At 42.1% G+C, this 65,758-nt stretch overlaps 4 protein-coding genes across 17 annotated transcripts in view; 2 read left to right on the forward strand and 2 right to left on the reverse strand.

Annotated features, from left to right (window-relative positions):
• Positions 1-1,020: 1,020 nt before the first annotated feature.
• Positions 1,021-7,815, reverse strand: lin37 (lin-37 DREAM MuvB core complex component). 8 transcript variants are annotated; one of them, XM_072716440.1, is made up of 11 exons: positions 7,763-7,815; positions 7,515-7,592; positions 6,881-6,915; positions 6,683-6,758; positions 6,522-6,572; positions 6,059-6,088; positions 5,858-5,943; positions 5,493-5,654; positions 5,213-5,343; positions 4,902-4,975; positions 1,021-1,418 (listed from the first exon to the last, which is right to left on the reverse strand). In XM_072716440.1, exons 3-11 carry the CDS (start codon positions 6,912-6,914, stop codon positions 1,340-1,342), a joined length of 723 nt encoding a protein of 240 aa, XP_072572541.1. In that variant the 5' UTR covers position 6,915; positions 7,515-7,592; positions 7,763-7,815; the 3' UTR covers positions 1,021-1,339. The 8 variants fall into 8 exon arrangements, with proteins under 8 accessions (XP_072572541.1, XP_072572538.1, XP_072572536.1 ...); XM_072716437.1 differs by having other exon boundaries at positions 6,881-6,933; XM_072716435.1 differs by having other exon boundaries at positions 6,881-7,053.
• A 137-nt stretch (positions 7,816-7,952) lies between these two features.
• Positions 7,953-26,624, forward strand: proser3 (proline and serine rich 3). Of its 4 annotated transcripts, none has more exons than XM_023792253.1 (14): positions 7,953-8,248; positions 8,552-8,607; positions 8,710-8,818; positions 8,970-9,244; positions 9,614-9,759; positions 12,307-12,392; positions 13,116-13,198; positions 20,606-20,736; positions 20,956-21,059; positions 21,363-21,796; positions 22,071-22,320; positions 22,402-22,573; positions 26,263-26,344; positions 26,496-26,624. In XM_023792253.1, the coding sequence occupies exons 2-14, from the start codon at positions 8,597-8,599 to the stop codon at positions 26,548-26,550; spliced, it is 1,938 nt and encodes a 645-aa protein (XP_023648021.1). In that variant the 5' UTR covers positions 7,953-8,248; positions 8,552-8,596; the 3' UTR covers positions 26,551-26,624. The 4 variants fall into 4 exon arrangements, with proteins under 4 accessions (XP_023648021.1, XP_072572544.1, XP_072572543.1 ...); XM_072716443.1 differs by having other exon boundaries at positions 22,071-22,248; XM_072716442.1 differs by having other exon boundaries at positions 22,095-22,320.
• A 12,454-nt stretch (positions 26,625-39,078) lies between these two features.
• On the reverse strand, positions 39,079-41,567 carry psenen (presenilin enhancer, gamma-secretase subunit). 3 transcript variants are annotated; one of them, XM_023792241.2, is made up of 4 exons: positions 41,449-41,567; positions 40,241-40,317; positions 39,722-39,826; positions 39,079-39,600 (listed from the first exon to the last, which is right to left on the reverse strand). In XM_023792241.2, the coding sequence occupies exons 2-4, from the start codon at positions 40,299-40,301 to the stop codon at positions 39,461-39,463; spliced, it is 306 nt and encodes a 101-aa protein (XP_023648009.1). In that variant the 5' UTR covers positions 40,302-40,317; positions 41,449-41,567; the 3' UTR covers positions 39,079-39,460. The 3 variants fall into 3 exon arrangements, with proteins under 3 accessions (XP_023648009.1, XP_023648008.1, XP_023648011.1); XM_023792240.1 differs by lacking the exon at positions 41,449-41,567 and adding an exon at positions 40,662-40,780; XM_023792243.1 differs by lacking the exon at positions 41,449-41,567 and adding an exon at positions 40,527-40,652.
• A 257-nt stretch (positions 41,568-41,824) lies between these two features.
• The window catches only part of kmt2bb (lysine (K)-specific methyltransferase 2Bb), a 78,435-nt gene continuing 54,501 nt past the window's right edge, over positions 41,825-65,758 (forward strand). The window contains exons 1-11 of one of the 2 annotated variants that reach the window (XM_023792236.2): positions 41,825-42,183; positions 44,401-44,479; positions 46,256-49,540; positions 49,706-49,926; positions 50,084-50,200; positions 55,552-55,705; positions 56,280-56,508; positions 56,624-56,688; positions 56,834-57,088; positions 57,227-57,333; positions 58,001-58,111. In XM_023792236.2, coding sequence (XP_023648004.2) covers positions 41,878-42,183; positions 44,401-44,479; positions 46,256-49,540; positions 49,706-49,926; positions 50,084-50,200; positions 55,552-55,705; positions 56,280-56,508; positions 56,624-56,688; positions 56,834-57,088; positions 57,227-57,333; positions 58,001-58,111 — 4,929 coding nt within the window. In that variant the 5' untranslated portion in view covers positions 41,825-41,877. The remainder of the gene's footprint in view (positions 42,184-44,400; positions 44,480-46,255; positions 49,541-49,705; positions 49,927-50,083; positions 50,201-55,551; positions 55,706-56,279; positions 56,509-56,623; positions 56,689-56,833; positions 57,089-57,226; positions 57,334-58,000; positions 58,112-65,758) is intronic. The other variant, XM_023792237.2, reaches the window with a different exon arrangement.

Raw genomic sequence — 65,758 nt, forward strand, 5'->3', positions numbered from 1 at the left:
GCTGAGTAGGAAGAACCAAAACTCAGGCTAGAGCAAGGAGACATTAACCAGAATGAATGTAAATATGCTTGTTGCAGGTGTGGGTAATAATACATAACAATGGCCTGGAGAAGGAAATGGGTAAATGACCACACCTATAGCATGATTATGTGCTGTGTGTAACAATAAAACCATTTCAAATATTTGCCAATTGGTTGTGGGTGACCACTCCAGAATGTATACAGAAAAGTAAAAAAATTTCCTGGTACACTGGGTTCTGTCTGCAGAAATGTATTACAATATAAAGCCATTAGAGTGTCTTAATTTGAAAGTGAAAATACTATAACTCAGGCCTTGGACACACTGTAATAAAGTAACAACAGATTAGAGAAATCTGCTCAGAGCATTGCAAATTTCTCTCACAGAAATACATTTTAATCCATGTTATATTATAACAACTGTAAAATCAGTAAACTGTCCAAGTGACACGCCTGTTTGTGGTCAGATAAATATTTGTGGGTTAAAGGAGCTACTTTGTCCTCTTCATCCAGAAGTTGTGGAAATATCCACACGGCCTCTGACTGACTGCACACACCCCGAGACAGAATATCCACACACCCTCTGGATGGCTCCACGCACACCCCGAGTCAGAATATCCACACTGCCTCTGGATGGCTCCACGCACACCCTGAGTCAGAATATCCACACTGCCCCTGGCTGGCTGCACATACACCCCGAGTGAAAATATTCGCACTGGCTCTGGCTGCTGGCCCATGTGTTCCTTTCCTTCCATTCACTCTGCTTTAACCAAGATGTCTATATAAGGGAAGCACTGGCCCTAAAGGCATTTGAATTATTTCACTTAGAAAGCTGAGTGTCATGTGTTTTTAAAAAACATTAGCTTAAACTGTACTTGACTTGTTAAATACTCTAAATACTTTAGGTAACTATTTCATATATTTGTGGGATAAACGCCAAGCATGCTTAATGCATTTCTATAAAAGAAAAATGGCAAAAATCAAATGAAGACATACTAGAACATTCACATTTTTAAAATACTGTATTTTTCTGAAGACTAATAATGCACCCCATTTCAAAGAATTTGGACTCAAACCGATGCATTGTCAAATTAAATTTTAACCATATAAAAATTGACAAAGCTAACATTGTTTTAATCACCTCACACCAGAGTGGCAGTCTCTTTATTATATGAATATAACCCATAGGAAACAACTACTACAAACTGAATTACTACACTCAGCAAGCTGTAGGCTCTAGGAATCTCCTCCCGCTAAGTTAAATGGCTGTGTTGTCCTGTGCTTTTCTGCCACACGAGACCTGGGAAGCATTGCGGGCACTGCTAACGTTCATACATCTCCTTCAGGATCTTGATGCTTTCGCTGTATCGCAGCTGGTTTTTATTTGAGGCCTCCTTCCATCTGGAGAATCAAAATTATAACTTCAGAAGACTTGTGGATAACTCTGTTTAAGTAACAATTATAGAAGCCTAATGAAATAAAACAGAAAATAAGTTATGCCGATATGTATACCAGGGCATGTGAGCGGAGCGGAGCGGGCGGAATTTGGTCAGAGCGCGGAGCGGTTTTTTAATTAAGGCTGGAGCGGTCGCTTTGTCTCGCTCCAATTTCGCTCCGATACCGCTCACACTACAATTCTGAGGCGTGCCCAAATCTACCCAGAATTCATCTGTACAATTATCAAGACTGTTACACAAATTGGCCGAGATGGAATTCGCAAAGTATTTCACAAAGGAAACTGATAAATCATACAAGTGTACTATTCTTATCAAACGTATAGATGACAAGAATGTACAGCAAGAACAACAATGTGGTGAAACTGTTTCAGTGAGTAAAGATTCACTTTGGAATCACTTTTCTCAGAAACATGAGTGTGCTACGCGAACAAGCGGAAGCCAGAGCAAAACGCGTGCAAGTTTTATATGGTTGTAGCATATCAAGTCTATAAAGTAAATTAAAGTATAAAAGCCTATAAAGTAAATTAAAGTAAAAAAGCCTATAAAGTAAATATTGGTAATCAAATACATTCGTTTTGTCATTCAAAGTAGGTCTAATAAGATTTTTTTTTTTTATTTCACGTAACGTAAAATTTTATTTTAGAGACGTGCTGCATCAACAGGAAAAAAATTGAGGAATTTAAAACGTGTCTGTATATTCTTTAGGCTATTAAGCCCACTGATTCCTTTATTTTTAAGCCTATTTTTGTGTGGAATGCCATTTCCAAACCTGTCCGTTGTTACCGATAGGTTGCTTAAAAATAAATATTTTCTGTTCTGACTGGCAATGTTGCCGTTGCTCATATTTCTTTATGACATAAGGCTTCGGTTTAAGGTGACATTTGTTAGGCATGCAGATTATTTGTCCCTCTTTTAAATTAGAGCGAGCGTGGAGCGATTTGACTGGAGCGGGAGGACATTTTAGAGGAGCGAGGAGCGGTGTTGAGCGGAGCGGCTTAGTGCGAATCAGAGCGGAGGAGCGGGCATAGCCAACAGCCTCGTGAGCGAGGAGCGGAAATTCTCACCGCTCCGCTCCGCTCACATGCTCTGATGTATACTGAACAAAAATATAAATGCAACACTTAGTTTTGTTCCTATTTTGCAGCAGTTTGAAAAAAAAAAAAACAGTATTTTCTGTAGGCATTCAAGGAGCATATGTCTTTCAAAGATTGCAAAATAAATACAGAAAAAACTAACAAAGAAGTATTAGTAATCCATCTACTGCACAGGTGTGGCATATCAACATGTGGAATGAGCAGCAAAACCACTACACAGCATTTCCTTATTATGGAGACTATGAAAGGGCAGTTTATTTAAAGAACACAATGCCCTTGTTGCTTCAGTTTTTGTAGGACAGTGCCATTGGCATCCTTGTCATAGTGATGTCCACTAGAGCTGTTGCCTCTACTTTTGGCAGAACATCCAACTGGCTTCACAGTTATAATCTAAAGTAATCTGCTCACTCACCACACATGTAACTAGGGCTGGACGATATGGCAAAATATTTTATCATAATTTTTTTCTTATCAAATGATGTTAAGTGTCACAAGTGTCACAATATCATTCAAGTCATTGAAGTAAAAAATAATAATAATGATCTATTTTTTCTGAAAAATCCCTCAGAATTCATATTCAGAACATAAAAAGGTGACAACTTGAATGGACTGTCAACTGAAATCTAATTTAAATAAATAAATATTATGAAAATAAACTTTTTTGTTGTAGGACGCAGCACAAGAAAAAGCCAACAGCACATTTTGTAGTTCATTTTTTTTCCTCTGACTACCTCCTTGTTTGTTCCAGAGAAATTCTAAAATTCATATGTAAAGGCACTTACATATCAAAGTAGAGGCAACAGCTCTAGTGGACATCACTATGACAAGGATGCCAATGGCACTGTCCTACAAAAACTGAAGCAACAAGGGCATTGTGTTCTTTAAATAAACTGCCCTTTCATAGTCTCCATAATAAGGAAATGCTGTGTAGTGGTTTTGCTGCTCATTCCACATGTTGATATGCCACACCTGTGCAGTAGATGGATTACTAATACTTCTTTGTTAGTTTTTTCTGTATTTATTTTGCAATCTTTGAAAGACATATGCTCCTTGAATGCCTACAGAAAATACTGTTTTTTTTTTTTCAAACTGCTGCAAAATAGGAACAAAACTAAGTGTTGCATTTATATTTTTGTTCAGTATACATCAGAGCATGTGAGCGGAGCGGAGCGGTGAGAATTTCCGCTCCTCGCTCACGAGGCTGTTGGCTATGCCCGCTCCTCCGCTCTGATTCGCACTAAGCCGCTCCGCTCAACACCGCTCCTCGCTCCTCTAAAATGTCCTCCCGCTCCAGTCAAATCGCTCCACGCTCGCTCTAATTTAAAAGAGGGACAAATAATCTGCATGCCTAACAAATGTCACCTTAAACCGAAGCCTTATGTCATAAAGAAATATGAGCAACGGCAACATTGCCAGTCAGAACAGAAAATATTTATTTTTAAGCAACCTATCGGCAACAACGGACAGGTTTGGAAATGGCATTCCACACAAAAATAGGCTTAAAAATAAAGGAATCAGTGGGCTTAATAGCCTAAAGAATATACAGACACGTTTTAAATTCCTCAATTTTTTTCCTGTTGATGCAGCACGTCTCTAAAATAAAATTTTACGTTACGTGAAATAAAAAAAAAAAATCTTATTAGACCTACTTTGAATGACAAAACGAATGTATTTGATTACCAATATTTACTTTATAGGCTTTTTTACTTTAATTTACTTTATAGGCTTTTATACTTTAATTTACTTTATAGACTTGATATGCTACAACCATATAAAACTTGCACGCGTTTTGCTCTGGCTTCCGCTTGTTCGCGTAGCACACTCATGTTTCTGAGAAAAGTGATTCCAAAGTGAATCTTTACTCACTGAAACAGTTTCACCACATTGTTGTTCTTGCTGTACATTCTTGTCATCTATACGTTTGATAAGAATAGTACACTTGTATGATTTATCAGTTTCCTTTGTGAAATACTTTGCGAATTCCATCTCGGCCAATTTGTGTAACAGTCTTGATAATTGTACAGATGAATTCTGGGTAGATTTGGGCACGCCTCAGAATTGTAGTGTGAGCGGTATCGGAGCGAAATTGGAGCGAGACAAAGCGACCGCTCCAGCCTTAATTAAAAAACCGCTCCGCGCTCTGACCAAATTCCGCCCGCTCCGCTCCTCGCTCACGCTCCGCTCCGCTCACATGCCCTGATATGTATATATTATGCACTCAAATATGTATTTGTATACATACACACTGCAAATATGCATTTATTTTTCTCATGAAAATGCATGGCTACTGTAATACAAGTACACTAAAGATTATACAATTAGAATTAACTTACTTCTGTCTAATTTTTTTCCATCGTTCCATATGGTTATATACCAGGGGTATGGACACAGGAACAGTATCAAATGGCTGGAACAAATAAATACAAAAGAGAGCTTCATCTAGTACCAAAAACCAATGAATACATTTCATTCACCCAAGTAGTTTATTCTGTAGTGCTATGTAAAGTGTTCATTGTCCTTCAGAGTGTAAAAAGACAACAAAATTAAACACTGAAATGAATTACTTTTTAATCCTGCTGATTTGCTTTCAAACAAGAAAGATAAACTGGCCACCCACATCATCGTCTGAGATAACACCCTTTACCTTGGCAGCAGTGGATTTCTCTGTAGGAGGGATACGAAGGTTGATAGGCTCCCCAGAGGGACCAATAGGAGAGGGGGAAGGTGGGGGCAGCCGATACACGTTTTGTCCCTTTCCATTGAGCATGTCCACAACCTAAGGTGCAGAAAAAGGAATAAAATAAAACCTCATCATGCAACTGGAAAAGCATAATATGATGTGATCCATCTAGCATTGAAATATCTTAGTCCATACAGTTTAATTCTCAGTTCAAAGTTTGGCACATATATTAGTAATGCACTTTCTTCTTCCTCTCCAAGGCTGTGAGAGGGACTGGAGGAAGCTGCCCGCTCCCTGACTGTGGGGTTATTCCGCATCCAGGCCCGGCAGATAGGATAAAGAGGGGTGCTGGTGTTGAACTGGGCCAGATCCACACTGCGGTCAAACAGCTTGATGATGTAGGCATCTGAGTGAAGAGAGAACATGCGGGGGGGGGGGGGGGGGGGGGGGTTCAGGAGAGTAAGCGAAGCAGGGTTGGTGGCAGGAGGTAAATGTGGCAGAGGACAATGGAAAACAACATAAAAGGAATCTCAAGGGTAGATGGGAAGAATTACACACAAAACCTCCCAATTCTTATTATACACTGGCTGTACTCAGTAAGACATTTACTCTGCTTGTGCTGGTTGCTCTCCGACAACCCATCATCCATCTCCTTGCGTTTCTTCCGTCGATGCTGTGGGAATCGTGATGATGGTCTGTAACATCAACCAAATTGATCATTTGTTAAAACTACAAGTTTAAAATGATCATTTTCTGGCAAATATTGAACATTAGACCTAAGACCATGCACAAAAAAAATCACTGACTCACCGCTTCCCAGCAGAAGACGGAGACAAATCTCTGTGAAGTACACATCGGTATCAGCCAAGACAGGCTTTCATTTTACAGTGAAGGTACTTTTTATAATAATGAGAGGTCAGCGACGGACCTTAAACCACCAAACCCAATACATTTCAATCTAATGTAAAGAAACATTATAATCCACTTGTAGATATCTTCAAAAGTCCCAGTTACTTTAGAGCTCCTTTGCAATTGACCTGTTTAGTATACAGGCTATGAGTGCTGCAGACCACAAGTTTTCAAATACTGCACAAATCTATGTCATGTCATATTTATGCTGTGTTATCTTATGTTGACATTTAGCAAAAGCATGAATCTTAAATCAAGGGCACTCATTTACATTATAATGATTTTATAGATTATTATCATTGGAATAATTTTAAGAAAAGAACATTTAATTTACATATTATATATATAAAAAAGTGAATCATACTTGCTCAGAGAATCTGTTGCCATCTTTCCAGAATCATCTTCATTTTGTTCTCTGGAACACATAATATAAGGCAGAAAGAGATCACCACAGCAACAAGTGAAGTATTTGAGAATATAATCAGAGTACAGTCAACAAAAGCAATTAGACAGGTATAAACTGACCGCTCACTATCACTCTTTTCAACAAGACCTTGCAGCACCGCGTCCAGGCGTCCCCGCGCTCCAGTTGTTTCTGCATCTTCCATAGCATGGGAAGACAAACATGCTGTAACATTCAAGCACTGTACGTTTGCTCTTTGGGCCTTGTACAGGTGTTAAAACGTATCCTCCTTGTACAGGTGTTAAAACGTATCCTCTTACCTGTCTTTTCTGCTTTGATTTTCACGTGTAGCATTCTTGAAAATCGAAGACAGCTAACAGTCACAAACCGCATATAAAGCAGAGGAGTCAAACTCAAATATTTATCAATCCCCCTCCCGAATTGTTCAGGCAGTGCAGTATGAAGTCGACTATATTAGCTAGTTAGCCATGACCTAATGAAAAGATCCATGAAATATGGCATTAAAAAAAAGACTATGCATGAGGACAGAAGGAACTACTCAACCGATATTCAATTCGCTTTACTACCCTTTCTGATTACAACGGTTTGCTAACAATGAATACTTGGTTAAATTAACACGCTATATATAAAATAAACATTACTATATTTACTAATTACGTCTACCTCTGAACATTTATGTAAAATATCAGTCAACCACGAACTAGCAGTAAAATACAAACCATATGTTTACTGTCCCTGCGATAATAGTGGCTATATAAATATTGCCTAGCGAGGTCAGTAGTCCGTTATGACAAATTTAGGTACCATGCCATTACGGGATTGACATCAAACAAGAGCAGGTAACTACCAAAAATAATAGAGTAATTGTTATACAGCGCGCTTCCCAATGCTGGGCTTTAAATACTTATTAACTGACAAGGCTAACGTACTTACCGTACAAGTCAGCAAAAATATTGCAGCGAGCTTCCCAGTTGCTAGTGAACCGAACTGGTGATGGTACCGTACCTGGTTCTGTAAAAATATAATATGTCAACCAGAAATCTACCTTAATATCAGCTTATTGTACATCATACAAAGATAGACCTCGTTTATAAAAGTGTACATCAAGCAATCGCTACCCTAAACAACACTGTTAGTGAACACTGGGAATCAAACTTATGTTTGTTCATATAAATAGCTACGTTTACTCTCCTGTCTCCTGCGACGGACTTTCCTCTTCCGCGCGCAATCGGATTAGTTTTCGTTTATTGGTTGAATTAAGGGACAACCTCTTAAGATCATTGGTGTTCTGCAATTTCACTCACTAAACTCCTGTATTCAGATTGGTCAATGCTCCTCCTTGCGTAATTTCATTGACTGATACTACATTTCCCATGATCCTAGTCATGACGACCTATGAAAACGGACTATATGATATAAAAATACTAGCCCTTTCTAACGCTTTCTTTCAATGTGTATTTAGTAGTGCATGATTAAATGGTACTTTTTAGCGGAAATCAAAGAAGTAAAATATTTTTGTTGGTTTTACTTTTAGTTGCTCGGCAACCACACAACTTTGAGTTTGGCGCGGTTTAGCTAGTAGCAGTTGCAACAGGAACGGAAAAGGAGACGAGATTATTGTAAAGTGGACAAAGCGGAATGCAGCCACCATTTGGTTTCTTAAATAGGTACTGTATACTGCGGCATGTGATATGCTTTATAGTTAAAGTGATTACGTAATTGTTTGGGGACAAATACTTGCGCAACTTTAAGTATTTGACATGCATTCTGCTAGTTACTCCCCTAAAACATATTTCTTCAATTTCATTACTATACTTAACTGAGAAGCGTTGTGCGATTTTATGTATGACGTTTTTTCGTCTTACATGTATGTCTGATCAGTTACTCGCATAATGATATACGCGTATGTCATATTATTCTTTGTTATTTTGGACATATGTGTCTTAATTCTGGTTTTTATTAAAACTTAGATTGCGTGAACAAAGAGCCATATCGGTGACTTGAATTGAGCTGCTATGAAGTCCAGGTAATAACGCCCTTGAACTGTCTGTAAGAATGGTTCGTGAAATTTAATGATTCAATGAGGAAATTCTGCCCATTGTTTGATGATTACTATCTTTCTCCTCAGTGGTGCGATATTCAACAAAAGGAACCCATTCCCCACAAATCCTGCCTTACCCAAAACTCATTACAACCCCTCTCTCATCCAGAAACTTTCTAAGCAGCAGAAGAAAACGGTAACACACGAAAGAAATAGTCTCAGTAGTACAAAAAAGGCTATGCACATTTAAACAGTTACAAATTAAATTATGGTTATTTTCTTCATTTATACGTCTTTGAATGTCTCATTTATATTATGGTTCACTTATTTCTGTTTGCTTATTATAGAGCCTAAGTCCAGTACGTCTACCTCAAGCACCCAGCCCACCTCTACCCTGCAGTGATTCAATCAGTGAGGAAGACCAGCAGTCCCTTGCAGCATCCAGTTGTTTTCACCATAGCCTCCCTCCCTCTAAGGGGCTGCATTCCAGCTTCTCTGAGTCATGGCCTTCTACTGACCGGCAGTCCTTCCCAGAAACTGAGGCTCCGGCAGGGGCTGTCCCCTCAGGAGCACCCCAGGTGTTTGCCGCAGCCAAAACTGAAGAGGATTCTGTGTTGGCAAAGTATTTTATGTCCAATTTGATTCTTTATTGTTGTCATTGTACAAGCCAGCGCAGTGAAATTGAGTTGGCAGTTCTCTGAGCGGTGCAAAAAAATAAGACGGCATGTAATGTGAGCAATATGTGCAAAATAACCAATACATATGTGCAAAAGTACAAAGATGATAAATAGTATATAGTGCAAGTCCTTTTGTGCCTGCTTCAGCCTGGTTACCTCATTGGGTTAAAAACTGTTGTTAGGTCTGATAGTATGGGCTTTAATGGCCCAGCGTGTGTTTTTATTATTATTTTTTTACACAGATGTTGCTTAGAGTACAGATCTTGTAATTTACTAAAACAAATGAAGCTAATGTGCTATTAATGAATTTCCAGGTATATTGAACGTTTTCAGCATGGGAGGCCTCAGAGTCGAGAGGAGAGGAAACACTCATTAACCATGGATGGCAGGCAGTCTTTCTGGTGGTTAACCTCATCCCCTTCCCAGCCCACCTCCTCCCAGTCACAGTCCGTACAGCAAGGTATCCCTGCCTGAAATAGTAGTTAGTTTTGTTGGTGAGGATGGAAATGTTCTTTGTCTCTGCTGACTTTTTTTTAGTTAAATCATTTTGAAGTTGCTACATAGATCATGTTCATTTCTTCATTAACAAACTGTTTAAATATTGTTTCTTTTTATTTTCTGTATGAGTGTGTATATATGGAGTAGATTGTGTGCCACCTTGAAATGCAAACACGACAGACAGTTGCTTAAGGTCTAATTGAGGCGACAGCCACTATATCTCAACCGTGCCCCTGTTAATAGGCTACTACCTCACTTCAGAATGTATTTTAGAGCAATATATAAGCAAGAAATATCCTCTCTGCTCCATCAGGTAGAAAGTAACGTTGCGAGCGAGGATTTTGTCATGTATAAGGTAGCGTTGCTCCTAGAACATTTGCAACAGGTGCTTGATGTAACCACATTAGCTCATGTTTCTAATGCGTGTTCCCCGGGCAAGTAAGATCTTGACCTGTGGCCTGTACTACGAAGGGGGTTTAACCAAATCAGACTTAACCCCGAGGTAATTTGCGAACGCGAGGTTAACAAAATCATGTTGACTCCATCGGGGCTAATCAGTACTACGACGCCAGTTAAGAAGTTGATTTGTTAAATCGGTGTTAACTGCATTGGAGTTTGTGCGCGTTCACATATATGAAGCACGTTCGGCAACGCAAGGCACCGTTTGACTCATAGCGCGATCTCCATATGTTTCACGGAGGAAGACTGCATGCTAATTATGCAGCGTTATGAGGAGTTTAAATCAACCCTTTAAAGAAAGTCCAATACCACTGCAGGTAACAAAAGCAGGCAGGCTTGTTGGCAACGTATTGACGACAAAGAAAATGCATACGTACATTTTCACGGTCATAAAACGTGGTCTAAAATATCCCGAGTATTAGACAATGTAGTGTTTTCTGAAAATAATTGAAATACTGTTAATAAATACAGAGGCTAACAGATGCGACACAATTCAGAAGTCACCTATTATATGCTGCTAAGTAATATAATGCTCCCTGAAGTTCCATTACTATATGTTACTCATAATGAAACCTAATGTTAACAATAACTGATCCGATTTCAAATGCAATAGTAGTGGAAAGCGTTCGTCGCAGCAAGTCAAGATGAAATATAGAAACATCATGTCAAGTGGTAGGGCTATGTATTTATATTTCTACTCATTATGAAAGATTTGTGTCTAGCCTCCACTAATAGCGTGTTTCTATGTTTTACAGCTAATAATAAAAGGTGTCTGTTAATATGACACTTAATAGAAGGTGAGCCACTGTTTAACAAACAATTAAATGATTTACAACAGGACAAAACGAAAAAAAGAAGCATATGTGTAGTGAGAAAACGACTTGGAACCTGTCACCGCGGTTAAGTTAGCCTCATATTCGATATTCAGTTTTCTGGCTTTAATATCTTTGCGGAATTAAGTAAGGTGGCCGTTTTTAATGACAGAATTGTGATGTCCAGTACACAGACATCGATGCACACCGATTATTTTTCCGCTTCAAAACATTTTGTGATTTGTGCCAAATCATGTTAATCGCTAATATAATATAGGTCCTTTCAGTTGTAATGATATATGGTGGTTTAGTATTTTGGGCTCATGGCGACTGTTGCACACCCCTTTGTTTCCCAGATTGCTTTACATGCAAATTTTAATTAATTTTTGTATCCGTATACTGTGCAGTCAACAATACATGAATGGGTTAATATCTTTAAAACTAGACAAGACAGGCACATCTAGTGAAGTGTGCTTTGATCAGTGGACAACAGGGAACAATGCACACCCCTTGGGTTTTCAGAATAACTTTCTCTGTAACAGTTATTAATGAATACATTGAATGCATATTATATGCCATTGCTCCATTTCATACATATTAACAGAGAGAGCCCCTCACGATTCGCGCGCCAATGTGGTACGGATCATCCAGGTACGCCGGCATTGTTTTCGGAGAAATTGTAGTGGGAGGGGCGGTGGTCATATAGGGCTGGCTTACGCGGAAACCTCGACTTAAACAAGAACAAAAACTGCTCGGAGCAGTTTTGAGACTTAGGGTAAATTGCCATAGCAACATGTCTCGACTAAAACCTACCCACCTTTCGTAGTACGGGTTAATCGTAAATCGAAAGTTACACCACACGTCATCAAGTTACTCGCAAAGTTACCCCGATAAGCCAGTTACCCCGCTTCGTAGTACAGGCCACTGTTGTCTCAGTCCATATCCTTGACGACGCCCCCCGCTCGCTAGGCAGCTGTGATTGGACCATTCCCTTTAGAAATCTGTGTGAAAAGAAAATGGGAAACCCATTTTTCTAACCATGTTGAGATCCATAGAGATTGCTTGTGATACATTAGCCTAGGGTGTGGGATCCACAAGTAATATTCTTTATTTATTGTTTCTAAATTATTATTGTTGTTGTTATTATTGTTGTTATTATTATTTTAAAAGCAATAACAAATCCACTGTAATGGAGAAATTGTAAATCTGTCTCACCCAGTCTCCATGTCCGTGTTTAGATGAAGAAACTGTGCTGGGTCCGGCTGAGCCCTGCCAGCTCAGTCCTCCTTGTCCACACCTCCTTGACCATGAGCACACCATCATGGTTAGTATGCTGGAGATATAATATCTTTGATCCCATCCTGGGTTGTTTCCTGCCTTGAACCCATAGCTGCTGGGATGAGCTCAGGACCCTCCACAACCCTGAACAGGACAAGTGGTTACAGAATATTGATTGCTATTGTTAATTCAAAGAAAGATTAGTGAGAAAAATCTGTCTTTTCATTTTAATGATCATGCGTGCCAGTAAAAAATAGCTCTGTGGGCTGACTATTGCCCTGGTCAGTTCTTGATGGTTGGTTTTAAAAAAACACAAACATAAAATAATATGCAGTGTTTTCCTCTTCACAATTCAATTTAATGGTTCTTTTTTTCAATTTTGATGGGTTGGTACCCCAAACTGGGTTATTTTCTGCCTGGTGCCCGTAGCTTCCAGGATAAGCTCCAGACCTCTGACCCTGCGATGGATGGATGGATGGATGGGGTTCTTTTTAAATGTATCTATCCAGTCTGTTCCAGCATCCAAATTAGCAAGTAATCCCATTCTTTACATATGACTTAGAATGTGTTCAACATCAGCAGTACTGCTTTATATAGTACCCTTAAATTCCTCTATTTTGCCTAATTGGAATTATGGATAATAATGATTTAGTTAAATACACGCACACACACACACTGTAAAGTAGCAAGTTGCCTTTGGGGTGTATATGGTCTGGTGAATGATTTCAAAGCTAAGACAGGTCTGCTGACTATATTCTTTGTCCTGCAGTGTCTGTCAGATTCAAACTGTGATGCTGGAGAACCAGAGATCCTGCATTTACAAGAGAGGACCAGCAGGCTTCTGCAGAAAAGGTACTATTAAGCTAAAATGCACTACCATTCTGTTCCATAGTTCCCTTTCCCCCTCCCCATTTCATAGACACATGGCCTGCATATACTATAATGACAATATCAAAGAGTTATCGGTCTGTTCTTAACCATGTATTTTTAGGTTTTTCTCTGATATGGAATAATGCAATCCATCCATCCTTCATGACTGCTTTTGCAGTAGAGGGTCCCAGTGAAATGATGATAATCAGAATCATTGGTCTCATTTATCAACCATGTGTATGAACAGTTGTGCATATATGCGTAAACTGCATATATGCACAACTTCACACATAGTATGGTATTTATCCATTTCTTTCCATATGTTGAAATGTGTTTATGTTTATAAACACTCCTGATCACGTGTACACACAAACCTGTAGCGGCAGATAAGCGAAGGAAAATTAATTGGCACATAGGATCAATTGACAAAGAGAATGGTCTAGTTGTGTTCAAACAAAGTATGTGCAGGCAGGTCATGCTAATGACTTATAACGTTCATGGCCAAATAAATAATGTCACTGGCACTAAATATGTTTTACATGACAATGGATGTTCAGTTCAGTTTTGTTTATTTGTCATATGCAAGTTAGCACAGGGTCAACATTGCAATGAAATGTGATTGACGAGAATAAACAAGTCTCTCAGCAATATATTACAGAGAAGTAAGACAACGTTCTCACACATGAAATAAAGTGACAAGAGTGGGCAGCAGTGCAATTGTCGATGATTTAAGGTGGCAGTCAAGTACCAGTATTGCACATAGTAAGAGTTTTTTACTTTTATTTTTATAGTAATAAAGATAAAAATAAAGATAAAATGCAAGGTGTACCTGAGACAATATTTTATGGGAACTGATCGCAAATGCATCCAATGAAGTGTGACGTGTGTGTTCAAGTGTTGTAGTTGAGGTGTCGAATGGCTTGATGATAAAAACTATTTTTTAGTCTTGTAGTCCAAGCAGACAGACTCCTGTATCGTCTGCCGGACGATAACAAGGAGAACAGCTGTCGTGCTGGATGGCTGTGGTCCTTGATGATGCTGTGTGTTTTACGGAGGCACCGCTGGAGATAAATGTCCTGAATTGCAGGGAGACTGATGCCTGTGATGTACTCTGCTGCCTTAAGAACATAAGAACATAAGAACATAAGAACTATACAAACGAGAGGAGGCCATTCGGCCCATCGAGCTCGCTTGGGGAGAACTTAACTAATAGCTCAGAGTTGTTAAAATCTTATCTAGCTCTGATTTAAAGGAACCCAAGGATTCAGCTTGCACTACGTTATCAGGAAGACTATTCCATACTCTGACTACACGCTGTGTAAAGAAGTGCTTCCTTAAATCCAGTTTGAAATGTTCTCCCGCTAATTTCCACCTATGGCCACGAGTTCTTGTATTTGAACTAATGCTGAAGTAACTATTCGGTTGAACAGCATCCAAACCTGTTAGAATCTTATAGACCTGGATCATGTCCCCCCTCAGTCTCCTTTGCTTGAGGCTGAACAGATTTAGCTCAAATAACCTTTCCTCATATGACATTCCTCTAAGACCAGGAATCATTCTTGTGGCCCTACGCTGCACCTTTTCTAAGGCCGCTATGTCCTTTTTAAGATATGGTGACCAAACCTGTACACAATATTCTAGGTGAGGTCTCACCAAGGAATTGTATAATCTTAGCATTACCTCCCTTGACTTAAACTCCACACACCTGGAGATGTACCCCAACATCCTATTGGCCTTTTTTATTGCTTCCCCACACTGGCGAGAATGAGACATGGAAGCATCAACATACACACCAAGGTCTTTCTCATAATCAGCTACCTTTATTTCAGTAGGTCCCATAAAATACCTGTACTTTATATTTCTGCTCCCTACATGGAGTACCTTACATTTGTCTATGTTAAATTTCATCTGCCAGGTGTCAGCCCAGTCACTAATTAAATTAAGATCCCGCTGTAGCTGCTGAGCCGCTAGTTCAGTATCTGCTACACCACCCACCTTGGTGTCATCTGCAAATTTCACCAGTTTACTGTATATATTGGTGTCTATATCATTTATGTAAATTAGGAACAAAAGTGGTCCTAAAATTGAACCCTGCGGTACCCCACTATGAACGCAGGCCCACTGTGACATCGAGCCTCTTATAACTACTCGCTGCTTCCTATCCGTTAACCAGTTATCAATCCAAGTCGCTACAGTTCCTAAAATACCTGTCGCTTTGAGTTTAAGTGAGAGCCTCTTGTGGGGAACAACATCAAAAGCCTTTTGGAAATCTAAATAGATGACATCATAGGCCTTCTTATCATCAACTTCCTGAGTAGCTTCCTCAAAAAACTCCAACAGATTTGTTAAACAGGATCTACCTCTCCTAAATCCATGCTGGCTATCCCTCAAAATGTTATTTGAGTCCAGGTAATCTACCATTTTCTCTTTGATTATAGCCTCCATAACTTTACCAGTTATACAAGTTAGACTGATTGGCCTATAGTTTGACAAATTACTTCTATCCCCTTTTTTGAAAATGGGCGTTATGTTGGCATGCTTCCAATCAGAAGGTACCACACCTTCAGATAAGGATTTTTGAAACAGTAATGTTAAGGGTCGGCAAATAATATCCCTCATCTCTTTTAACACTATAGGTAAGATGCCATCAGGGCCCTGTGATTTATTTATTTTGAGCTTAGCTAGGCTTTGCAAAACATCAGCTTCAGTTATATATATATTAGTTATAGACGATGTTGAATTAGTAATAAGAACTGGTAAGTTACTAGTGTCCTCGACAGTGAATACCCGTGCAAAACTATCATTGAACTCATTTACTATGTCAATGTCGTTTTCAATTATAAGACCCTTACTATCCTGCAGATTAGTAATTTCAGCTTTTAGAGCTCTTTTAGAGTTAAAATACTGGAAGAAACTTTTAACGTCATCCTTAGCCTCCAATGCGATCTTCCTTTCGACATTCCTTTTAGCTCGTCTAATGTCATTTTTTAATTCAGCCTGTAGATTTAGATACTCTTGCTTTATTATGTCATCATCAGTTATTTTCCATCTCTGGAACAAAGCCCTTTTCCTCCTTACTTTATACTTTATGTCCCTATTAAACCACCTAGGTTGCAATTTCCTAGATTTATTCTTGCTAGAAACAGGTATGAAGTCCTCTTGTACTTGCAATAATGTGCTTTTAAAAAATTCCCATGCCTCTTCAACAGTTTTGTTATTTAACTCCATCCAGTTCACGGTTTCTAGTTTTAATCTCATACAATTGAAGTTAGCCTTCCTAACATTATATATTTTTGATTTGGACTTTGCTCTTCGGGCACTAAACTTAACCTCAAATTTAACCATGTTATGATCGCTACTGTCAAGTGGTTCTAAAACATCTAATTTACCAATCCTGTCCTGGTTATTAGACAAAACAAGATCAAGAATGGCATCTCCCCTGGTAGGGGTGTTAACAAACTGAGTAAAAAAACAATCCTGTACTAATTCCACCATCTCAAGTTCATTTTCAGAAGAGCCAGCAACAATGTCCCACTGTATCCCCGGTAGATTAAAATCACCCATAACTACCACATCATTTTTATTGCTCATAATCCTAATATCACTGTATAACAATCTGCTTTCCTCAGCAGCTACATTGGGTGCTCTGTAACAAACACCGACAATTAGGCTATTTGAGTTTGTAGCATCTAATTTTACCCATATAGCTTCCGTACTTTTACTTATATCAGTAAGCTCCCTTGCCTGCAAGATTTCCTTTACATATACTGCAACACCACCTCCCTTCTTACCTATACGGTCTTTACGGAACAATGTGTAACCATCCATATTATATTCTTGTCCATCCTTATCACTCAACCATGTTTCAGTTATTGCTATAATATCATATCACCACTCTCTGTAGTGATTTCCGGCCGCTGGCAGAGCAACTCCCTTACCAGACTGTAATACAGTCTGTCAGCAAGCTCTCGATCGCACTCCTGTAGAAAATTGAGGTGATGTTGGTGTTCACGCCGAACTTCCTCAGTCTCTCCAGGAAGTAGAGCCTCTGGCGAGCTTTCTTGATTACAGTGTATGTGTGAAGGGTCCAGGTGAGATCTTCGGTGATGTTAACTCCGAGGAATCGGAAGCTGCTGACCCTTTCAACCTTGACACCGTAGATGTGGATGGGCTGGTGCAGGGCTAGACATAAGGATTTAGGAGGGCACAGCCACTTTGGCCTTGGCTATTCATATTTTTTCTAGGGCACAAGGCCATTAAGCCTGGGCACAAGGCCAAAATCTGGAGTAAAAATGTTTTTTCATTTATTTAAATTTCATAGGACACCTCGGGCCTTGTGGAGGAATTTTATTTCCATAAAGGATGCATTTTTTTATTTTCAAAAAAGCAGAAACTTTCCAAAAAGGCATTGGGCCAATACTGAGTCACTAATTACCAATTACTGTAATTACCAAGTTTAGACAACCTACGCAATACGACCTTCGATTTGAGACAGAATATATATATATATATATATGTGTGTGTGTGTGTGTGTGTGTGTGTGTGTGTGTGTGTGTGTGTGTGTGTGTGTGTGTGTGTGTGTGTATATATATATATATATATATATATATATATGTGTGTGTGTGTGTGTGTGTGTGTGTATATATATATATATATATATGTATGTGTGTGTGTGTATATATGTGTATATATATGTATATGTGTATATATATGTATATATATGTATATATATATATATATTATATAGATATATATAGCTTTATTTCAAAAAACAAAATCCAACAATAAAGGAGCCGTCAATATTTTTGTATTTGTTTGCTCAGAACACCCGTATTCTTTTAGTGTACATGGCAATTGACTTGATGTTCGTTTTTTGCACACTGCACGCTACCAGTCCTATATCCTCCCAGCAGAGCTTGGTACTTCTCTGAGTCAAATCTGCTCTGCCTCGGCAAATGTTTTTTTACAACACCATCTGACACTTACCTGAACAAAGTAGATAATTTTCAACATTTTGCGGCAGTAGCCGCGAGTTCAGCTTGCTTTCTTTTACGTTCTCGATCTTTGCGAGGCATGGTGACAGCATAAGCAGCAGACGACAACTACACGATGATTACCGAAGAGGACACCTATCTGTTATTCGGAAACCGTCGGATGGCTTTTCCAATCAAAAACGTAACCCCCGATGATGCACCATTGTCATTGCTGTGGCTCCATAGTAGGCTGGACGATACATACCGTACCAGCCAATCATGCGACGAACACATGATCGTATTAGTCCAGAATTCATTGCGGTTCATTCAGTAGTTGGGAATTACGAGATGTGCGGGTCGACCTCGTTTCTCGTATCGAAGGTTGGGTTCGGGTTCAGTACAGATGCATCGATTGTTGACGAGGTAAAGTGGACCTTGTCGTGCGCAAGTCTTTTGTGTAATGAACGTTACTTTCGGTAAAAAGGGGGCATACGGCCAGACAAACATTAAAGGCAGGCCAATCTTGGCCGTAAGGTACTTCAATTTTGAGGAGGCGTGCACAACGGCCATTGAAAGGCACGACGGCCATTGGCCGCGGTGCCGCGGCTTATGTCTAGCCCTGCTGGTGTTCCCCGACTGGTCGTTTCCGGTAGTCCACTATCATTTCTCTTGTTTTGTTGACATTAAGAGAGAGGTTATTCTCCAGACACCATTTGTACAGTGCCATCACCTCCTCTCTATAGGCCATCTCGTCGTTGTCCGTAATGAGGCCTATGATGGTTGTATCATCCGCAAACTTGATGATGCTATTGGACCTGTGTTTAGCGACACAATCGTGCATGAACAGGGAATACAGGAGGGGGCTAAGCACACATCCCTGCGGCGTTCCTGTGTTTAAGATGAGTGATGAGGAAGTGTGTTTACCAACTCTCACCACCTGGGGCCTGTTTGTGAGGAAGTTGATAATCCACATGCACATGGATGGTCCCAGCCCAAGGTTGACGAGCTTCAAGGCAAGTTTTGAGGGGATGATGGTGTTGAATGCCGAGCTGTAATCGATGAAGAGCATTCTTGCATATGTGTACCCCTTTTCCATGTGAGTGAGGGCGATGTGCATTGTCAAGGCGATGGCATCCTCTGTGGCTCTATTTGTTTGATAGGCAAACTAAAGAGGGTCTAGTGTGTCAGGGAGGGAGGAGCAGATGTGACCTTTGACCAGCCGCTCAAGGCACTTCATGATGGTTGATGTCAGTGCAACAGGGCGGTAGTCATTCATACAGGAGACCACTGGTTTCTTCGGGATAGGAATGATGGTGGATGTTTTGAAGGAAGTAGGGACCACCGACTGCCTTAGGGAGAGGTTAAAGATGCTGGTGAACACCCCTGCCAGCTGGTCGGCGCACGCTCTGAGGACCCAGCCTGGGATGCTGTCTGGTCCGGGAGCTTTATGAGGATTTATCTTTTTGAAAGACCATTTCACGTCTTCCGTTTTGAGTATGAGAGTATCAGCCTCACTGCCCCCTGAGGAAACAGGACCTGCTCTTTGTTGTCTCTGTTGATGTGTCTGGCACAATTTATTTTTGGCAACATTCACTTGTTGGTCTGCTGCGGCATATGACACACATTACTTGCTGCAGCCAGTTATACGCAACCACTATGTGTCTTACCTATTTCTCATAGCCTGGGTGCTGGGTAATGGAGGTGCACTGTCAGTGTCACCATCTGGAATGACTCCTGTTAGGAATGTTTCATCTATGAGCTGTGTTACCATTCAGTGGTGACACTGATGTGGTACTTGGGCCACCCCCTGTGGCATGGGTGTGGGGTCTGTGGGCTGCGATCCTTTTTTTGGTGGTCATTTTCATATTGAACCACATCTTCCTCACCACTGCCATCTTATAATTACTGGTGATACAGCATTATCTGCATGTGTCACCTGTTCCCAAGCTAGGTTCTTCTTTAACAGGCCGTTGGTAAAGTCGGCAAGAAATAAGACAGCGTGTTCTGTGGAAGATTGAGGGTGTGTCTTTGTTTAAAGTAGTCTTGCTGTGCATGTGCAGTCACATTTAGAATGCATGAGATTTATCAACATTCATTTTATGTCACTGTTCGTATGCGTGAATGATAAATACCAATTTTCCTGTGTTAATAAAAGTCCCTGTTTGACATTGGGGACATATGGCTCTGACTAAGAACTGTCTATTTATTAGTTTATGGAAAAATAATATTGAGATATATATTGTATATCGCTGTTCAGTTAAATATCGAGAGATGGTTTTTGGTCCATTGCCAAGCCCTAGTTTTTTGGCAGCACAGTTTGTAAAAGTATAGCATTAAATTTTTGGATTGTAATTGGTTTTGAGTGAAATTCACAGTTTGTTCTACTCGCGAGTTTGGCTTTCCTTTGTTCTTTCAGTGAACAGTCTCTCAGCAGTGGCTCTCTGCCTATCAGCTCTGAAGGCCTCGGTTCAGACATTTCCTCTGCAGTCAGTGTAGATGAGCCAGTCCGAAAACCTGCACCTGCCACCACTATTGACTTAACCAGTGGTAAGTCTGAAGGCCCCAGACCTGCAGTCCATAAGAGCTGCGATAAAGTTAACAGATTTTCAGGGGGCAGCTCAGGCAATTTTTTTCCATAGTGTGTTTAGTTGATTTTTTTTATATATTGTCCTGTTTACATTATCCTGGTAATCCCATCAGGTGTAGCTCTCAGAGCTCAGGTCAAACCCTCTGTGAACCGCCTTTCTGCTTCCTGTCCTTGCCCAGAAGATGACATCCTGTTCCAGTGGCGACTACGCCGCAAGATGGAACAGGCTAGCCAGTGGCCACTGCAAAAGCCTCGGGGTCAAGCTTCACAGCAGCCCAGCACAGTATGTAGACATCTGGTCATTATTAAAAGCCACACTGTTCATCTCAACAGGCACTGAATAATTACATGCTATACAATAGTGTTCTGTCTTTGGGTAATTTTGTCCTTTTTGTAGATTGAATTAAACAAATGGTGCTTACATTTCAGTCATACCATATACAGTGTATGTTTTGTCTAAAATTTCATTTAAAAAGTAGACATTAAATGTTTTAATGTTGATCTTTGTTTGACCTTGTCATCAGGATCATTAAAGTTAAATGGATGTGAATGTAAAGGATATCTAATCCTTCTTTTCCTCATGCAGACACCTTACTTGACTCCTCAAGAGTCAACTCATGGAGGCTTCCAGATGCCTACAGCTACTCCATCCCTCCCTATTTCTAGTCCCATAGTGACAATGCTTCCCAGTGACCTCACCATTCTACCCCGTATGCATCTTCTTTGCAATATGCAGCCCTGCTTACTTCAGCACCCACAGCTCACTGTCCAAAGAGGAAGTTTCGGAAAGCCTGTCTGTAATCCATCGCAAACCCAGGCTGAATCCACTGAATGCAGCCCTGAGACTGTCCCCAGCAAAAACTTCTCTTCTCTGCCTCCTGTGTCATCTGACACTGCTGAGGATGAGCAGGCACATCCAGGAGCTAACACTAGGAGACTGAGGAAGGTGTCACAGGAAGTCCAGACTGAGCAAAATCTGGAATCCACAGTGCCATCCTGCAACAAGAGAAACATACCTAGGTATAACCGGATGTTAAACAAATTAATTTTCCTATATGCATTTTTTATATTTGCTTTGATCTCTAAAAGCAGTAAAAATTTTAAATTTAGTTGATTTCAGTGAGGTCTGTCAATACTTGCAAAAAATTGCTTTTAAAAAAACTGGGATCATTTTAATCAGTAAAAGTTTCTGCTAGAAATTAATTCATGCTTCATGAAATTGTCCAGAAATTAAATCATTTAATCATTTTTTCATCTTTTTACTTTAACAAAGTGGTAAATAATTATCTTTTAGACACACTATAAAACCATCTTCTAGACACCATGCCAGAGGGGAAGGGGGACCACAGGCTGATCATAAAATGGAAGCTCAGCTTGGGTGTGGTGCTACCAGTGACAGCAAAAGGCAAGAGGTGGTGACCTCATGGCCACAGAAATCCACCAGACGAGGAAGTAAATCGGAAGGAAATGAGGTATCAAGATGCAGGGATCGTAAAGGCGACCAAACGCCACCACCATCTCCCATACACAGCACTCTAGGACAGGTGAAGACAACAAACCATTTAAATGTGTATAGCTGCGTTCTTAACTATTTTAGTAATATGTGCTGATTATTAAATTAACAGGTGGTCTCGGAGGTACTTTTCTCAGCACCAGATTCCCCTATTGAAGTCAAGACTCTGGGCTTCTCCAGTTCGCCCAGAAGCACGCCTCCTGCACCTCCACAGTCTCCAGCAGCTGACACCAACAGATTGCAGCCCCCTGAGGCCATCGTCCAGCTGTTACGTGAGGCTGAAGGTGGGGAAGGTGGCTATTTCACCGCTACTTAATCTCAGTGTAATCTCACAAAACTGTACTCGAGATGAAAATAATAGCAAAAATAAATTAAATTTCATTCATTCATTCATTTATTTATTTATTTACTTACAATATTATTGTTTGTTTATATCGCTTGGCCCTTTCACGCCAGGGCTGGTGCCCGTGCCGAACCTAAACTCCGGCCCTGTCGTTGCATTCACACCAAAAATAAACGATGTGGTGCCGTTATATACGGACTGGAGCTCACTTTTCTGGCCCTGAAAGATTGCTGGGTCAGAGTTGGGAGCGTGTGACGTCAGGAGGCGAGGTTAGAGTCGTCAGAGGGGAAAGCAAGTTTACGAAGCAATGCGGAGTGAGTTGGAAAAGGCAGGGGTTATCAGAATAACGAGCAAGTCGTGAACAAGATTTTTTTTAAATGAAAAAAATACAGTAAGTCGAAAAGAGAACTAAATAAAAACTGTGCTGGCTGCCCTAAAAATAAATATCGTATTTGGAAACCGACCTGCTATCCGGGTGACTGGAGCACTGATCTTGCCGACCGCTTTGGAGGAATCGGAAACATTGTTTTTGTCGTGTCTACTTGTAATGTGACTATGAACTTTAATTACGTTTGGTGTATATTGGATGCCTTCCAAGGATCCGTCAAACAAAATAGCATATCAATAAATGCTCAGTTGTGTTTTCTGTGTCGGACATGTGTTGTGGCAGGGTTGGGCTATATTATGGCGTTAAATTAGTGGCAAAACTCGCGCGTGTATGCACTGGCGAGCAGAATATCCATGCTCTCTACGCGCTCGCGTTTGTACTAGGGGTGTAACAGTACATCGATTTGTATCGATATATCGATTCAACAGCAAATAATCTGATGCATCGATGTGACCGCATAAATATCGATACATGCGTTATTTTCTCGCCTGTTCTAGTATTGTTTTCATGATCCATTCTGACGTATAAATGGTCTACACCAGCGGTGCCCAATAGCTTGATCGCGATCTACTGGTTGATTGCAAAGGTGGTGTGGGTAGATCCGTATGGCATAAAAAATAGAGGATGGATGATGTGTTCAACTGTGCCAGCTGCTGCAAGCTACCGAGTCACCTAGTTATCCTCCAATTTATTTCTACTAAACTTTAGAAAGGGCATAAAAATTAATGGGGGATCTGGACCAAGTAAGAAGCCAAAAACCTACCACTTCAAGGTGGTCTACCATTGCTATTCCGAAGAAGGGAAATGTGGAGCGGCATTTTCTGACTGTCCATAAAAATTACGACATTAACTTCCCTCCGAAAAGTGAGCTGAGAAATAGAAAGGTGAAGGAACTAAAATCCCAGTTCAATTCAAAAATACTTTATCCCAAAGGGAAATTATTATTATTAATAATAATAATAATAGTCATGATAATAAATAATATTAAAGAATACTCAATATTTTTATATATAAATATATGTTTTGCATTTTTATAGTAGGTAGATCATTTTGACTTGGTCATTTATAAGTAGCTTGCAAGCTAGCGTACCTTCAGAGCGTGTGTTTAGTACGGCAGGTGACATAGGACGCTACGCTCAGAGCACACAATCTCCTGAACACGTTGACCATTTAATTTTTCTTTAAAAAAAAAAACTCTCAAAGAAGAATACTGACATACTGTTGATCTTCCTCATTCTACATGCCTGTCCATGCAATGTTTTTTATTTGAATTTATTGCACTTTATTTAACTTGTTCTTGTATCCCAGCGTAGGGCAAGCGAGCAGGGAATGAGAAATCAGGGTCAGGCAGACGGAAATCCAACAAACGGCGGTGGGGGGTGGGGGGTTATTGCAAGCACAGTGCACAGCACATAACACGGGTAAAACTTCAATGACAGATCTGGGCGATTCAATGAATTAAATACACAGGACTAGACGAAACAATAAGAAACAGCTGGGAACAATCGGGAAATAAAAATTAGTCACCATGTTAATGAATTGTTTGATTACATCACATTTAAAGTGATCTTGAAAATCCAAGGGGTGTGCTTATTATCCCCCAGAGTCCACTGATGAAAACACACTCCATAGGACATGGCTGTCCCATTTTGTTTTAGAGCTATTAACCCCTTAGTTGTTGCTCCATTGCACTTTAAGTGGATGCAATATAATAATTAATAACTATTACAGACAAAAATAATATGAAAATCCATATGAGGCTAACTTAACCGCGGTCAGTGACAAGTTATCTTCCTCTTCTACCAAAGCAAATAGCCAATCGTAGTCAATATTTTAAAAAACCAATCAAAGGAGCAGAGATATTAGCCACTGTTCCCGCCTCCAAAGTGTCAAAATTCATCCTGTCGAGCGAGCGAGCTGTGCATACGCGAGCGCGTAGATGGGGTCCAGCGAACACGAGGGCGTAGAGAGGATGGGTTTTCAGCTCGCGAGCGCGGTTCAACTTTTGGCACTAATGTAACGCCGAGCGAGCGAGTGCTGTACAAACGCGAGCGCGTAGAGAGCATGGGGTTTTCTGCTGGGTTTTTATGAGCGCAAGTTTTGGCACTAATTTAACGCCATACTACATACATTGTTGTAATGACAACTTAGCTAACTAATAAGTTAACATTAAATTTTGACCTCTGTGTACCAGCCAGTGATACATAACATACAGCTATCTGCTTTGTTACAGCAATGAAAATATCACTCACACTATCTTGCTTGAAATGTCAGAATTTCAGTGAAATTTACCTATTGTGTCTTCTATGTGCTTGTTTTAAGGTGAAGAGAATGCAGATGGACAGGAGCATCACATTTTATATTTATTCCATGTGAAATATTTACATATTTCCTTATTTGTAAAATAAGTTTAGCAAAATGTTTTATTCTTATCTTCACTCTCCCTATCAAAGTAGCCCCTTAATGCATATTGTGCAGTAGTTCCTTCAGCGTCCGTTATTTTATGTGCATTTGCGCTGGTTTTAAAAGAAATTACTATGCATTTTAACCTTTATATGTTAATTTGTACTTCATTTGCAGTATAAAGGTTAAAATGCACAGTAATTTCTTGTCATAGCAGCACAAAAGCACATAAAATAAGTACGCATTTCTGCTGTTACAATAATCGATTGCCACACGTATCTCTTTTAAAGGTTGAATGCATACATGTGTTTCAGTTATATACATCCCTGCGTATTAGTATGCATGATTCACAGTTCATTCATGAATGCATCTCCAATTGCAACCCACTTTTTAACTGGAACACACAAACGGTAGTTTGTCTTGGTCTGCTGAAGTGCAGGAATAAGTCGTTAGCAGATGTACTCAAATGACTCGTGGGACATTCCAAAATGTTGAATGAACTGTGCTGGGTTAAACCCTGGAACAAGGGGAAAAATTATGTAAGCATCTGCAGCAAATTCAGAAAAGTTTTGCGGCCCTCCATTTTTGCCGTCTCTTCTGAAACAGTACCCCTCCCACAGCAATATGCACATGCTGATGTCATCATTCTACCCTTTCAGCACCAAGCGCGGTGTGAAAGCGAGATGGTTTTTGGTGGGGCTGGTGTGAACTCCAGCTCAGCTCTGGCAAGGACTTGGTGTGAAAGGGGTATCTGAGGGTCCTTGTTTTTAGTGCTACAGATTTTCAAAATAAGTTCTTTTACTAATAGTTTTTCCCTTTTCTTATATGTTTTTCTACAGACTCTGATGGGCTGGAGTTTGAAGATGACCCCTTGCTGCAAGTCCTAAGGCAGCAGAGGGAATGGGTAAAAGAGCAGATCAGGTAAGAGACTGAACTGAGAAAGGGCCGTTGAGTTCATGCAAAATATGGTGCTCTTTGTTAGAAGCTAATTAGATGTGAACAATTTTGCTGTTTTTAAACAAGCTGATATAATCTAAGCAGCTACATTTTCAGATTTTTTTGTCTGTTTCAGTGAAATTGATGCAGTGTTGAATGATCTTCAAGAAACTGGCGATGCCGAGGAATGAACAATCCAGATATGAAATATTTGTATTTGTGCATAAATACAATCACTTATTTAATAAAATAAAGTTTACAACCACCTGGAATGGCATGAAATTTTTATATAACGAAATATGGGGAATTATTAATAGAGGAATAAATATTTGAGGCTCAAATTTTGTGATGATAAAAATGATTTTTTTCCATGCCATGTAACAATCTTGGGTGTTTGTGTGTACATCTTACTGTGTGACAGTTGAACATTACAAATGACTTTTTGGATGTAGGGTTGTGTGTAAACACAATCTTTGGCCTTCAAAAGTACAAATTACAGCTTGCTGTGAATGAAGGGCTGAAAACCTTTCTCCTGCTGTAGTGGAGCAGACATTATTAGGATTCTGTGGAAGGAAATTGATGATAAAAGCCATTGATACAAAAAAGCACTTTGAATTACACTAACTAAATAAGAACACATTGCATTTAATGCTGGAATGAAAACGCATTGCATTTAAGAATGCTTGACTATTTGGGGGTTGTAATTTAATGTGAATGTATATTAAAACATTGAATAGTTCAATTGAAGATATTCCGGTTGGTATTTCATTGGTAAAATAATCAATACAAAAATATTCAACTTCCAGTTCCAAAATATACAGTTTATAAAGTTAACTTTTATAATTCAGTTGCCTGAATTCAGTTAATTTACTTCTACCTCAAAATAAATTACCTCAAAATAAATTTCAAGACAAAAAAATAAAGTTGGGAACATTCAATTCTTCATAATTCACGAGGTACTGTAGTACCCAGTCATCTTATTTTGCTTTACAAATATGCAGCCAAAATTTCAGTGGTTTAAAATATGGTTCGAAAGAGTCAACAGTAAGTGTGCGATAAGTAGGCCAACAAGTTCTGTTGCACCGGTTAATGGAATGGTAGATTTTCTTTGTGTCATGGGACATGAGTGTCCCAAAGTCGGCTACTGTCCCATCTCTTCCATCTAGCTAGTAATGAAACTTTCTAGCACTAATTAAGGGAATGACGTTACATGTGGAAAACTATCTGTTGTCCAGTTCTAATATATGCATTTTTAAAAATGTTGCCAGTCATTTCAAACTGTCTTGCAGTGCCGGTACTTTGAAAACTCTTTAAAGTACAGCTGCCATCTGTCATATTTTATGTGACGGACAGCAGCCATTTACTTACCTTGTATTGTAAAATAATGTTGTGTCCCGTTTTGAACCAATACTGGATGCGATTTGTCTGTATTTTTGGATTGCTAAGTTTATGGTTGGGGACCCGGGTGGAAGAAGCATTTCTTATTTTTTGAGATGATGGTGAATGAGCCGCTGAAATCCCTTGCCCTTCACTATGGAAAATGGTCATATCATCTGCAAAAAAGCAAAGATGCGATCCTGAGGCCCCCAAACATCAAGAGTTTTCAAGAACTCAAGGTGAATCTCATCCACCCTCGGAGCCCTACCACCAAGTAGTTGTTTGACTACTTCAGTGACCTCAGCCCCAGAGACAGGCAAGTCCTCCTCTTAGTCTTTGGGCTCTACTTCCTCGGAGGAAAGCGTATCAGTGGGTTTAAAGCAGGGGTCTCAAACTCCAGTCCTGGGGGGTCGGAGCCCTGCACATGTTTGGGTTTCCCCTCATTTAACACACCTGATTCAACTCCTTGTGCTAATTACCACACAGCTCTTGAGCTGAATCATTTGTGGTGGAACAGGGAAAGAACTAAGCTACACAGGGCTGCGACCCTCCAGGACTGGAGTTTGAGACCCCTGGTTTAAGGAGATCCTCGAAATATTCTTTTCACCACCTGTTATATCCCAAGTTGAGGTCAACCGCTCTCCACTCCTGCTATAAATAGCTTTGGTGAAGCCCTGCTTCCCCCTCCTGGGGTGCCTGACAGTTCGCCAGAACCTTTTCGAGGCCAACCGAAAGTCCTCCATAGCCTCACCAAAATCTTCCCACACCCAAGTTTTTACCTCAGCAACTGCCCAAGCTGCTTCCCAATTGGCTTGCTGGTACCTGTCCTCTGCTTCCGTAGTCCCACAAGCTAACCAAGCCCTGAAGGCCTCCTTCAGCATGACAGCTCCCTTTACCAATGGTGTCCACCACTGGGTTCAGGGATTGTCGCCGTGACTGGCACTAACAACCTTACAGCCACAGCTCTGCACCGCCGCCTCAGCATTGGAGTTCCAAAGCATAGCCTATTCAGGCTCTATGTCTCCTGATTCCCTCAGGACAGAAGTTAAATTCTCCTGGAGGTGGGGCCTCTGCCAGATGCTCCCAGCACACCCTCACTATGTGTTTGGGTCTACCAGATCTATCCAGCATCTTCCCCCACCATTGGATCCAACTCACCACAAGGTGTTGATCAGTTGACAGCTCAGCTACTCTCTTCACCTCGAGTGTCCAAAATAAATAGACACAGATCCGACAATATGATTACAAAATCAATCATCAAACTGCGGCCTTCGGTGCTCTGGCTAAGTGCACTTATGAACACCCTTATTGTAGAAAAGGCTTTATGTTTGTTTTGGGGGACTTTATGTTTGTGTTGTTTGCGCGCGAACTGACATATTTCCTGTGTAATCTAACTTCTTTTCTTTTCCTTGCCTGCCTATAACGAGTAGCTAGCCCCTCAAGTTTGGTGTGCTCCAAAATATAATTATAATTTAATGAGGACATTTGCAGTTAATTCTGTGCAATACAGCTGATATTGGAGTTTGAGTCAATGATGAGAAATAAGTTCATGTTGCATTTTATGTTTACATCGTCCATCCATCCATCCATTATCTCCCGCTTATCCGAGGTCGGGTCGCGGGGGCAGCAGTCTCAGCAGGGAAACCCAGACTTCCCTCTCCCCGGCCACTTCTTCCAGCTCCTCTGGGGGAATCCCGAGGCGTTCCCAGGCCAGCCGAGAGACATAGTCCCTCCAGCGTGTCCTGAGTCTTCCACGGGGCCTCCTCCCAGTGGGACATGCCCGAAACACCTCACCAGGGAGGCGTCCAGGAGGCATCCTAATCAGATGCCCGAGCCACCTCATCTGACTCCTCTCAATGCGGAGGAGCAGTGGCTCTACTCTGAGTCCCTCCCAAATGACAGAGCTCCTTATCCTATCTCTAATGGAGAGCCCAGCCACTGTGCGGAGGAAACTCATTTCGGCCGCTTGCACTCGCGATCTTGTTCTTTCGGTCACTACCCACAGCTCGTGACCATAGGTGAGGGTAGGAACGTAGATCGACTGGTAAATCAAGAGCTTCGCCTTTTGGCTCAGCTCCTTCTTTACTATGACAGACCGATGCAGTGCCCGCATCACTGCGGACACCGCACCGATCCGCCTGTCGATCTCCCACTCCATCATCCCCCCACCCGTGAACAAGACGCCGAGATACTTAAACTCCTCCACTTGGGGAAGGACCCCATCCCCGACCCAGAGAGAGCATTCTACCCTTTTCCGGCTGAGGACCATGGTCTTGGATTTGGTGGTGCTGATTCTCATCCCAGCCGCTTCACACTCGGCTGCAAACTGTCCCAGCGAGAGCTGAAGGTCACGGTCCGATGAGGCCAACAGGACCACATCATCTGCAAAAAGCAGACACCTAATCCTGAGGTCACCAAACTGGACACCTTCAATGCCCTGGCTGCGCCTAGAAATTCTGTCCATAAAAAGTATGAACAGAATCGGTGACAAAGGGCAACCCTGACGGAGTCCAACCCTCACCGGAAACAAGTCCGACTTATTGCCGCCCATGCGGACCAGACTCTAGCACCGGTCATACAGGGACCGAACAGCCCTTAAAAGGAAGCCCGGCACCCCATACTCCCGGAGCACCCCCCACAGGACTCCCCGAGGGACACGGTCGAATGCCACAAAACACATGTAGACTGGTTGGGCAAACTCCCATGAACCCTCCAGAACCCTGCGGAGAGTATAGAGCTGGTCCACTGTTCCACAGCCTGGGCGAAAACCACACTGCTCCTCCTGAATCCGAGGTTCGACAATCCGGCGGACCCTCCTCTCCAGAACCCCCGAATAGACCTTATCAGGGAGGCTGAGGAGTGTGATCCCCCTATAGTTGGAGCACACCCTCTGTTCCCCTTTCTTGAAGAGGGGGACCACCACCCCGGTCTGCCAGTCCAGAGGCACTGCCCCTGATGTCCACGCGATGCTGCAGATGCGTGTCAACCAGGACAGCCCCACAGCATCCAGAGCCTTAAGGAACTCCGGGCGGATCTCATCCACCCCCGGGGCCCGGCCACTGAGGAGCTTTTTAACCACCTTAGTGACCTCCGCCCCAGAGATAGGGGAGTCCACACCCAAGTCCCCATACTCTGCTTCCACATTGGAAGGCGTGTCGGTGGGATTGAGGAGGTCTTCGAAGTACTTCTTCCACCGACCCAAAACGTCCCGGGTTGAGGTCAGCAGCACCCCATCCCCACCATAAACAGTGTTGATGTTGCACCGCTTTCCCGCCTGGAGCCGCCAGATGGTGGACCAGAATCGCCTCGAAGCTGTCCGGAAGTCATTTTACATGGCCTCACCAAACTCCTCCCAAACCCGAGTTTTTGCCTCAGCGACCGCCGAAGCTGCATCCCGCTTGGCCTGCCAGTACCTGTCCCACAGGCTAAAAAGGCCCGATAGGACTCCTTCTTCAGCTTGACGGCATCCCTCACCACTGGTGTCCACCAGCGGGTTCGCAGATTGCCGCCGTGACAGGCACCGACCACCTTACGGCCACAGCTCCGGTCAGCTGCCTCCAGAATGGAGGTGCGGAACATGGCCCATTCGGACTCAATGTCCCCCGCCTCCCCCAGGACATGGAAGAAGTTCTGCCGGAGGTAGTAGTTGAAACTCCTACTGACAGGGGATTCCACCAGACGTTCCCAGCAGACCCGCACTATACGCTTGGGCCTGCCAGGCCTGGCCGGCTTCCTCCCCCACCAGCGGAGCCAACCCACCACCAGGTAGTGATCAGTTGACAGCTCCGCCCCTCTCTTCACCCGAGTGTCCAAGACATGCGGCTGCAAGTCCGATGACACGACTACAAAGTCGATCATCGAACTGCGGCCTAGGGTGTCCTGGTGCCAAGTGCACATATGGACACCCTTATGCCTGAACATGGTGTTCATTATGGACAATCCGTGACGGGCACAGAAGTCCAATAATAAAACACCACTCGGGTTCAGATCGGGGGGGCCGTTCCTCCCAATCACACCCCTCCAGGTCTCACTGTCATTGCCCATGTGAGCATTGATTTGCTGGGAGGAGCGCTCTCCAACACTCCTTCCAAGGACTCTAAAAAGGGTGGGTACTCTGAACTGCCGCTCACCGCATAAGCGCAAACAACGGTCAGAACTCATCCCCCCACCCGAAGGCGAAGGGAGGCTACCCTCTCGTCCACTGCGGTAAACCCCAATGTACATACGCCCAGCCAGGGGGCAATAAGTATGCCCACCCCCGCTCAGCGCCTCTCCCCGCAGGCAACTCCAGAGTGGAAGAGGGTCCAACCCCCTTTGAGGAGACTGGTTCTAGAGCCCAAGCTGTGCCCTGAGGTGAGCCCGACTATGTCTAGCCGGAACTTCACAACCTCACGCACCAGCTCAGGCTCCTTCCCCATCAGAGATTCCATGTCAGAGATTTCAAGATGGCGCCGCGGATGGTTGCCTCGGTGTGTTGGTGCGCACTGCTTTGCTATATTCTGGTTGTAAATTCAGTCTCCTGCTGCACTTTTACAAGAGAAGAGCTCTTGAACTTCAGGAAAACTACTCCAACGGACTTATTACCAACTTTTCTGGTCTCTCCAATCAAAATTTTGGACATCCTTGTTAAAGGTGCTCTTACCTTATCTCAAGCTGCGAGACGCCGGAGGAGAGGCAAACGCGCCGGAGTTACAACAATGACAAGCCCTGGTTCACAGCTAAGCTCAGACAGCTAAGGTTACAGAAGGAAGAAGCATTCACAAGTGGGAACAAGGACAGGTACAGGAAACTGAGGAACAGGTTTAGCAAGGCGGTGAGGAATGCTAAACGACTGTACTCTGAGAAACTCCAACACCAGTTCTCAGCCAACGACCCCGCGTCTGTCTGGAAGGGGCTCAGACAGATCACTAACTACAAACCCACAGCCCCCCACTCTGTCAATGACCTGTACCTTGCTAATCAGTTAAACGACTTCTACTGCCGCTTTGAAAGACAACTGGACAATTCACACTTCACCATCCCCCGCGGCTCCTCACATCGACCACTGACCACCTCCCCCACACCAACTGCTGGTGTGGCATCTTTGAAGCCTCACACCCCACCTCTTCATATTCATGAGGAGGACGTTAACAAGGTCCTCAAGAAGCTGAACCCCCGCAAAGCTGCAGGTCCAGACTCAATCTCCCCGTTCACCTTAAAACACTGTGCTGACCAGCTGACTCCTGTGCTCACAGAAATCTTCAACACCTCACTGGAGTCATGCCATGTGCCAGCATGCTTCAAGACATCAACCATCATCCCAGTACCAAAAAAACCTAAGACAACAGGACTAAACGACTACAGACCCATTGCTTTGACGCCTGTAGTTATGAAGTCCTTTGAGCGCCTCGTACTCCGCCACCTCAAAGCCACCACTGACCACCTGCTGGACCCCATGCAGTTTGCCTACAGAGCCAACAGATCTGTAGACGATGCTGTCAACATGGCCCTACACTTCATGCTCCAGCACCTTGACTCCCCAGGAACATACGTTAGAATCCTTTTTGTGGATTTTAGCTCCGCCTTCAACACCATCATCCCAAACCTCCTGCACGACAAGCTCTCCGACTCCATGTACCCGACTCCACCTGCAGATGGATCACAGACTTCCTGACCAACAGGAAGCAACACGTGAAGATGGGAAAGCATATTTCTATCTCCCAGACCATCAGCACCGGATCGCCGCAAGGCTGCGTCCTTTCTCCCCTCCTATTCTCCCTCTACACCAACAGCTGCACCTCCACCCACCCGTCTGTCAAGCTCCTGAAATTTGCAGACGACACCACCCTCATCGGACTCATCTCTGATGGGGACGAGTCTGCCTATAGGCAGGAGATTGAACACCTGGTGTCCTGGTGCAACGGGAATAACCTTGAGCTCAACTCCCTGAAGACAGTTGAGATGACTGTGGACTTCAGAAGAAGCTCTGCCCCACCTCTACCCATCTCCCTGCTCGGCTCACCAGTCACCACTGTGGAGTACTTCCGCTTTCTGGGCACCACGATCAGCAAGGACCTTAAGTGGGAGATGAACACCTGTTCTCTCACTAAAAAAGCCCAACAGAGAATGTTCTTCCTAAGGCAGCTGAAGAAGTTCAGTCTGCCCAAGTCTATGATGGTGCACTTCTACACTGCCATCATTGAGTCCATTCTCACCACCTCCATCACTGTCTGGTACCCCGCTGCCACTGCTAAGGACAAGAGCAGACTACAGCGCATCATCCACTCCGCTGAGAAGACAATCGGCTGCAACCTTCCACCTCTACAGGACCTGTACGAGTCCAGGGCTCTGAAAAGGGCAGGAAGGATTATGGCCGATTCCTCTCACCCTGGTCACAAACTCCTTCGGACTCTTCCCTCTGGCAGAAGGTTGCGGTCCATTGGGACCAAAACATCACGGCATAAGAACAGTTTCTTCCCCACCGCGGCCCGCCTCATCAATAAGGCCAGGAACACTCACTCAAATCCCATTTCCCCATCCTAACTCAAGTATGTTACATATGTATATATTCCACCCTGAACATACCCAATGTACATTTTATTTATATTATATATTTATATACTGATATATCTACCTCCACATCTCTGGCACCAACCATCAAAGCAAATTCCTTGTATGTGTGAACGTACTTGGCAATAAACCCGATTCTGATTCTGATTCTGATGTCCCAAGAGCTAGCTTCTGCAGCCGAGGATCGGACCGCCAAGGTCCCCACCTTTGGCCACTGCCCAGCTCACAACACACCCGACCCCTATGGCCCCTCCTATGTGTGGTGAGCCCATTGGAGGGGGGGACCCACGTGCCTTGTTCGGGCTGTGCCTGACCAGGCCCCATGAGAATTGGCCTGGCCACCAGGCGCTCGCCATCGAGCCTCACCCCCAGGCCTGGCTCCAGGGGGGGCCCCGGTGACCCGCGTCCGGGCAAGGGAAAACGTGTTTCCATCATGTTTTTCTTTATAAGTGGTCTTTTGAGCCAGACTTCGTGTGTTCCTGGTGTGACTCGGGCAGTTGTTGTGGCCATCCTGTACCTGTCACGTAGGTGTGATATTCGGATGTGCATGTTAATTAATTGATTATGGTTAATTGAACATGCATGGAAAACATTGTTTAGACCCTTTACAATGAAGATCTGTAAAGTTATTTGGATTTTTACAACATTATTGTTGAAATACACAGTCCTGAAAAAGGGACGTTTCTTTTTTTGCTGAGTATATATGTATAACTGAGGCTGATGTGGTACAAAGCCTAGCCAAGCTCAAAATAAATAAATTGCAGGGCCCTGATGGCATCTTACCTATAGTTTTAAAAGAGATGTGGGATATTATTAGCCAACCTTCAACTTTACTATTTCAGAAATCTTTATCTACTGGTGTGGTACCTTCTGATTGGAAGCATACTAATATAACACCCATATTCAAAAAAGGGGATAGAAGTAATCTACTATAGGCCAATCAGTTTAACTTGCATAACTGGAAAAATAATGGAAGCTATAATCCAAATGAAAATGGTAGATTACCTGGATTCAAATAACATTCTGAGGGATAGCCAACATGGATTTAGGAGAAGTAGATCCTGTTTAACGAATCTACTTGAGTTCTTTGAGGAAGCTACAAGTGAAATTCATCACAAAAAGGCCTATGACATGATCTACTTAGGTTTCCAGAAAGCCTTTCATGTTGTCCCCCACAAATGGCTCTTGCTTAGGCCTGCGTTCATAGTGGGGTACCGCAGGGTTAAATTTTAGGACCACTATTGTTCCTAATTTACATTAATGATATTGACACCAATACATACAGTAAACTAGTTAAATTTGCAGATGACACCAAGGTGGGTGGTGTAGCAGATACTAAACTAGCAGCACAGAGGCTACAATGGGATCTTGATTTAATTAGCGACTGGGCTGGGCTGGCAGATGAAATATAATGTAGATAAATGTAAGGTAATCCATGCAGGGAGCAGAAATATGAAGTACAGATATTTTATGGGTTCCACTGAAATAAAGGTAGCTGATTATGAGAAAGACCACAGTATGTTGATGCTTCCATGTCCCACTCTCGCCAGTGTGGGGAAGCATTTAAAAAGGCCAATAGGATGTTGGTCACCATACCTTAAAAAGGACATTGCTGCCTTAGAAAAGGTTCAACGTAGGGCTACAAGGATGACTCCTGGTCTTAGAGGAATGTCTTATGAGGAGAGGTTAGCTGAGCTGAATCTGTTCAGCCTCGCGTATAGGAGACTAAGAGGGGACATGATCCAGGTATATAAGATTCTGACAGGTCTGGATGTAGTTCAGCCAAATGGCTACTTCAATATTAATTTAAATACTAGAACTCGTGGTCATAGGTGGAAATTAGCGGGAGAACATTTTAAACTGAATTTGAGAAAACACTTTACACAGCATGTAGTTAGAGTATGGAATAGTCTTCCTGTTCATTTAGTGCAAGCTGAAACCCTGGGTTCCGTTAAATCAGAGCTAGATAAGATTTTAACAACTTTGAGCTATTAGTTAAGTTCTCCCCAAATGAGCTTGATGGGCTGAATGGCCTCCTCTCATTTGTAAATTTCTTATGTTCTTATGTTTTGCGCAGAACTTGAGGCGGTGTATCCCTCACTGTAATGCCCCCAAGTAATTTCCCAGTAACTCATGCAGGACTTCCCACCAGAACTGTGCCTGGCAGCCATGCTTTCCACACCACCAGCAGGTGAGTTGAGGATCTAACCTCCCCTGATGCTGGGCTTGCTAGACAGAGCTGCTGCACATGGGTTGGAGCATGGAGGTGAACCTGCTGTTGTAACCGCTCTGGGACAAGAGCAGAGAGGAAGACTGGTAGCGCTAGATCCTCCTGCACTGAAGCTGCTCTCTACTGAATTTTGGCAGCCTGACTAGTGCTGCCTGGGTGGCAGGGATGGTGAGGATACTGCATGTGGTGGGAACTTTGGTCCACCTTCTCAGCTTGGGTTGTCTGCGGGTGCTCACTCCATCTGCCCTTAGTTGGTCCCTCTCAGTAGCACAAAACTTGCTCCTCCCCTCTATCTCCAACTGGAGCACTGCTATTTCTTCTTCCAGGTCCTGCTTGAGTCTTTGGATGTTCTCTGAGGTAATTTCTTCAGCTACCCTGCTCCAGACAACGCTGTAGCGTTGATGCGCCAAAGACATAAAGCAAACAACATCTGCACTTACCAAAAGACCCTTATTTTGAGCCTTTAAAAGGACTGTAATTTAAGCAGAAATAAAGTAATTTAAGAGAAAGAGTAGACCTTTCTACACACACACAAACCAGAGAAAAATACAGAAGGGGACAGACATTTTGACCACGCATTAACACAGTTGTTACATATTCAGATATTGAAAGGTACACAGGAGACAGTAAGCAAACATGTAATTACGTTGGACAGGAAAATCACAACAACAACTACAGTTTTACACAAAAAGGGAAACTAATGCTACTCTCTACTCAAAGGGGTGTGGCACCCATGGAGAGATTGTGAATGCCTTAGGTGTGATAGGTGGGGAGCTGCAAGCTAGTCCCACGTTACCCAAAACAGACAGTGAACTATTTACATGCAGTACCCATTCAGCTGCAGCGCTGCCCTTAGCACTACAATATAGACAAACTAGAAGTGCACATTCGGACTGGTGTCCATGTTCAAATACTATAAATATATTTCTTATAATGGGAATATGATTGGATAATGATTTAAGATAAGTAGAAACTTTTATATTTTTATACTTCAATAATTTTCAGACTTTTATTATTTTGCAATAACGTTTTTTTTTAATTTATGACCAACTTCCGGAACCAAGGATGGGCCCTAAAACACTCATATTTAAAAGGCAACAATATACCTAATAATGGCCTAGCAATAAAACATATTCATATAACACTAAAATCAGGATAAACAAAGTAATTTACAAAACAACACAAAAGATGGCAATAATACTGTATATCACCACAGGGGAAATTCCTTCATAGCAACAGCCCTATAAAGTATTACATTTTGTTCTTAAAGGATAAAGGACGTTTGGTTGTCATTCCAAAACATGTTGTACATGAAAGGAACAATATGAGGTTCTCATGTCTGGTATAGGTAGCAATGATAAAATACAAATCAAATCCATAACAATATTCAATCAATGAAATAAGGTACAAAAAATTAAGAATAGAACTAAAATAATAATATGTGAAATCAACACATGTAAAGTGAACTGGCTCAGAAGATGTCTAAGAGATTAACTAAGAAGTAAAATTAGATTACGATTATGAGTATGATATTTTGTCCCTGATAACCTATTTTGCAAAATTGGTTGCCTGACTTTTCTTATGAAATATAACAATCCATCCATCACCGTAACCGCTTAATCCCAACCGGGGTCACAGTGGGGGACCGGAGCCTATCCCTGGAAAAATGGGCGCAGGCAGGAAACAACCCTGGGCAGTCACCAACACACCGCAGGGCACACACACTCACAGGACCAACTTAGAGTCGCCAATTAACCTATCGTGCACACTTTTGGACTGAGGGAGGAAAACGGAGCCCCTGGCAGAAACCCAGGCCAACATGGGGAGAGGATGCGAACTCCACAAAAAAAAAGACCTACGCCCAACCTGGGGACCAAACCCAGGACCTGCTCGCTGTAAGGCAGCAGAGCTAACCACTGTGCCAGAAATATAACTACTTACTGCCAAAAGGATGCCATTAGTTTTCCCCCAGCTGTTGTAATGAGAATATCTTTTTGTTGATTGGTCTGAAGGTCTGTTGTTCATTATCATATGATAATTGAGATGCATGGCTAAGTATGTATAACAACTGGCTTAGATTATTACTTTGTAAGTGATTACAGCAATCCAGACCAGAGTTACTCTAAAATGGTATTGACAGGTTTAAAGTTAAAAACTGCAGAGCTCTCAAAGGCATTCATTGTTCCAAACTAGCCTCCATATAGAAAAGGAAGCATTGCCATTACTCCATCAACTGCAAACAACTAGCTGCCATACAACTACAAAGGGCGATCATTTAATAATAGTCTGACAATAATATCTGACAGATGCAGGTGGCTGGTCCAAGAGGGCCGGTCCAAATACTTTGAATAATATAAGTAATTTACCCCCCTACATTAGGAATTTGTTATAAAATATGTGCCAGATACCCTGATATTTTTTTAACTGCATCACCATTAAAAAGACAGCACAACTAGATTGATATGTACTTGGCTACCACAATTTTCCTCCAAAGATAATGACACGACAATGTATATTCAGACAGTTCTTTTTTTCTGAGATATTAAAAAAATATATAACACAGTTTATTTACCTACATGTTTATTTTGGTTTCAATGACAGTTCTAAAAGCGTATCAATTTAAATTTAAGACATTCTTTATATCTTGAAAATATTACATATTATAGCAACTGATGCAATTTGAGATTTAAGTATAGTACACCAACAAATATTCACTCTTCCCAGAAATAGGATGTTCTTTACTATGTGTTACAGAGTTACAGCTAAACATCACATTTTGATTTTTCAAATCTATCTTATTCTGTTACCGAAACAAATGATTTAGGAAAACAGTTTTAATCTGGTAAAAAATAAGGGGAGATTCTCTAATGTTCAGTCGGAAACTGTTTAGGTTAGGGTAACTGTTGGAAAAAAGTAAAGCAAGCATCTTTTTACTGTTCTTGGTTTTATGGAATGCCTAGTGGAATAGTGAAGGACAAATAATCAGCAACTTCTCCCCATTGTGCTCTGAAATGCTGGAATATTGTTATCCAAGTTGTGAGTACAGCCACCCAGAGTAACAAGCCCAAGGCAGATCGTTTAACATCTGTGAACGAAGGCCAAAACCTAAATTAGTATTAAAGAAACATACAATGATAAAATGATGATTTAATAAGTGTATATTACTACAAGTTCTCATGTACACATTCCAGTGATTGCATACTTACATGTTTTGATCTGAGACTGTTCAGTGTATGTTGGCTTTACAAAAGCTTCTCTGAAAAACCACACAACATTAACCAGCCACAAGAATGGAAGAAAGGCAAATCCACCTGGGAAAAAAATAGGTTAATGTCATAAATGCTAGAATCTAATCTAGGAACAACCTTTGGCACAACCTTTCTATTAAAAAAATCTAGCATGGAAATGTAAGGTTTCTTCTCTGAGATTTTCATTCAACGAGTCCTTTTCCCCCTTTTACTACCGCAAACTAACTAAATATTGCAATGTTTATAATAATAATGTCAATAACAATTTAATGAAATAACAGAATCAAATAACATTTGTTTAACCCACAAGATATATATTAATTCTACTATATAAATATTTATAAGACCATTTTTAATGAATGGTAGTTAACTGAAAGTCCACAGAATTAGGGTCACTGGGACCAGGACTGAAAACCACTGGTTTAGATACTAAAATGCTTCCAATTACATTACAAATTCAAACGTAAAAACACTTACCCAAATAGTACTTTCTGCACAGGTTTAGTTTCTCCTCATTAGGAACCCGTTCGAGATTCATGACGATACCTCCAGACCTAAAAAAAAAAAAATGTTGCATATTGCACATTGGATAACTATATGATGATCATGATCATTTTATAGATTTTGAGAGAATCGGTTATTTCTGAGAAGCGTTTCTTTTCAGAAAATACGATTTATACATATTAATCGTTTTATATGAATTCACATAAGCTAAAGCCCGTTCCACTTCACCTAAGTCATTAACGCTGTTAAATCCATCTACCTTGTCGTTAACACTAGTTACAAGATTACTCATTTGGAGACGTGGTATTTCTAGTTAGTTCGTCGCTTTACATATAACAACAGCGGTTTCTAAAGTAACTGTGTGTCTGTTTCTTTACGAATTTCGATACTTTACCTTAAGGATAATTGCAAAATAAAAACGCAAATATTATACTTCCGCTTTCAAAAATAACGCCTCGCCACTTCCGAAATATAGATTTATATCCGGCTCCCTCCATAAGCATCTTGGGTACTGTAGTTTCTGACCAGCTGGCAAATAATTAATAATTGAAATAAATCAAAATCATTTCGAGTAATTAATATTGTTTTCCATTTCAGTCTGAAGAACAGACATATTAATTCTTGTCCGCATATAACAGCAAATGGTGTGTGTTTATTTACTTATTGCTGGATTATTTATATATAATACAGATAGGGTGGGTATTGTTAAAACTGGACAGTCTGAAAATGTGCTTTCTGGAAAAATCATCATGTCTTGAATCCGAACCATTCTAAATACATTAATGTTCCTTGAACGTCGTATAGACGAGAAAATAACTTATTACTAAACACATACGTTAACTGCAAAGTTAACTGTCCCATTTTTCCACAATACTCACCCTAGCATTTGAGTGCCAGTAACGCTACCATTTGGACTCCATAAAAATGGAAACATGTATCACTAGTGCAAAAAAATGCAATCATTTATCAGATGCAAAACCGCAGGAAAAGTATGCTAGCAAAACTACAGACGGTTAAATAAATTAGTTATTTCAACATACATTTTTCTGACGCGACTATCTTCATTCAATAAAAAGAGTAATCGTTCACTTAAGCACGAGTCTCTTGTTCAGCACGTCACGTAATATTCTGCAAAATTACTTCGTTTACACGGTTTATAATAATACATTTAAATAACTTACAGTATTTTTTTATTGCAAAGCACACATGAAAATGTAGTTCACATGACTGCAGCTGCAAGCCTGGACACCATTGAAAGCAGAGTAATTGAATGAAATGCTTCGAGTTATCGTAAAGCAAGCTGGAATTTGTAGTTTAAAACGGTTGTAATGTCGGAAGAAACGTAGTCGAATTTATGCGAAGCGGTACAGAAACGCAGTAGTTGAAATATTTTTTTCTATCCATTCGAAAAAACGTAAAGATTTATTCAGAAAATGTTGTCTCTTGTTTTCGTTATTTGGTCATGGTTTTGCTATATATTTTAAGTGGGTTAAATCAACGCCGCTGTAGTTAAGGACTCGTTTTCCCATGGTGCTTGTGGCTCCCCCTCCCTATCTCGCGCCTTCCCCTCTAGTCTCTCTCAAACTCCATCGGTGTTGTTGTCGAAGCTAATGATGGCGGCGGCGGGATGCGGATCGGCAACCGCGTCTGCTGTTGGAGGCCCAAGCGGTATGGCCGCAGCTCGGGGGCGCTTTCCGGGTCGGCCGTGGTCATCTCGCAGCCGTCTGCGTTCGGAGAGGCGCTCGCAGCTCGGTCGGTTAAGGATCGATACCGGAGAGACGGACACTGGAGGCCCAAGGCCCGCCAGCAGTGGACTGGTAGCGAGCGATGACCCTTCTCATTTACGCTTACTGGGGATAGAGGCGAAACACAAGCGCCTGGGAGAGGCCGGCTACAGCTCAAGTGGCAGCGAAGAGGTGAGTTTACAGAGGCCGTGTCTGAAGTTGCGTGGATAATATCGTGCGACATTACTGAACTTGCATGTCTTAAATTAATTAGTTGCATACATTTAAGCGCTTGGAGAACTGAGAATAAGCCGCTGCACAGATAACTAGGCTGCCTAGCTACAAAAGGGGATAGCTAACAGTTATTAGCTATGAGCTGTTTTGTCATCAACTGGTTAGTGGTAGCAAGTTTTCATTTTCTTGAGCTGCCACATGGTACCAAATGCAATTCTTTTCACAATTAAATGAACAGTTTGTTTGTTGTTTATGTAGATTACATTGGCGAAATGGTATTGGTTGTGGCTATTAGCTTGCTAGTGCTAATTGTGCAGGGGAGGGGGAGGGGGGCTAGCCAGTTAGCTTCAATGAAATAGAAATTCTGGTTAACCGGGTGCATCAAAATGGGCGCTTTAACTCAAGGTTCAAAACCATAAGCGTCTATTATACGGTTTGTTTTTGTGGACAATTTACATTATGTCTAAGTGTTATGGATACGCCAGTAAAGAGACTAAGGAGTCGTTAGAGAACGGTGATTGCAGACAAGTTAATGGAGGGAAAATCTAAATTTCAGTTCTATCTAATTTATAGTAAATGAAGTATGCTAAAAGAATAGGCTGAGCTTCATTTCTACATACAGAGAAGCGAAATGCCTTGGATATTACCGTGTTATCGGCAGAGTTTGGTACTTTGGAGCGGACTTTTAAATGGAAGCGCCATTGTTCCTGGTACAACTCCGCTAAAACAATAACTGCATCACTTAGGAAATGCGCGTTTTGCGTTAAAAGTGTATATATGTGCACGTTTTATGTCTTGCCGAGTTTGGGTTGTTTCACAGTTCAGCCATAAATGATGTCAGGGTACTTTGCAAGTTGAATGGCTGTTTGACAGCAGGAGATGAAGTTCAACCTGTCATACGAGTGGTGTGTAGAAATGATACTCTTCTTTCTCAGCATAAGGACACGTTTAATGAGACATGTCTGATTGTCTTCATATATAAAAATATTTTCTTTTATTTCTTGCTTAAATAGTGAAAAGGTTATGGTTACAGAAAGATCGTACAGTTGATCCTTAAGATTGACATTTTGACTGGAACGTTTTTTTTTAAACTGAGTTTCATAGCTGAATATTAGTAAACCGCTACTTTGTATGTGCTATTAAGTCTTTTATGTTTCACATTACTTAATTTACATTAAGTATTTGTAGCAATGCAAAGCGTGATAATATAGCTTAGCACTTTTGTGTCCTTAATTCACATTAAAGTGAATGGGATTATACATAGGTGGCATGTAGAATTGTGAAGCACTTGAATCATCCATCCAGTCTGTCAGAATCTGAATTGTCTGTTTATTGAGGGGGGGTACTTTTTTAGTTTGTTTTACTTGCAGGACTGATCATGAGGTCATTGAATTTTTCAGTGAATTTTCATTTTTAGAGAAATGCGATGCAAGTGTGGATTCTCCGTAGTGAAAGAATTATGCTGCGTATTTGTGTGAATTTAATTTAATTAAAATATGCATTTATTTAAAGTACCAATGAACAGAGGTATAGTTTATACCATGGGAGGAGATACCACAGGTACACCAAATGAATTCAGCATGTTTTGCAAGCACTTTGATAAGTATGCATAGAAGGATTTTAGATTTTTTTTATTACCAAGTAAAATAATTGAGGTGGCTTAAAATGACCAGAGTGATATGGGATATTGAAAAGCCAGCTATGAATGTTGCTCTGTTATCTGTTTGATTTTACATTTTAGCAATATGCAAAGTTTCAGATGATGATCCTTTGTTCTTCAAGTTAATATCTTTTCTGGATGCCCAAATATTTGTTGAGAGCTCAGTCTGCATGTTCATGCATTTAATTTAAGCCTGTTTCGGCTGGCCTAAATTGGAGCAATTTCTCTGAAATAAAGTAAAATTTGTAATCAAATGACCCATCTTAATATTTAGCTGTAATTTGTAGTGTAAGAATCAAATTCTATTGGTGCTTAGATATCAGTGTTTCTAGCCCAAACAGATATTCTTTTTTACTTTTTTCCCATCACCAGTTTTAATTAGATTGGAGTCCTCATTCAGTTTCAGTACAATAATTTAAGGACTAGAACTGAATTGGCTGACGTGATGTTGGATAAGACCATGCATGGTATAATAAAGACCTCTGAAGTGTTTGTTATGCTTGTCCATCTTTAAGGGAGATGATTTCCCTGGGTTTGAAGTGAAAAAAGCAGGCTACAGGACCACACTTCGTTTTGGACAACGTTCCTGCAAAAGTAAGTATTCCGCCTGATTGTAGGCACTGCCATGTCTATCTTTGTTGCTTAGTTTGTGTAAACCATAATGGTAGTAATGGATGACCTAGTGAAAGCTTTGTAAATTTGGTGTGCTATTTTTTCTCTTATTACTTATAATTTACACTGAGATGGATCTTGATCACAAACTTTATTTATTTTACTTATTCATATCATAAGCTCTGAATTAAACAAAATTCCTGTATGACCTATATTGTACCCATTCTGTTTTGAAAGTTACTCCTTTGCACTTGTTTCATTCTAAATATTTGGTGTGAAACATTTTTATTTTGCATGTTATTACATTTAGTGTCGTCACTGCTCAATTTGTTTTTGCATTGCTAAAAGGAATAACTTGCATTTGTAGGAATGATAATGACAGCTACAATAATAGGCTGTTGGGCACACATAAGCAGAATCATATCTAAATACAGAGTAGTGTATTTTGAGTCATTTGGTAGGCTTACAGTGAAATGGAAATGCACCGCAAAAGATGGATTTTTATTTATGAAGGTGGTCAGCCATTTTGGCAATAAACTGAAAGGATATCCTTTTAATGGATTATTAAAGATATTTCCAGACTGTTTTTTGCTTAAAGAATAAAGAAATACAGTATTTATATTCATAGGTCTGGCTGATATGATATATCAATAATCAGCAATAGCGGACAAGTAACCTGGTTTTGATATATGACTTTGACTAACTGACAATTATTACTTTTGTCGGAGAGGTTAAGGAACTGCTGCTTCAGATGGGTTTACACTTTTTGTGACGTCTTTTAATAATAATTAAATGTGACCCACCGATTGACCATTTTCTTGAGATAAAAAACGATGATCAGCACTGCTAATATAAAAGAACTTACTTTTAGATACTGCACAGCCCTAATGTACAAGCTTGCTTACAGTGTTTTACACCTGTTGTATGCCTTGCATTTATGTTTAGCCAGTGCTGCAAATATGACTATTGTTGTAGAAAAACCCTTTAATTTTCTTTTATGGATGTGTTTCTTTTGTTTGAGCTCTGAACCTCTGCTGAGGTTAAAGGAAGTGTTTTGCCCATGATGTTAGATCATTTGCTCCATAAAACCCTGTCTTTTAGCCTTCCCTCTAGAGGGAAATTGTGCATGCATGGAATAATCTCAACATTTGCGTACCATGTTCACTAGGCTAAGCATGCTTTGATCTTGTATTTTCATTCATATATTTTTTTAAACTATCCCCGCTCAGCCCTGTTTGTACTGAAATTAATTTATTTTCCTCATTTCTATTTTTCATAAAATGGGCTCTGCAGTTATTGCTGATTCTCCATCACTGCAGTTCAGCACATTAAGAGTTAAATATTTCAGGCATCACTCTTAGCTTTCTTTCAGTGACTTAGTTTGACTGATTTAATTGCTGATTACAGTGACATTCGTAGTGTGTCCAACTTGTACTTGTCTAGCGTAATCAGTGGTTGTGTCAATGGAGTTTAGATATCAACTTGGCCTATGACTATCCATCTTCCATAACTTCCTATCCAGTGAAGGGTCATTATTAGCCTGACGGGAACTTGAGGCAGTGAACACCTTGTATGGACACATGCACACACACAATAACCAGCACCACTAAATACATGTCTCCGGGCTGCAAGAGTATACCAGTACATAGAGTGAAACTGAACCCAGTTGGAAAATTTTTCAGTGACAACACTTGGTACACAAGTGACAAAGTCTTGCTTTGGAATAATGTTTTTCCTCCCCTCTGTCTATTTTTATAGGCAAACCTGTCCAAATTCAGTTGTCAAAGCAGATACAAGACAAGCCCCCTCCAGTTTTGGTTGCAGCAGAAACTAATGCTAAGCCCCCAGCTTCTGCAAAAGTTTCAAAAGTTAATCAGGCATGCAGACCAAGAACTGAAAATACTAAGTCACAGAGAAGTGGTTGCAAGAATTCATTGTACAACAGCCCATCTAAAATAATTAAAAAAGGATTGAAGTCTCAAAACACCTCAAAACCCAAGATCACAGTGAAGCTTGTTACTAAAAGGACAGCTAAAAAAGAAGTAGTAGTTCGTAAAAAAGCTGTAAAAAAGCTCAAAGTAGCTGGGTTCAAGTTTTTATCAAAAACTAGGCAAATCCAAGGAGCTCAACTTTCAAGTGCTCATGTTAAGTTAAAGAGTGGGAGAGAAACCTATGAGTCTGAAAAACCTGAAGAACCAAGTGATACTGGGCAAAGTCTCAAAATTGCAAGACAGGGGCGCCGACTGTTAGGTAAGAGAATGGAATCAAATGATGGTGAACCTGGAGCCAAATGTGAGATTGATAACCAGAAAATGGAGGACACAAACACTCTGCCGAGGCTTGGTTTACTTTTGGAAAACAGAAGTTCTGAATCCATACCTGATAGAAAAAGAAGTAGGGGAAATGCTGCAGTTTCAAAAGTGAGAAGTGAAGTTTGCAGAGTAGGAAAGGTACCACCTAAAAAGCAGGCTTCGTTATTAGAAGATGATGGAGACCTTATTGTTACATCAGAAAACAACCAGGAAGAAAGTGTGACCAGAGAATTGTCAGAGGTTTCAAACCCAGGAGCTGACAAACCAGTGGGCACGGAGAGCAATGGCGGAGTTGGGAGTGAAGAGCAGAGGGATGTCTTCAAAGCTTCTGATATTAAACTTTCTTTGGCTACTGAGTTGGAAACACCATCTACAGAACCTGGTGAGAACTTATTGTATGAAAAACAAGGTGAAGATATGCGTGTTCCTGGCTTGAAATTGACAAGGGTGAGGAACCCTAAGGCTATGGTAGGTGATTCAGGCCGGTCTCGTGGAGGCAGGGGTAGCAAAGGCTCTTCTAGGAAGAAACAGAGTAAATTTGTTTGGACGCTGACTGTTGTGAAAGGCAAGAGCAAAGATACAAAGATGGAAGAGTCCGTAGATTTTGGAAAGACAGTAGGAGTGACAAAAGTAATGCCAGAAGGTATCCAAGCTGCATCTACAGACTCTTGGGTGACTCAGAGCCAGTACAAGGAGGATAACCAGGATGCCAAAGTTGATACTGCCTCTGTAACTCAACCTGAAGAGAGGCAGGAAAAGTCTTTCGATAGTGAAACACCCAGTGCGTTACTTGAAGTTGAAAAGGTAGAGGTAGTTCAAGCACATCTGGAGGAGGGAACACAAATAGATGATATTGTGATATCACAAAAAGCAGTTCCACCACTTCAGCTGAAACTGGTTTCCTCTCCAGGAAAACAAAACATGCAGCCATCTCTCTTTATCAGGAGAATCAATCCTGATCCTCCTGAAAAAGTGTTCACTGCAGGTAATATCACTGAAATTCCACAAGAACCTTTGACTTTGGAGGTGATTGCTCCCCCCATCTCTAAGCGAAAGACTAGATTACCCCTAGCCTCATCACGCAAAAAGCGTGGCCACAAACCGTGGACAACCCATAAACGTAAGAGTAAGCAAAACAATGGTGCTGAAATCCAGTCAGTCTTGCCTGCTGCCCAAAATGAGGTCCAGACTGAGGAATTAATGTTAGCTGCTATTGTTGAACCAAAATCTGTACCAAATGAAATGGGAATTAAAAATACAGAATGTTCTTCCTCAAGCCGAAAGGACTCAGAGCCCACAAATGCCTTTGAATCAAGTTCTTCTGAACCTCAGACTATGCCAGACTCACAGGCAGAAAGCAAAGGAGAGCTGGAAAAGAAGCCAACAGACGGTGAAGTGCTTGTGTTAGATCCTCCAATATCTGAAAGGTCACATTCACGCTACATCAGACACCCATTAAAACGTGGGAAAAAGAGACGCCGATCATTAATTGGACCAAGATTGAAACGGGGTGGACTTCCAAAGTTGCCCAAAGAGGAGGAGGTTGCATTGGATAATAATTGCCCTCCTGTTGCCACATCAACCCCATCAAGACCCAAACTAGTTGGTGTTCTAAAGAAGAAATACAGAAGGAAACCAGTTCCTACCTCATCCCTTCCATTCCATGGGGTGAAGCGGCCAAGAACTAAGTCGACCATTTTAAGCAAAAAAGTAGAATTGGGCTTGACCACGCAGCTGTTTAGTTCAGAAGAAACAGTTGGGGTTCAGGCAGAGCCACATTTGGCTTCCAGGAATATCAAACAAGGTAAATCAAAGTTTCTCAAGAATATCCGCCACTTTATAATGCCTGTGGTTAGTGCACGTTCCTCACGTGTCATCAAAACCCCAATGAGGTTCATGGATGATGCTGGCATGTCTGTTTTGCCACGCAGGGCCTCCCCCAAAAAAGGTCACCACTTTAATTTGCACCATCGCTCATATAAAAAGAAAGATGGTCCTGTTGAAGACCACCAATTTCCTGAAAACTCAGTGCAGGGTGATGACCTTCCAACAGGTAGGCTGTCAGATGTTGATTTGTCAGTAACTCCAGAGCCTGACCAGAACTTGACACTTGCTACTGAAAGCCACCTGTCAGAAAGCCTGTCTGGAAAGCGAAAGTCTCTTTTGCGAGAGCCAAGCTTTAAGTGGCGAGTACTTGGCTCCTCTGGTGGGGAAGTGTACACACTGGCGAAGCATAACGAACAAGTTAGCAAGGGAGAGAAGTCTTCTGATTTTCTTTCATCAGTCAGTTCAAGTTCTGCTTTGAAAAAAACCCAAAAGCTAAATAAGAAGACTCCTCACTTTGAAGTGTACAAGAAATTGAAGAAGCTGAATACAGGTACACGGAAAAAACGAAGGAAACGTATTAGTGATCTAGTTAAACCTGCTTTGAAGTCCTCTTCTGAGGCAGTGAATAGAATGCAAGATACAATGGCAAAAAGTTCCAGACCTTGTTCTTTGCTCTCCAACTTGGAAAAAGGCAAGTTGAAGATAGAGGACCTTGACTCTCCAGGTGTTGTACGTAAAGTGTCAGTTTGTGTCCGCACACTTACTTCTGAAATGTTGAAATCTCACATTGAACGGAGTGCTGCAAATGAGAAAAACAAGTCTGATAGGACTACAGACCCAGTAGAAGAAGAAAGCAAAACTGAGAGGGCTTTAGACTCCACCGGGCCAATGGATGTGCCAAAAGGTAAAACTGTCTTCCTTTTGCCTATTTTGATAAGGTCATAGAGTAAGTTAAAATATAAAGTGTTTTAAAATTGCTGTTTCTGAGTTTTGGCATGGGTTATATCAGTACTATGCAATATAAATGGATTTAACAACCAATCCTTAAATAGGCTTTTATGTTTGTTAGTATCCTCTACAGGAGAATCGATTGACCCAGAAGGTCAAAAGCAAGACTCCAAGGAAGAGCTTGATCATAGTGCAGAAAGTGACCGAGTGGTTCTGGAAGAGAAGGGTACCTCCCACAGAATTCGTCTCACCGGTGCAAACAAGAGGATGTTTCATCTTTTAAAGAGAGCAAAGGTCCAGCTCATTAAAATTGACCAGCAGAAACAACTGAAGTCTTCTCAGGTAATGACTTGGTTTTACAATGTCTAATATCAGCTGTGGAAAAACTACATATGTGTCCATTTTGAAATTACTGTTGGTAATAATAGTAAAGTATGTAGTGTAGAAAGAAAACATTGTAATACAGTGTCTATACTTCCTGCTTGTTTTGCACTTCCAGCTTCTTTCTGGATCTCAGAATATGGGTTCTCGAGATCCAAGCATGGTGGTTGTGAAAAGGAGGAGAAGGAAACTGAAAGAGCGCCTTGAGAGAGGACCTCAAAATGGTATTCCTCAGGTACGAACAACTGGTCTTCATTTAGAGAAATCATTGCTAGGCTTGGGTGATATAGTGATGTTATTGTTGCGATATCAACAGCTTTGTTGCAGTGTTTTAGCTTTGTACGCTTGCAGTGTAGCCTGTATATTGGCTTATAAGACTACATGTAAGATTTGCTCATTCGGCTGCAACTGGCTTAATTTCTGTAACTACTAAGATATTACAGATTTTTATTTTTCAAGCTAAACAAGACAGGGGAAGTATCAGATTTAAATGACATCACTTGTCATTTTTTGACAAACTGCACCCGCCTGTACCTGTCATACTTAAACCCATATCCGAACCATTATCCGACAGAAATAAAATAAAATTACCCGATTGGAATTCCTACGGGGAGGCATAGACTAGTGTTTCGTGTGGTGCTTTATATTACTGTGTTAAAGGATATTGTCCACAGCTGATGGCCTCAGCTGACTCCTTCACTCCTGGATTACATATCCGGCGCATGAGAAAGCATGCTTCCTAAGCGATGAAGTTCCACATCTGTGGCTATCACACACAAAAACTTTCAGGCATGTTTTACACGCAGTGACAATGTTTACCAACATTGTTTTCGTTATCTGAGAACTCCAAAATTCTCCCACATGTCGAACTTGATTTTAGTGGAGGTATTGGCCACAACTTTAAACTCTCCACTTGCTAGTTTTCATTTCAACTCCTCAGCATCCATTTCGAACAACTGCAGGAGATCGCATGCGTGTTTTCAAAAATGAAAGTGGGAGAGGTTTCCGGGAATGTGCATGCAGGCATGAACTGATATGGATTTTACGTTTTATCTTGAATGCAGGGATTTTTTGTGTGTTATTAAAATATAGTCCTTGGGTATTTTTTGTTGGCACATTATGTTTTGAAAACCAAAATTTAGACCCGCGCTCTCCTACGTCTGACCTGAACCCGTATCCGACACAGTAGAATACTTTTCACCTGTGAATGAATAAGAAAAACCTAACCCATGTCACTATTTCTGGTCTCCTTCCATTGAATATGTAGGAGCTCTCATGTGCATGCATGAGCCATTCACACCTGGCCACACAGCCCCCCCTTTTATGGCGCTGATGGGGGATGTATCTGGATTGCATTTCACCGTTGCTTTGTTCATCAAATTATGCAGTAATGCAGCTATTTAGAATGCGAATAGCGTTCTTCATGTTAGGGTGGTACTACACGCTCCTGATGCAGGTAAAACAAAGAAAGGTGACAGTTTACTTTTTTGCAGATTTAACCTAATTTTAAAAACGTTAATACTTCCGACAATGGATGTTTTGAAAAGAAGACAGATTACGGATTTAGCCAGGATTTTTTTTCATAATTCTACAATAAGATTTCAGCGAGATATAAACTGAAATATCCATCCATCCAGCCATTAGCTTCCTCTTATCCGAGGTCGGGTCGCGGGGGCAGCAGTCTCAGTAGGGAAACCCAGACTTCCCTCTCCCTGGCCACTTCTTCCAGCTCCTCTGGGGGAATCCCGAGGCGTTCCCAGGCCAGCCAAGAGACATAGTCCCTCCAGCGTGTCCTGGGTCTTCCCTGGGGCCTCCTCCCAGTGGGACATGCCTGTAACACCTCACCAGGGAGGCGTCCAGGAGGCATCCTAAGCAGATGCCCGAGCCACCTCATCTGGCTCCTCTCAATGCGGAGGAGCAGCGGCTCTACTCCGAGTCCCTCCCGAATGACCGAGCTCCTCACCCTATCTCTAATGGATAGCCCAGCTACCCTGCGGAGGAAACTCATTTCGGCCGCTTGCACTCGCGATCTCGTTCTTTCGATCACTACCCACAGCTCGTGACCATAGGTGAGGGTAGGAACGTAGATCGACTGGTAAATTGAGAGCCTTTGCCTTTTGGCTCAGCTCCTTCTTCACCACGACAGACCGATGCAGCGCCCGCATCACTGCTGACTCTGCACCGATCCGCCTGTTGATCTCCTGTTCCATCCTTCCCTCACTCGTGAACAAGACCCCAAGATGCTTAAACTCCTCCACTTGGGGAAGGACCTCCTCCCTGACCCGGAGAGAGCACTCCACCCTTTTCCGGCTGAGGTCCATGGTCTCGTATTTGGAGGTGCTGATTTTCATTCCAGCCGCTTCACACTCGGCTGCGAACTGCTCCAGTGAGAGCCGAAGGTCATGGTCTGATGAGGCCAACAGAACCACGTCATCTGCAAAAAGCAGAGACCTAATCCTGAGATCACCAAACCGGACACCCTCAACGCCCTGGCTGCGCCTAGAAATTCTGTCCCATAAAAGTTATGATAAAGGGCAGCCCTGGCGGAGTCCAACCCTCACCGGGAACGAGTCCGACTTACTGCCGGCAATACGGACCAAGCTCTGACACCGGTTGTACAGGGACCGAACAGCCCTTATAAGGCAGCCCGGCACCCCATACTCCTGGAGCACTCCCCACAGGACTCCCTGAGGGACGCAGTTGAATGCCTTCTCCAAGTCCACAAAGCACATGTAGACTGGTTGGGCAAACTCCGACGCACCCTCAAGGACCCTGCCGAGAGTATAGAGCTGGTCCACTGTTCCACGGCCAGGGCGAAAACCACACTGCTCCTCCTGAATCCGAGCACCCCCGAATAGACCTTACCAGGGAGGCTGAGGAGTGTGATCCCCCTATAGTTGGAACACACCCTCCGGTCCCCCTTCTTGAAGAGGGGGACCACCACCTAATCCAGAGTCTGCCAATCCAGAGGCACCACCCCCGATGTCCACGCGATGCCGCAGATGCGTGTCAACCAAGACAGCCCCGCAACATCCAGAGCCTTGAGGAACTCCGGGCGGATCTCATCCACCCCCGGGGCCCGGCCACTGAGGAGCTTTTTAACCACCTCAGCGACCTCTGCCCCAGAGATAGGCGAGTCCACCCCCAAGTCCCCAGACCCTGCTTCCTCATTGGAAGGCTTGTCGGTGGGATTGAGGAGGTCTTCGAAGTATTCCCTCCACCGACCCACAACATCCTGAGCTGAGGTCGTCAGTGCACCATCCCCACCATAAACAGTGTTGATGCTGCACCGCTTTCCCGCTCTGAGATGCCGGATGGTGGACCAGAATCTCCTCGAAGTCGTTCTCCATGGTCTCGCCAAACTCCTCCCATACCCGAGTTTTTGCCTCAGCGACCGCCGAAGCCGCGTTCCGCTTGCCCCACCGGTACTCATAAGCTGCTTCCGGAGTCCCACAGGCCAAAAAGGCCCGATAGGACTCCTTCTTCAGCTTGACGGCGTCCCTCACCGCCGATGTCCACCAGCGGGTTCGGGGATTGCCGCCGCGACAAGCACCGACCACCTTACGGCCACAGCTCCGGTCAGCCGCCTCGACAATGGAGGCGCGGAACATGGCCCATTCGGACTCAATGTCCCCCGCCTCCCCCGGAACATGGGCAAAGTTCTGCCGGAGGTAGGAGTTGAAACTCCCCCTGACAGGGGATTCCGCCAGACGTTCCCAGCAGACCCGCACTATACGCTTGGGCCTACCATGTCTGACCGGCTTCCTCCCCCACCAGTGGAGCCAACCCACCACCAGGTGGTGATCGGTTGACAGCTCCGCCCCTCTCCTCACCCGAGTGTCCAATACATGCGGCCGCAAGTCCGATGACACGACCACAAAGTCGATCATCGAACTGCGGCCTAGGGTGTCCTGGTGCCAAGTGCACATATGGACACCCTTATGCCTGAACATGGTGTTCATTATGGACAATCCGTGACGGGCACAGAAGTCCAATAATAAAACACCACTCGGGTTCAGATCGGGGGGGGCGTTCCTCCCAATCACGCTCCTCCAGGTCTCACTGTCATTGCCCATGTGAGCATTGAAGTCCCCCAGCAGAACAAGACAGTCACCGGGAGGAGCGCTCTCCAACACCCCTTCCAAGGACTCCAAAAAGGGTGGGTATTCTGAACTGCCGTTTGGCACATAAGCGCAAACAACAGTCAGGACCCGTCCCCCCACCCGAAGGTGAAGGGAGGCTACCCTCTCGTCCACCGCGGTAAACCCCAATGTACAGGCGCCCAGCAAGTGGGCAATAAGTATGCCAACTCCAGCTCGGCGCCTCTCCCCGTGAGCAACTCCTGAGTGGAAGAGGGTCCAACCCCCTTCGAGGAGACTGGTTCCAGAGCCCAGGCCATGTGTCGAGGTGAGCCCGACTACATCTAGTCAGAACTTCACTGCCTCGCGCACCAGCTCAGGCTCCTTCCCCAACAGAGAGGTGACATTCCATGTCCCTAGAGCTAGCTTCTGCAGCCGAGGATCAGATCGCCAAGTTCCCCGCCTTCAGCCACTGTCCAACTCGCACTGCACCCGACCCCTATGGCCCCTCCTACAGGTGGTGAGCCCATTGGAGGGGAGACCCACGTGCCTTGTTCGGGCTGTGCCCAACCAGACCCCATGGGTGCAGGCCTGGCCACCAGGCGCTCGCCATCGAGCCCCACCCCCAGGCCTGGCTCCAGGGGGGGGCCCCGGTGACCCACGTCCGGGCAAAGGAAATCGTGGATCCATGTTATAACTCATCATAAGGGGTCTTGTGAGCCGCACTTCGTCTGGTTCCTCAACCAGGACCTGTTTGCCTTGGGTGACCCTACCAGGGGCATAAAGCCCCAGGCAACTTAGCTCCTGGGATCATTGGAACACGCAAACGCCTCCACCACGATAAGGTGTCGGCTCCAGGAGAGGTAAACTGAAATAAATGTGAAAAATACTTGACGACACACTCGACCCCAGAGGGTTAACCTAATCTAAAAAACTTTAATTCTTCCGACAATGGATGTTTTGAAAAGAAGACAGATTACGGATTTAGTCAGCGTTTTTTTTCCCATGTTTCTACAATAAGATTTCAGTGAGTTATGAACTGAAATACATGAGAAGGATATGCGGCTTTGCCAGCTATGCTGTCGACCCCAGAGGGTTAAAGTTCATTAACACTAAAATTGTGATGCACCAATGTGGAATTTAGACAATACGATAATATATTTTTGATTAATATTACCAATATCCAGCTAACCTTTGAGCACCTAAAATCTCACTGAAACATTTCGCTAGTGCATCCACAAATGCAGACAGCGAGACACCAGCAAAGTAGCTCCAATTTGGGACACTGTATCAAGCTTCAAAGTGGTGAATGAGCCGACAAAATCCCTTGTCTGAATGGCTGATTGTCCGGTTCAGTCATCTACAGTATTTCGGTAGCTGTGTCGTTAGCCGTGGTACTGCTGCCTTTGAATATATGAATTACAGCCTGCTCTTTTTGTGTTGTATTTATTCATATGGTGCCTATCACTTGTAACAGTGACTATCTTCTCTCTTACTCCCTGTTAAGCAGCGTGTGGGAGGGCCACGGATCAAGCATGTGTGCCGAGATGCCGCTGTCGTGCTGGGCCAGCCTCGTGCCATGGTGCCAGATGACGTTCCGAGACTGAGCGCCCTTCCCCTTCACGAGAGAGAGACCATCCCCTCCTCTCCAGCAGCACAAGGTAAAGCTATCATTTCTGCAGCGGTTAGACAAATGCCAAAAGAAAACTATGAGTCCCCTTTTCTGTGAGTCAGTAGCTACTATTAGGCACTTTCACACCAAAGTGCCTGATTTACAAGTCCCTGGTCTGTATTGACCTGGAACCTTTGTAGCTTCTGCCCACTTTTGTGTATCGCTTTCACACCAGACAGCAGGAACAGGGAGATATGCCAAATTAGCATGGGAAAAGCAATAAGTTCGTAGAACTTTGAGTTATGAGTAGCTCAGCAGACATTGCTTGCAAGTCACTGATCTCCTCCAATTTGGTAATATAATTCTGAATTTGAAGTTATTGGAGTATTATTTTGTGGTTTAATTCTGTTGATCTTTTGGTAGCCTTGCCTGGAAGAGTTTAGAAGTATTCTGTGTCACATGGATTATGACAAAAGTGATTTGGGTGGTAAAAATGCCTCAACAGCTTTTCTTGCCATACCTTAAAACTTGTCTGTTTTAGTGAGGGATTAATATTCACCTTTAAACGTTGATCCTCTTAGTGACCATTCTTGTATAAGATGACTTGCATTGATATTTTGCAGGTGTGTCACCATCTGAACCAGAGAGTCCCACTCTACAAGACCAGAAAACTCTTAAGGGGAGGAAGTCATGTGGGGGCCGGTTCAGGGGTGACTTTGGGGGCTTCGGCTTGAGATCTCGCAGATGCGGCAAGTGCAAGGGATGCTTGCACGAAGAGGATTGCGGCAAGTGCATGAACTGCCTGGACAAGCCAAAGTTCGGTGGACCTAACACCAAGCGTCAGTGCTGTGTGTAAGTGATTTCAGAAGGTCCCTCACTGTGTGAGAGACATTGTATTTTTGAATTTTTATTAAGCAGTCCTGTAATTTAGCATGAATTCTTATTTAATTGGGTCCTTCTCTTTTAGGTATAAAAGGTGCGATTGGATTGAGGAAAAAAAGGCACTGCGTTTAGGAGGGAAGCTTTACAAAGGTATGACTGCCTACACTTGCACTGTATGCACACAGGATGTCGCTATTACACATGACACCTAAATGTTTAAGAACTGACTTTATAATGAGATCCTCTCTTGTTGAAGTAACGCTTTCCTTTATTATGTTATTGAACCCTTTCTCAGGCCATGGGAAGCGGAGACGCTCATCGGCCAGTGTATGCCATTCCAGCAATGAGGAAGGGGATGCTGGGGATGGGGGTAGAGTGTCGCCCACAGGCCTTCCTGATGGCCAAAGCCCATCGCTCCGGAAACAGCCACGTCGCTGTGTCAAGCAGCGCTCTTACTGTGACCTTCTGGATTATGACTCGGACCTAGACCTGATGGGGAGCACTAACTCGGCATCCCCTCGGAGAAGGTCTACAGGCCCCCGCAGTCAGGGTATGAGTGGGGAGGGTGGAAACAGGATTGGGAAGCAGTGGCCGGTCCAAATGCACCTGGCCTAGAATATGACTCTCCTTTACCCAGTGATGGGGGATGCTTTCCAACAATTGTATTCATTGCGCTGTTTTTCTGTAGATTTTGGGTCCATGGATGGGTTGCCAGGTGATACCTCTGAAGATGGCATGAGGGGTCGTCGCTCAGGGCAGCACAGAGGCCCATTAGGGCGACGCAAAGTAGAAAAGGTAACTGCTGCCAAAGCCTTGTGAAGTCCAATTCGCAGTGTTTGTGCTTTAGGGGCCGACAGGTTCATGTCAAAAGGATGCTCTTGTATTTTGTTGTTACTCCCTTTTTACACATTTATCGTTGCTTCCTTACCCCTGGCTGCATGGATTAACACCGACGGTGGCTCTCTGAGGTGGATGACGTGCCTGTGGGAAGTGCTGTGGTGTCTGCACTTTTCCCTCCTTTCATCCGCATCCCTATCCCTGTGCACTTTGTGGTGGGAATTCCTGTCTCCTTCCTTTTTCATAGCACGTAGCTGCTTGTATTCTTCTCCTGCTTTTTGGCTCTGGCTTTAGCGGTCCTACCCCTCACCGGCACAGCTGGGGGCCAACGGGCGACCCTGAGGATGACGACCAGGCAGAGAGGAATAACCTGCAGGCACAGGAGTTGCTCCTGCAAATAGTGCAGTCACCATTATGCTCCGAACAGGAGGACACAGGGTCTGAGCAGGAGGACCTGCTATTAGAGCCCTTGTTTCTGCTGACTGAGTCAGCTCCCCTGAATATAGACGCACATGGTCTGCCAGCTCCACATGTGCAGGCAGAGGGTGCTGGTGAGCAGCTCAAGGCTGAGGAAGTCATGCTTGACAATGCCTGCTTTGATCTGCCATGTCTTGCTCGTTCTCAGAGTCCCCTGGAGCAGACACCTCCCAGTGTCCTGGCTGCGCTGGCTAATGGCTTTGCCCAGAGGGAAAAGGAACCCTCCCAACCTTCACACAAGATCCGGGTCGACTTCAAGGTAAGCGCTTGTTAGGAGGAGAAAAAAGCGTTGCAACCAACAGAATATACGGTACCTCTGTTGATGGCCTAGTTAGCATGCAGCTTCACACAAGATTAGTACAACACCTTAATACTAATAGCGACCAACTTAGTCAAAGAAAAAAGTCCGAAATTATAGATTAAAAAAAGGTCCCAATTGCAACCAACACCACAGAATAGCTGCTGCCCTCTTTTGGACACTAAAAAGAAAATACTACTCCTGAGATGGACTAACTACCTCATCACATATTCTGACCGATCATGGTACACTGCAATGTTGAAATTTCAAATCAGTAGCACAACTACTATTGTATTTTTGTAAAAAAACTACCTGTTTCATGTCACATTTCATACGCCTAATTGTTCACATAGTTGGTTTAAAATAAGATGTATTCACATTCAGTGTAGATTACAGATGATAAAAGTAAATAGAAATTAAATAAGAGCATAGATAGCAAAGGATCGTTATTCGGATGGGATCGTTATTAGGATGGTTTAAACAAGAAATTTGAAGAAGGCATGCGATGAAAATTAGAGAATGGTTAAAAAAAAAATTGTAGAAGAAACCTTTCCTCTGCACCAAGTATGGTACTTTTGGTACAGTACTTTCAGTACTTTTGCTTTTCCAGTGACTTCTGGTCGAGTTCCAGTACCAAAAGTGCCAGTGAGGTTTTTTCCCAGTGGCTGCAGTGCCAATCCTGCCACCAATCCCCAAGTTATTCCCTGTAAGTTGGAGGATCTCTTTATGGGGCTGGATGTAGATTAACATCATTCCCAAGACGAAGCAATTGCAGGTTAAGGGCCATTCTCAAGGGCTCAATGTAGTAGAATGACTCTGGCAATTCATGGGATTTGAACCAGCAATCTTCCAGTTTCTGGCACAGATCCCTAGCCTCAGAGCCACCACTCCACCAATGTATAAAAGAAATAATTAAAATTCCAAAGCCTGCTAAGTTTTTTTTTTTTTTTTTTTTTCCCCCCCCTTATGATAGAGTAAGACAGTAATAATATTTTAGTGAAACTTTAACCCTTGATGTTCGTACAGAATTGAAAGTAAGAAAGCCTTATTTTAATACTGCTGACTAGCAATATAAAGAATTGGATGTGCATAATATGTCATTAATATTACATATCATCCAGCCCTATAATACACTGCAGCCATTTCAAATTCAGTACAAAATATGTGTTGTCATTTGGTGACAGTACTAGTTTTTGCACCAGTGGGAAACCAACACCTTGAAGTACTGTACTTTCGGTACTTTGGGGAAGTACCGAAAGTTCAGTACCTGGTGCAGTGGAAAAATGCCCTTAGTTTTATTGTACAGCTTCAATATTTGAGAATTGAATAACCTAATGTCAGTGTTTCGGTCACCTTGGAGAGGTCCACCATCTTGCAAAATGCGTAGCAATGTTGCCAAATAGATCATGGTTGCCAGATGTTTCTGATTAGATCCAAAAACTGTCAAGTATAACAAATTTTGATCGTATGCATTCTTCAGTTTTCTTGTTTAAACCATGTATTTTGTGATGTGGCATAGCTTTTACTGATGAAATATGATTAAAATACATCTATTCATGTTAGAATAACTTTTATTTCAGATAAGCTGGGTGTATAATAGAACGGCACGTTCTCTAATTTTGATCGCCACAGTCTTTTTGCATTTATTTTTGCATTGGCAGCAGTAGCCTATGGAACAGCGAAATGTCATGTTTTATTTATTAGCATCTTATTTAAAGTAACTTTTAAAGCCACTTTAATTCATGTTTATTAAAAGTCATCTTTACTTACAACGAACCCTACATAATTAATCTGCATCAACTTTTTTTTTTGTGCTGAGCAACAGTGGTTAATCTTGATATGCTGGAAACTACTGTACCAGCTGAACATTTTCATACTGCAATTCAGGTCAAAACTGCGGACCTCCTACTGTACCAGGGGGCCTGCAACAACCAGCACCTGCATTCTAAATCGGCAAGTGGGCTGCAATTGACCCATTGTGTTTATGCTTTTAGCATCCCTGGCTAAATTGCACTAAATTTTGCAAAATGCAACGTGTGAAAGTTGGGGAAATAATTTTAACAACGTTGATAACTGTACAACCCTTGCAGTATTGGAGTAGATGGCTAACAGTTGAAGTTTGGTGGTAAGGCAAGAGTGTCACACTACTGGGCCCTGCAAGCCATGACAAATGGTTTAGTTTTGTAAAAATCTGTTGGCTTTGTAGTAAATATTGCTTATTGGATATGATCTCTTGTTGACATTGGAGCCTGACCAATATGCCAGTATGAGCCAATTGCAGATAAATCACTATTAGCATTTATGATGGTCAATAAATGGCAGTTAAACAGAGAGCTGGAAGAAGTCCTTAAACCGTTATGAATTTTGCCATTGCGTAGTTTGTCCACCAGAGGGTACATCACAACTCTCTTGTTAGCAACCCACTTGTTTGGAACATGCATTTGACTGAAACTTTAATATTTTGTTGTACTTCTGTTCGAAGTATTATTTATGACAGTAGAATAAGTTTATTCCTAAACTGCGTTTTGTCATAGTGAGTACTTTTACATAACTACACACAAATGTTGAGGAAAATCTTTATTTCAGGAAAATGAAAAATTTATATCAACCAGTGTATCTATTGAATTTTTGAATCATCAGATCTAAATTGGTTTTGGTATCAGAAAATCCTGTATCGGTTGGGCTTTAGTTAATCTTTCTGCTAAAGAATAGTGTGCAAAGATGATTTTATTCCATGAAACATGCTCTGTGTTTCCCCTAGGTTTACAGCTTTGGGAGGGGGGGACAGACGGACACAGACAGAATTCATGGTGTTCATATGTTTCTTTTTTGACAGCAGTAAATAGAACAACTGAACTAAACATCAGAACATATCTTTTTATGACAATTATCCACAAAGAGCTATTCCGGCTGCTCCTCGCAGGAGAGCGAGTGTTGCCATCTTCACCACCCTGGGAGCGTTTAAAAAAACGCAGATATTTTTTTCTGCTTTTCAGGTGTTTGATTCGACATATTTTCCGGCACGCGCTCTCTGTCCGCTGGTGAGAGTGCGCACACATGTCTGTGTAGAGGCATTGTATGGGTACCAAACTGGACGCAATTAAATTTCAACAGATTTTTTTTTGAAGTAGTCTGGTAGCTGGTCAGCAAAATGTATCATGGGGAACTTGGCGAAATTTGTCTTCGGAGAATTTAATCGATTTTGTGTGTGTGTGTGTGTGTGTGTGTGTGTGTATATATACTCTCACCTAAAGGATTATTAGGAACACCTGTTCAATTTCTCATTAATGCAATTATCTAATCAACCAATCACATGGCAGTTGCTTCAATGCATTTAGGGGTGTGGTCCTGGTCAAGGCAATCTCCTGAACTCCAAACTGAATGTCAGAATGGGAAAGAAAGGTGATTTAAGCAATTTTGAGCGTGGCATGGTTGTTGGTCTGAGTATTTCACAATCTGCTCAGTTACTGGGATTTTCACGCACAACCATTTCTAGGGTTTACAAAGAATGGTGTGCAAAGGGAAAAACATCCAGTATGCGGCAGTCCTGTGGGCGAAAATGCCTTGTTGATGCTAGAGGTGGGCCGACTGATTCAAGCTGATAGAAGAGCAACTTTGACTGAAATAACCACTCGTTACAACCGAGGTATGCAGCAAAGCATTTGTGAAGCCACAACACGCACAACCTTGAGGTGGATGGGCTACAACAGCAGAAGACCCCACCGGGTACCACTCATCTCCACTACAAATAGGAAAAAGAGGCTACAATTTGCACGAGCTCACCAAAATTGGACAGTTGAAGACTGGAAAAATGTTGCCTGGTCTGATGAGTCTCGATTTCTGTTGAGACATTCAAATGGTTGAGTCAGAATTTGGCGTAAACAGAATGAGAACATGGATCCATCATGCCTTGTTACCACTGTGCAGGCTGGTGGTGGTGGTGTAATGGTGTGGGGGATGTTTTCTTGGCACACTTTAGGCCCCTTAGTGCCAATTGGGCATCGTTTAAATGCCACGGCCTACCTGAGCATTGTTTCTGACCATGTCCATCCCTTTATGACCACCATGTACCCATCCTCTGATGGCTACTTCCAGCAGGATAATGCACCATGTCACAAAGCTCGAATCATTTCAAATTGGTTTCTTGAACATGACAATGAGTTCACTGTACTACAATGGCCCCCACAGTCACCAGATCTCAACCCAATAGAGCATCTTTGGGATGTGGTGGAACGGGAGCTTCGTGCCCTGGATGTGCATCCCACAAATCTCCATCAACTGCAAGATGCTATCCTATCAATATGGGCCAACATTTCTAAAGAATGCTTTCAGCACCTTGTTGAATCAATGCCATGTAGATTTCAGGCAGTTCTGAAGGCGAAAGGGGGTCAAACACCGTATTAGTATGGTGTTCCTAATAATCCTTTAGGTGAGTGTATATATATACACGAGACATGAAATAAGTAAATCCGTAATCACAGAGGTAGAGTTTTTACACACATATATGTGTGTGTAAAATCTTGTACATACTCTCCCATTCTATTTTATGCCTCAGAATTTATTTAATTATAAATATACTGTGCATCTGCTGGCGTGTTCCAAACTAAATCTCATTGTACTTACAATGACAATAAAGCATCTCTATCTATCCATCTATCTCTCTAATATGACTTAATATCTTCCTTTCAGCAAGACAGTTAAAAACATATTGCCAAGTATAGGTAAATGTTGAATAAATAAAATTTACTGTAAGGTAGAACTACATATAGCAGGTAATGTGTGGGCAATAGTAAAATACCAATATGGGGGGGAAAAATTGAAGAAAATGGCATTCCACAAACCTTTACATTGTAAATAAACAAAAACATAAAAATACACTCAACAGTGGATTTAATACGAGATGGCTATTAGGGCTGTAATGGTATTTGGTATTTTATCAAACCATTTGGTACACCCCTGATGGTTCGGTATTCCCACGTGAACCGAGGTATTACAATATGCCTGTTATTTTCTTATATGTACTGGAGCGAATATGACCCCAAAAAATACATCTATTTAGATGTCATTATACAAAAGCAGATGGCATAAACTGTCTGCCTCCTGGATAAAGGTTGCGGAATACATCAAATGTAACCAACGTCGTTTCAGCAATAAGACGCTGCATTAGTGGCGATCTCACAGACTGTCAACAATTGGCTGACATAAGGCAACACCGTACAGTTGATCAGCAGCCAACATGCTTTTACCACACCGTGGTCATCTTTAAATGGGTTAAATATGTGTATTCGTATATTTATGCTAATTGTAAATCTCGGAACTGTAGTTTGCTGCAGAATGTGTGTGTTTTGTTAGCCTGTAACCATGAGTATCATGTAAACTGCTGGTTTGCTTTTCTGTTCCGCTGCTAGTATTAAAACGATAGTGGCTGTTAGAGTATTCCATTTTAAAAGAGCTGTCGGCTTCTTTATTAAAATGACTGGACCACTGGACTTTTTTTTTTTTTTTGCCCCCTTCATGTGGGTCTGCTGCATCAAAAACATTGGATTGTGGAGTTTGTAATACAGTGGTACCTCGAACTCATTAGAACTCGAATTTCTTAGAAGTTGAACCAGCCAGTTCGGGAAAAAAATTACCTAGAGCTTGATCTGAATCTCAGAAGTCGAACCGTGAATGCCGACCTAAGATAACTTGTACACGCGGGGAAATGAGTCACGCCGTCTCTCAGCGGAAACAAAGGGTAACGCTTCAGTCTCAGCCTCGCATTCACTGTGATAGCATCGCGCATATTTACACTAGCTGAATACATATACAGTGGTACCTCGGTTCTCAAACTCACTAGAACTTTCTTGAAAGTCGAACAAACCAGTTTGACCTAGAACTCGACCTGAAAATCAGAAGTTGAACTGTGAACGCTCACCTAATAAATTGTACGCGCCAGGAAATGAGTCATACCACAATGCAATTCTTACTTGAATGCCTTCACAGACTGGACGATTAATCAAATAAAGCAGCGCAACATTACAGTAACTAACAATAAATAAATCACTAACTTACGTGTACTATTAGAGCATTTATGTCATTTTTTTAAACTTTATTTTACCAAGTAAATTAACTGAAAACCAGTTCTCACTGCTTTACATGATATTCGGGAGAAATGGCAGATTACGCATCGGAACTGCCTGGGATACAAACGTCATGCATGTAACTAAACTCTTCAGCCAATAAGGGCAAAGATGTGTTGTCACGGAGGCGGTTCCAGTTTGTGCAGCCGGGTGAGAGGTCGCAATGCATCTAACCGTAATGCATTGCGTCAGGATCAGAATGCGTTGCTTTAAGCCAGCATTGTAAGCAAGTCGAACGCATCCAATGACCGGACTGGGCTAACAAACACGGGGTTAATGAGGGGGCATGGCACACGGAAGGAGCGGACGATCGGGGCAGGACAGGGGTAATGTTGGGATAAGATCTTTATCGTTTTGGAAGCCATTAAGAAAAAAATGCTCTTGTTTTATCCTGTTCATTTTGTGTTTAAATGTTTAAAAAAAAACAAAAAAAACATTTAGGTGTAATTTTCGGGGGCCGGGAACCAATTAATTGGTTTTCCATTATTTCTTATGGGAAAAATTCGATCAGAACTCAAACTTTTTTGGATTCGATCTGGAGTCCGGAAAGGATTAAGTTCGAGAACTGAGGTACCACTGTATATAAATTTTCTGTAACATAAACCCAGGAGCATCATAATTTAGATTTTACATTTTAATGAATTAACCTAAAATTCTTTACTTACACTTGTTGCAAACAAGTATCAAACTGAGTTATAAGTAGATAAACAGACTTCACTGAGAAGAGATGCCATTGTATTACCCATCAAAACACACAATTAAATTTGTTTCCATAACCATAGCAGTTGAAACTTAAAACTACTCATCTCATCAGATCAGCTATTATAATACTATACAGTCATGTGAAGAAAATTAGGACACCCCATTAAATGTTTAGTTCTTTATTAAGAAATATCAACATATCACTATTAAATCTTCTTTCAAATCATATGTGTAGATAAAGGTGATGTAACTATCACCTATGCAAAAAAAAGAAACAAATTCACTTATTTAACAGAAGAAATTAACTATGATACCAATTTCCACTTAGGAAAAAGTTAGGACACCCTCACATCCATTATTATTTAAAATGCCTAGAGTTAGATTCAGGTGCACCACATCAGGTGAAAATGATTAGAACATTATTACAGAGCTTTTTGGTGGAGTCTGTCTTATTTATACCATAGACATTTAGTTTGGTTTGCTCATGACTGTTGAAATGAGTGGGATCACCATGGTGAGATCCAAAGAGCTCTCTGAGGCCTTCAGAAAGAAGATGTAGATGCATATGAGTCTGGGAAGGATATAAAAAGATCTCAAGATCTCAAAAATCAGCCATTCCACTGTATGGAGAATAATTTACAAGTGGAGAACATTTAAAACAACTGCCAGTATGGCCAGGGCAGGCTGTCCTAGCAAGTTCAGCCCAAGAGCAGACCCCAAGATGCTGAAATAAGTCTCCAAAAATCCTAAAATGTCATCACAGGTCATACCATCAGAAAGAGAC

Source organism: Paramormyrops kingsleyae, chromosome 9, assembly GCF_048594095.1.
Source record: "Paramormyrops kingsleyae isolate MSU_618 chromosome 9, PKINGS_0.4, whole genome shotgun sequence".
Taxonomy (NCBI): Eukaryota; Metazoa; Chordata; class Actinopteri; order Osteoglossiformes; family Mormyridae; genus Paramormyrops; species Paramormyrops kingsleyae.

Excerpts from the sequence above, each read along its gene's own strand:
- proser3 (XM_023792253.1), top strand. Across the intron at positions 8,819-8,969 it reads CTAAGCAGCAGAAGAAAACG|AGCCTAAGTCCAGTACGTCT; the intron begins GTAACACACGAA and ends TGCTTATTATAG. Across the intron at positions 26,345-26,495 it reads TGGGTAAAAGAGCAGATCAG|TGAAATTGATGCAGTGTTGA; the intron begins GTAAGAGACTGA and ends TGTCTGTTTCAG.
- psenen (XM_023792241.2), bottom strand. The coding sequence starts at position 40,301 with ATGAATCTCGAACGGGTTCCTAATGAGGAGAAACTAAACCTGTGCAGA. Across the intron at positions 39,827-40,240 it reads GTGCAGAAAGTACTATTTGG|GTGGATTTGCCTTTCTTCCA; the intron begins GTAAGTGTTTTT and ends TTTTTTTCCCAG. Across the intron at positions 39,601-39,721 it reads ACAGTCTCAGATCAAAACAT|ATGTTAAACGATCTGCCTTG; the intron begins GTAAGTATGCAA and ends CTTCGTTCACAG.
- lin37 (XM_072716435.1), bottom strand. The coding sequence starts at position 6,953 with ATGCGGTTTGTGACTGTTAGCTGTCTTCGATTTTCAAGAATGCTACAC. Across the intron at positions 5,944-6,058 it reads CCGTCTTCTGCTGGGAAGCG|ACCATCATCACGATTCCCAC; the intron begins GTGAGTCAGTGA and ends TTGATGTTACAG. Across the intron at positions 5,655-5,857 it reads GAGCAACCAGCACAAGCAGA|ATGCCTACATCATCAAGCTG; the intron begins GTAAATGTCTTA and ends CTCTTCACTCAG.